A 66,281-nucleotide genomic window follows, 5' to 3' on the forward strand; every position below is an offset into this window, starting at 1 on the left:
AATGAAAAAAATAGTATAGGTTACAGAATGACATGTTTATGGATCCAATTTCAATTTCAAAAATGCGAAGTCTGTTAGGATTCATCTGTTGAATATACCCAAAGTGGTGAAGGATATCATATAGTCGGCCCCGTCTGACTTTACTACTTTCCTTACTGCTTTCAGTATAGGTCCCTGGTATGATTATAGTCTCCTTCTAGTGTCACTAAATTAACTTTTTATATTGTTAACATTTTCGCAACATTTTCAAGATTATTACGAATTTTGGTTTTTTAAGATTTCCCATAGTTACTTGATATCTTCCCAACAACGTCTCTGTCCGAAAAAAAAAATCCAACATTTTTGTTTATATCATTCTTGTTATTTGAAGAGCGTCCGTACCTCTTCAAAAAGCGAGAGAGATACTCATGCACAAATAATGATTTTGGTCTTATTTTTATGGAGCACATCAGACACGATGTGCACGATTTTACTGCATGTCCAAAAAATGTTTTTGAATTCCCTCTGAACAAAACAAAAAAACTGGAAAAAATAACCCCAAACTTAACAAAGGATATACATGTTTATGATTGCAACATACCAGACAACACAAATACATAAACTCACACATACACACACACACAAACACTGCAACCAAACAAACCAGTCTATAAAGTTTAAATTTATGGCAAATTTTCAACTAGTTTTAATTACTTTAATTAACAAAACAGAATTGGATTTTTTAGTATTTAAAAAAATACAATAAAAAAACATTTAAACAAAAAATGTACACCAAAAAAAAAAAAATCACACACTAGTGCATTTTATAATAAACTGTTAGAATAAATTTGTCAAAGTGTCAGTCATAATTTGTAAAAAAACTAATTTAAACAAGAGTTTATTTATTATAAAAAATATGAAAAACTGAACAAAACAACTGTATAAACAATTTAGCCGGAGTTTTATTGACAGATATACAGTTGGTTGGCTTTTTTTTGCCACCCCCTATGGCACTTGACAGGAAGACACTTTTATGACACTTTTGTCATAACAAATCATAAACTGTTTAACTAGTTTTTATGACATTAATTACGACGCTTTTTTACTATTGCTAGGTGCTTTGAGGCAAATTGCAAACACATACATATACACGTTTATAACTAATTTGGTTTTGACGTATGTCAACCAAATTTTTGGTTAAGTTGTCAACATTTACAGTTTTATATGTATAGTTGAGTGGTTAAAATTGTTTTATTTGCCATTTTGGGGACGGTTTATGGTTGTAATTGTTTTAGAATTTTGGGTTTAATAAAAAAAATACAATATAAGGGTAATTAATGGGGTGTAATGTTAATGAAAGGGGTTCTCATTGTTAATACCTGAAAGTGTAATATGTTGATTATATTAATTATATATAGTTATATTATTATATCGAACGGGTCAGACCATATGATACCCTACACCACTTTGATTATATACAAGAGATGGATTCTACAAAAAATTCATGATTTTTTTTTTAAATTTTTAACAAAAAATATTTAAATAACGATCCAAGAAAATGCGGAAAAAGGTGTATTTTACAAAAATATTCCTTATTTGATCTCAAGGTACACTGACTGTTACTTGACATGAAAATGTTTACCCACATGTCTAAAAACTCCTATGCAATAAAAACTGGATGGAATCTTTATATAGGGGATCTTTGCATAAGGGACTCATTACATTCCAGTAACTGTTGACTAGAAATACTAAATTGCAGAAATTTTTATGGTAAATTTCCTAAAGTTTACACTATATTAGGATTTGCTGACCCCACAAGGAACTATATTTGTCCATATTCCGAAAAAGGGACATATACAGACAATCATTCTCAATGAATCTTGTAAATCATTATGAACACAAAATATAAATTTCAGCAACTTTTAATATGGATTTTTCTGAAATCTCAAAACTCCAAAATGTGGACTGATGATATTTATAGGGCAAAGTAAAATGAGGCTAAAGCAAAATGACCTTTTAGTTTTGTTTCGTGATACCCTCCTAAGCTAATATGACCCCAACATATATAATACATGTATATACGAACAAGTGAAAACGTTTCTAAGATCGGCAGGGAAGCTACGATATATCTATACGATATATCTACGATATATCTATATCTGAACCGATATGAGATTAATTTATATTAATTTCAGTACGTTGTGCAAATCGGCCTAGCTGTGTATCTTTAGTGCACAATTTACTTAAAATCGGACAAAAATATATATAGGAGGTGAACACATCATTCTACACTTAATTCAATAAGCTATGCCAAAATTTTTTCAAATCGAATGATTTTCAGAGACTTTGGAGCACCATTTACTTAAAATCGGACGAAACTATATATGGGAGCTATATCTAACTCTGAACCGATTTTCACGAAACGTAGCACACATCATTATAGGCCATATTCATTACGCTGTGCAAAAATTCGTGAAATACAAAATATTTCAAGGGACTTTAGTGGACTATTTACCTTAAATCGAGCGAAACTATATATGGGAACTATATCTAAATCTGAACCGATTTTCACGAAAATTAGCACACGTCATTCTAGACTTAATTTAATATGCTATGCCGAAATTCGTGCAAATCAAATGATTTTCAGGGACTTTGGTGCACCGTTTACGTAAAATCGGGCGAAACTATATATGGGAGCTATATCTAAATCTGAACCGATTTTCACGAAACTTAGCACACATCATTGTAGACTTTATTCAGTACGTTATGCCAAATTTCGTGCAAATCGCAAGATATATAGGGACTTTGGTGCACCATTTATCTTAAATCGGGCGAAACTATGGGAAATATATCTAAATCTGAACCGATTTTCACGAAACTTAGCACATTTTATTCTATACTTAATTCAATACGTTGTGCCAAAATTCGTGCAAATCAAATGATTTTCAGGGACTTTGGTGCACCATTTACTTAAATCATTGTAGACTTTATTCAGTACGTTATGCCAAATTTCGTGCAAATCGAAAGATATATAGGGACTTTGGTGCACCATTTACCTAAAATCGGACGAAACTATATATGGGAGCTATATCTAAATCTGAACCGATTTTCACGAAACATAGCACACGTCATTCTAGACCTAATTCAGTAGGCTATACCAAATCTCGTGCAAATCGAAAGATGTATAGGGACTTTGGTACCCCATTTACCTTAAATCGGACGAAAATATATATGGGAGCTGTATCTAAATCTGAACCGATTTTTCCCAATTTCAATAGGGTTCGTCCTTGGGCCAAACAAATGAGTTCTGCCAAATTTCATCCAATTCGGATCATAAATGCAACCTGTACTTTGTTTACAATTTAACATGGACAGACGGACATGCATAAATCGACTCAGAAAGATATTCTATGCATATTCTCAAAAGGAATCATGGGTCTATCTCGATTATTTTTGCCTGTTACAAACATATGCACAAAGACAAGACCCTGTACCACAGTGTGGTGAAGGGTATAATTATAAATATAGGGCGATCTTTGGTTATTCAAATGGTTCTATGTATCTTCAAAGTGACTATATTTCAAATTTGCGAAGTGACTGTAATTTGGTATTCTGTAACATTGGTGGATAAATAAATTATTCACAGAACATATTTCTACATTAGTCCCATAAAATGTTCAAGCGTCATTTCGGGTCTAGTATAATTATTCAAGGCGAGTGTTTGTAATTTATTTTCCTCCTGATAGTAATTTGTCATGGCATATCCCACATATAAAAATCCCGATCGACTTTTTATGCCCATCTCATATTAGAATTTCCACTTTAAGTAATTACTTAGGTTTGCTCTATGTACCATTAAAGCAATCGAATACAAAATGTGACCTTTGAGCGGCTTAATATAACATCGAATGAAACAAAACGAAAGCTATATCAATATCTGAACCCGATTCCTCCCAAATTTTTGCAGTTCTGTTTTTATGCGCTCTATAAACATCCCAACGATCTATATACGTGATTTTTGTCTTCAAAAACCTGACATGGGGTGTTTCAATTTATTTTATAATTTATTAATTGACCTGTCTGAAAATTAGGAAATGAGAATATGGAATTTATTTATAAATTATATTAATTTTGATTCTTCAGCGTCGTGATATATACTTATTTATTATATAGTGACGTTATATTTTTAAAATTGTATTCATAGAAAAATGGCCAACTATTTTAACATTCCGACGCACATACGATAAACACATTATAAAGCCCAAAGATTTTAACCCCCAATAATTGACAATTTGGTATGGTTTCCTCTGAATTCTGTAAAAAAATTGCATTACTCGGAAAAAAGGACAACTTTTGAAAACAAAATTGGTCCACAGACAATTTGTCTTTTGGCTTTAAGCCCTAGAGGCTTTTAAGCTTTTAGAAATAAAACAAGAACAAATGCAAATGCAAGGAAAGTAAATAAATGTTATTTAAGATATTTATCATGAAAGACTCAGCCAGCCAGCACATGTTTTGATCTTTATTGAGGGGTTGATTTTTCCAATTGGGGATTTTCTAATTATGGACCGGACAAATAGCATTTGAAACAAACATAAGCGAAAAACAAAGCAACAAATAGAAGCTTTTCGGTGTTGTTATTATTGTTGTTGTTGTCTTATTATCATCATTCACTGCAAATTTTGTGGTTTTTCGTATGGTGGTTTAACGCCGTACAATTTTGTACAATATGTATGTCTTTTCATCTGTCTGCCTTATAGTGTTTTATAGTGCATTCGGCATTTTCATGCCCTTCATAATCAACGCAGCGCAACCACCCATCTAGCAACCACCCAAAACAAGGCAATCAAACTTTGTTTTGATCCCCCACTCTCATTCATAGCTTTACGGTAAGCTTCACTGACGAAGTAGTCCCCAAGGATATGTGAATGCGGTCTACCGCCAAATATACACACCGGTCAGACATACCCACATTTCTTTCGTATACCTTCAGTGGTGTCTGTGTTTATATTTTTCGAGTGTATTACCATTCTGTAATTATCCCTTCTTGACTTCCTTCTTCGGCGACATGGGATGGAGGCTGGAGTTTTACTGGTTATTGTGTGTGTGTGAATGAATAATGAGATGTAGCCACAGTGTTCGGAAGGACGGCAAAAAATAGTGAGAAGAATTAGAAATGGATTTCAAATTTCGGTTTTAGCAAGTTCTATGGCATTTTTATACCCCCAACCTAAGGCGTAGCTCACTCGAGGAGTAGATTTTTTAAAAACAAATATTTTTATACCCTTCACCACACTATGGTACAGGGTATTATGTCTTTGTGCATATGTTTGTAACTGGCAAAAATAATCAAGATAGACCCATGGTTCCTTTTGAGAATATGCATAGAATCACTTTCTGAGTCGATTTACTGTCCGTCAGTCCGTCTGCCCATGTTAAATTTTAAACAAAGTACAGGTCGTATTTATGATCCGAATTGGATGAAATTTGGTACAGGTCACTTAATTGGCCCAAGGACGAACCCTATTGAAATTGGAGAAAATCGGTCCACGTTTAGGCATATCTCCCATATAAGGGTACCCCCAAATTTTCCGTACTTTGAGGTTCTTGAGCGCGTTTTTTAACTGAATTCGCTGAAATTTTGTACTTTGACTTCTTATTGGGTAGCAAATCTCCCTACCAAAAATTATAAATAAAGGTACATTTTTTCGGATAGTCCCGATATAAGAGTACCCCCAATTTTATGTATTTTGAGGGTTTTGATCGCATTTTTCGACCGAATTCGCCGAAATTTGGTACGTTGAGTTCTTATTGAGTAGCAAATCTCCCTACCAAAAATTATAAATAAAGGTCAATTTCTTCCGAGAGCCCCCATATAAGGGTACCCTTAATTTTCGGTATTTTCGAGTTCTTGGGCTCGTTTTATAACTGAATTCTCTGAAATGTTGTACATTGGGTTCTTATTGGGTACCAAATTACTCCACTAAAAATTATAAATATAGGTCCAGTTTTTCTGGTACTCCCCATATAACGGTACCCCCAAATTTTTGGTATTTTGGGGGTTCTGATCGTATTTGTCGACCGAAATTTGGCACAGCGTAACAAATTAGGTCTAGAATGATGTGTGTTAAGTTTCCTGAAAATCGGTTCAGATTTATATATAGCTCCCATATATATTTTCGTCCGATTTAATGTAGATGGTGCACCAAAGTCCCTATATATCTTTCGATTTGCACGAAATTTGGCACAGCGTAATGAATTATCTCTAGAATGATGTGTGTTAAGTTTCCTGAAAATCGGCTCAGATTTAGATATAGATCTCATATATATTTTCGTCCGATTTAAGGTAAATTGTGCACAAAAGTCCCTATATATCTCTCGATTTGCACTAAATTTGGCTCAGCGTAATGAATTAGGTCTAGAATGATGTGTATTAAGTTTCCTGAAAATCGGTTCGGATTTAGATATAGGTCCCATTTATATTTTCGTCCGATTTAATGTTAATGGTGCACCAAAGTCCCATAATATCTTTCGGTTTGCACTAAATTTGGCACAGCGTAATGAATTAGGTCTAGATGTGTGTTAAGATTCCTGAAATCGGTTCAAATTTAGATAAAGCTTCTATATCTGACCAAATGAATAATTTAGTATCGGTTGCAGAATGACGTATTTATGGTTCCAATTTCATATTACTGGTCCTTAAAAAATGCGACGTCTGTTAGGATTCATCTGTTGAATATACTCAAAGTGGTGAAGGGTATCATAGAGTCGGCCCCGTCCGACTTTACTACTTTTCTTTCTGGTTTCAATCTAAGCAAGGCGTAGATTAAAAAAAATCAATTTAAGCAAAGAAAATATTTATAAAAAAAATTCTATCTAAGTAAGGCGTCGATTTTTTCGAAAATATTTTTTTTTTCAACCTAAGCATAGATTTGTTCAAAAATATTTTTTTCAAGTTAAGCAAGGCGAAGGCCTTAAAAAATACATTTTTTTCAACCTATGTAGTTTTGTTTTTCAGTTCTCCCCCAATCATCCCACGGTTTACACCCACTATTCCATGCATTCAAAACACTGTGCAGCAACACTGCATGTCTAAGTTCTCCCCCTTTATGGTGGACCATAATGAATAGCCAACGACTTGACTGAGTGACTGGCTGACTAGCCGAATGAATGAAGGCGAAAATGGAAAATCTCATTAATCTGAATTATTTAACATTAAATGGTTTTATTGTTGTTTACTGTTTGTTTTTCATTTTCATTTCTTCTTAAAGAACAAATTTCATTTGACTGTGGCATGAGATAGTGTCTTATAAAACTTAACCACAGGTTTTATTAAAAGCAAACAAGCCGAAGAGGGCAACAATATATAATCTAACAACAAAAAATTTTGTTTAACAACAAACATAAAACTTTTATTTTTTAAATTAGTTCCAAAACAAAGGAATTGAATTAAATTTCTTTTTATTATTTTTTATAATGAGACAAAAGAAAAAACACAAAATATAAATTTAAAAAAAAAATAAAAAAAAGTAATTCTTCCCGTACCGGGAATCGAACCCGGGCCTTCCGGGTGAGAGCCGGATATCCTAACCACTAGACAATACGGGATTGTTGTAAACTGTCGGCTCATTGTAACTTTTCTACCACATGTGTTGAGTTTCATTTCACATAGGTCTGTTATTAATGAACAAACTCACCACCATAATGTGTGTGTGTGTGGTTATTCGTTTTTTTTAATCGCTTGCTATTCTCTGTTGAATATTCTACAGACCGGTTTGTTTGTGGCAGCGCTAAAAATAGCAGCCCTCAATAGAAAGAACACAAGCCCATTGAATACAAATGCGGACAATGATTCTTCCACTCATGTTGCTTAAATACTGCGGTTTGTGTTCGTTTGTTTTTTGTTCGACAACGTAATTTGCGCTAGGGATTCCAATAATGGAAGTACATAAGAAAAATTGTAAAAAAATTAAAATCCAAATACAAATTTTGAAATTTGCACTCTTGCCAAAATATTCACCTTCAAAAGTTTTTTAACATTAGACATGAACATTTTAGCCACAAAAAATTCAAAATACCAAATTATATGTACATATGACAGATACCCAATGAGCCGATTCGCCTACTTCGGTCCAATGATCGGCACACATTCGTTCAATATTAAATATTATTTTTTTTAGTTGAGCATTAACCCTGCAACCACCCAATTTTTAATGACTTCTTCTAAAAAATGATTCTTGAATTAATAATTTCTTATACGTTTCTAACTTTTGACTATCTGTTTTCCTTAGCTGTCAAATTAGGGCTTATATTCAGCAAAGTACTAGTGGATAGTTTTATAATACTTTAAACACTTGGGTATACCTTAAATCGGGAGTTACGGTTATATTAGGGCTATATCATAACATGGACCCAGGGACCTCATTTTTCATACTACAGTATTTTTCGGTTAATTGACCCTACGGTTAATTGGTTTCCACGCTTAATTGAACCACATGATGGGTCAAAAATATTTAATTTCATAGTAAGCGGGTTCGGATAATTGGTTCCTCGGTTAATTGAACAAAAATTTGTGCAAATTTTGATGTGCAATTAACCGAAAAATACTGTATTAATTGTTTTGATATACATTGTATTTTAAACCAGTGAGCGGAACAGTATAGTTGGACGGGGCAAAATATATTTTACCTTACACAACTACCACGAGCCTTGGCAATATTTCGCGATATTTGCACCCTCTTGACCGATTACAGACTAACAGTCACGCCCAAAAGTTTTCGGTCCATTTTACCTCCAAAATATCATCCGATCATCCATAACCGGAACCTAAAGCAAAATTTCCAAGCCATCAGCGCAACATTTCCGCTCCCTAGTGTGGTAATTAATGGTAATACTAAACAACATCATATTAGGTAGACCACTGCAAACATGTACGTATAACTCCCACTTAAGTCCATTAGACCCTCTAAATATTGAGCGATCATTATCAAAATATTCATGCTTATTCTTTGGGCAGATGCCTTTCCTCGTGCAAAATCATGCATTCTGGTCATAATTGTAGCCATCTGAACGACCAGAAAAACAGACAAAATTCAAATATTTGGTCCATTTTATCCCATAAATTGTAACGCATCATTACAAAAAACAATAGGGATATTTTATGGGCAGAACCCGTCCTAAATACACAATTTCGTGACGATTGGTTCACAACTTTGACTGGCATTGGACGAACAGCCTACGCTAAGCGGTTCGACATACTCAATGTTTGGGGTAATAATTAATTATATGGGAGCTGTAAGAATACGTGAATCTAAGCCGACAATTTTTACAAGGATATTTTGTGACACTTTACATCAAAATTTTGTTGAAAAATATTGCTAATTGATAAACAAAAATACCACCAATCGGAAGGTACTGTAATATGGGGGCTATATCGAAACATGGACCCAGAGACTCCATCTTTCGCACCTGTAGTTGTTTTGATAAAAAATATGCGAGCCAAACTTTGAAACGATTTTATTACAGAAACCTGGAAATAAGGTTTAAGATGTTTTATTGGCGATACAATATAGTAAATACCCAAAATAAATACCCACAAATGGGCATTTACCCAATTTACCGGGTTTTTATCCACGGCCCATCTCAGATCAGGTTTATACAATATATTTATATGCAACATATTGGAAATTTATCTCAATTCGTTGTAGCAGATATATGGAAATTGCTTCAATTTTACGCAGCAATATTATTTAGTAATTTAAGAAATTAAAAAAAAACATTTTAAAAATAAAAAAAATTGTCGTTCTCCCCGACGGGGAATTGAACCCCGGTCTCCCGCGTGACAGGCGGGGATACTAACCACTATACTATCGAGGATTGATATTTGTTTGCTGTCAGAACACAAATACAAATTTGGACATTATCTGCAACACTAAAAAAATTCATATTGGAATGATCTGAATCGAACCAAAATGGACAGACAGAAAATATTTGTAGGAAAATATCATCCGCCTCCTACCCACTTGTATTGGCAAATATCAAATTTCAAGAATCTGGTTCTTGGATATTAAGAAACATTTGCAAAATTTGCAAAACTATTTCGATGTACTATGTAGGTCCTGTACAATTTCGTTGTTTTGAAGGTTTAATCTGCATTTTTCTCACCAAGTATGTATATATTATTTAACATTACGGGTTCATGTATTAGGTTGGGAAAAGAAATCCATTATTTTCTAAGACAGATGGCTGTACTGTTAGATTTCTCTTTAATTATCGATCAAAAAATTTTTCAGATTTATGCTCGTTGGAAGGCTGTACAGGGTGTTCAAAATGGAAGTGATGAACAAAGAGAAAATTCGGTACATTTTCGGGTTTTTCCATGCCAAAGGCGAACATGAAAGACAAGCGGCTAAAATTGTGAATGGTGTCTATGGTTCCTATACTCTAACAGCCAATTATGTGCAACATTGATTTCGTAGATTCCGTTCAGGAATTTTTGTGTTAAAGATGCACATCGCACAGGTAGGCCGGTCGTCGAAAATGTCGATAAAATCTGAGAAATTATCGAAAAATACCTTAAAAATGACAAGTCATGCCTATTTGGTCCAAATCGGACATTCCAAAGCATGTTAAATAAAGTCCTACAGTTCATATAAAAATAATGGATTTCTTTTTCCCTGACCTAATATATGGGAACTATATCTAAATCTGATCCGATTTCAATGAAAGTTTACACTTGCCATTCTAGATCCAATTCCGTACGCTATGAAAAACATTGCTTCAATCGAATATATATATAGTGGGAGTTTAGTGCACTATTTACATAAAATCGGAAATCTTTTTCCCTGACCTAATATACGAGAACTATATATAAATCTGAACCGCTTTTCACGAAACTTAGCTTTCATCATTATCGACTCAATTCAGTACGCTATGCCTAATTTCGTGTAAATCGAAAGGTATAGCGGGACTTTGGACAAAAATGTATATAAATCTAAACCGATTTTCACAAAAACTAACACAAATCACTCTAGACTCAACTCATTATGCTATGCCAAATTTCGTACAAATCGAAAGATATATAAGGGCTTTGGTGCACCATTTATATAAAACCGGACGAAAATATATGTATATGGGAGCTATATTTAAATCTGAACTTATTTTCACGAAACTTAGCACACATCATTCTCGGCTCAATTCAGTACGCTATGCCAAACTTCGTGCAAATCGAAAGGTATAGCAGGATTTTGGTGCACCATGTACAACAAAATAATACGAAAATATATATGGGAGCTATATCGAAATCTGAACCGGTTTTCCCGAAACTTACCACACATCGTTCTAGGCTTAATTCAGTACGCTATGCCAAATTTCGTGCAAATCGAAGGTTATATAAGGAGTTTGGTGCACAATTTACAAAACTTAACTGATTTTCACGAAACTTAGCTTTCATCATTCTCGACTCAATTCAGTAAGCTATGGCAACCTTCGTGCTAATCGAAAGATATATACACTATATATGCACTATTTACCTAAAATCGGACGAAAATATATATGGGAGCTATATCTAAATCTTAACCGATTTTCATGAAACTTACCACTCATCATCCTGGACTCAAAGAAGTACGCTACATTAATTTTCGTGCATATCGGAGGATATAGCCGGACTTTGACGCACCATTTATCTTAAATCGGAGGAAAATATATATGGGAGCTATATCTAAATCTGAACCGATATTCACGAAACTTAATACACATCATTCTGTACTTAATTTAGTGCGCTATACCAAATTTCGTGCAATTCGAAAGATCTATAGGGACCTCGGTGCTCATTTACATAAAATCGAACGTAAATATATATGGGAGCTATATCTAAATCTGAAACGATGTTCACCAATTTCAATAGGGGTTGTCCTTGGGCCAAATAACTAAGCTGCACCAAATTTCATCCAAATCAGATTATAAATGCGTACTTTGTTTACAATATAACATCAAAAGACAGACGGACATGCATACATCATCTCAGAAAGTGATTCTATGCATATTCTCGAAAGGAATTATGGGTCTATCTCGTTTCCTTTTGTATGTTACAAACATATATACAAATACATAATACCCTGTACTAGAGTGTGGTGAAGGGTATAAAAACATCTTCCAGGAAAAATGATCAATAGCGATCCCTGTGTTTGAATACCTCCACTTAATTTTCGGTACATTGACACTCTTAGCCTAGTTTACAACTTTAATGTCTGTAATATGGCACTTTTCTCAGAGCATATACAGAACATAATTAAAATAACATATTATACATATTCCAGTCGATGATATAAAACGTTCGACCCGTCCGAAGTTAACGACATTTTTACTTGTTATTTATTAGATTACTATTTGTGGATATCAATTAATATATTCGAATAACTCCCTCATTTATTGAATAATCACGAAGTTATGATAATAAGGATTTGCACACATATAACTAATATTCATTAGTCGGCTCATTAATACTATGTAAATCCTGCCGACCTCCATAAGATGTTTGTTTTCCATTGTCACAGCCACAAATTGGTCCCACGACAGGATATAAACAAAATTAATATGAAGAACTCTTTTCGAAAATTAGTGATACTTTTTTCGAACTTTAAAGCCACCAAATAAATGTTAGTAGGCTATAAAGTTATTAGTGTCATGTTTTGTGGTCGGATTGTGTTCGGAATTAAGACATGTTTTCTTCGTTTACAAGAAACAGAATAACATCAAACAAAACAACAAAAACACAATTCTTACTTTAATATGTCCTTTGGGTATATTTTGTGTTGGGGTTTTACGATTCGAAAACATTCATCCATTGCAGCTAAAAGAACACAAAACATACTTTAAATTTTGAAGGGTTTTTTCTGTTGTTGTTTGTTTTCTTTTTTTCTCGGAAAATGTGTTCCACTTTTTTTGTCTTAAAGGATATGGATTTTTGTTTTTGTATTTTCCTCAAATGAACAACTGGTGTTTTGTTGCTGTTCATAAAAATTACCTTAACTCCAAGTGAACTTCCACCGAGCCGCGTTCTGTCTACTTCTTGCTAAAATTTTCTCACTTCCAAAGATGAATGACGACGTTGGATGTCCTGGTTGCCAAATAAATGTTTGTTACATTCCTTTGTGTGTGTGAGTGTGTCTGCGAGTGTACGGGGGATTTTCAAGTGACATTCGCTGGAACATTACCGTTCGTCCCTTTGTTGTTGTTGTTTTTCTCCATTTGTTTTGAAGTTATATTGGATGACACCGTGTTATGGTTGTTATTCTCCCGTCGTTCGCTCGCTCGGTGGATTCTTTCAGACATTTTTCTTAATTTACTTTTCTTTTCTTAAGTTGTAAATTTATTTTTCATGTAAACGCAAATAAACATAAAATGGTGAATTATACACCGGATACAGGTCGTGTTTGGGGAATGCGAATGAAATTATTCCCAAATGACTGATGTCTCTGTTTGTCTTTTCGAGTTTGGTCGCTTGAATGCCTGCCTGCCTTCCTGACTGACTGCCTGTCTGCTGTCGTCGTCGTTAAAGTCACTTTTCGCTTTCAGTAGTTCGTCGGTTGGAGTGAAGTGCATTTCCAAATAGAATTTCTTGTGTTTATTTCGAAATGGAATTTGAATGTAAAACAAGAACAACAAAGTGTTTATTTTGTTTGCCGAAAATATTAGTTACCTTGGAAAATATTAGTTACCTTGGAATATCTTGTATATACAAATATAGACATACATAAGTATAAATATCTATTAAAGCTTTATGGCCTGTTAAGGTAACCATAAATATTTTTGGGGAGTTTGGGCGGAAGAATTAAAGATAGATTGAAGGGATGTTAGGAAAATGCATGAAAACACTACCCTTTGAAGTCAGTGTGAAAGACCGCTTTAATCAGTCCTACATTATATACTTCGACATACTTGTGGACATTGACCTCTTGCAAAGTGAGAGAAGAAGTGTGAAAGCATCTAAAAAATTGGGGCCGAACTTTTTTATAAACTGAACCTTTAAAATTATTTAACCAGTAAGGAAAGTAGTAAAGTCGGTCTGGGCCGACTATATGATACCTTTCACAACTTTCGGTATATTGTACATATGTACCCTTACAATTGCATGCCAATGTTCCCTCGCAGGAACATACTCATATATGGGAGCTATATCTAAATCTGAACCGATCTTAACACTCAACGTTCTAGACTTAATTCAGTGCGCTATGCAAAATTTCGTGCAAATCGAAAGTTATATAAGGACTTTGGTGCACCATTTATATAAAATCGGATGAAAAAATATATAAGAGCTATATCTAAAACTGAACCGATTTTCACGAAACTTAATACACATCACTCTAGACATAATTAAGTACGCTATGCCAAATTTCGTGCAAATCGAAGGATATATAAGGACTTTGGTGCACCATTTACATAAAATCGGACGAAAATATATATATGGGAGCTATATCTAAATCCAAACCGATTTTCAGGAAACTTAACATCGATTTTCTAGACCCTATTCATTACGCTGTGTCAAATTTACCTTAAATCGGACGAAAATATATATGGGAGCTAAATCTGAACCGATTTTTCCCAAATTCAATAGGGTTCGTCCTTGGGCCAAATAAGTGACCTGTGCCAAATTTCATCGAAATCGGATCATAAATGCGACCTGTACTTTGTTAACAAAAATACATGGACGGACGGACAGACGGACATGCATAAATCAACTCAAAAAGTGATTCTATGCATATTCTCAAAAGGAACCATGTGTCTATCTCGATTATTTTTGCCTGTTACAAACATATGCACAAAGACATAATACCCTGCACCACAGTGTGGTGAAGGGTATAAAAATGTCGGGACCTTTGCTTTTTGATCTTTTCCATAGCAAATTGTGAGCAGAATGTTGCTGATTTGGGAAACATTCCAAATTCCAGACATTTAGGTTGGAAATACAGAAAATAAGGCGGGAAATTTTTATATGGGGATATTTCAGATTATGAACCACTTCAGAAGGAAAATGCAGCGAATTTCTTATATAGTGGGGCTATGACAAAACATGGACATATTTAGATTATTTTAGGCATATGTGTATGTGAGCCTCCAACTCTTGCAATGTTACAGCCCTTTTGGTTGAAAAAAGTGGTATAAATCTTCAATATACTGAAAATGGGGCGAGATTCAAATTTTCAATATCGAACATCACCATAGCTCTATCTTGAAAATTTCGATCACTTACGTGAATGAAAACAAATTACTGGCAATAAGAATCCAAATTATCAACTACAGCCCTTTCTGTTGGAAATTTGGCATTTTTTCAGCGTTATATAGGGGCTAAATATAAAATTGGACCTATATTGACTATTTCTGGTAGGGACATTTTCGAATCAAGGAGATCCCAAAAAATTTCAATATACTCTCCACCACGTAGGATTCATTCAAAATTCCCTTAGTCAATCGGGACATTTATAGGGAAACTATGTTATTGTGTTATGTGCTAGCAGGTTGTTCATGCTCCGACAAAATAGTGTTTTATTAATATATTTTTTTATTCGCCAGGAATCCGATCTGTCAAATTATAGCCACTAACATGAGGAAATTCGGTTAAAATTTTATTAATACCGAAAAAGAAGTGGAGCTTTTATAAGTTTTTTTTTAACTTTTACCTTTATTTATATTCTAGGAAGATTTGTCATCCCACGAGGACCCTTAAAAATCAAATTAGAGCGAATTCGGTCAAAAACATTCCCAACCCCACAAAACACCGAATTATGGGTGTACCATTATATGGGGGCTACCCGGAAACTTGGGACAATATTGATCATTTTTGGTAGGGAGATTTTCTACTTAATGAGAATCCAAAGTATAAAATTACAGATAATTTGGTTCAAGCACGTGTTCCCAAAATACCGAACAATGGGGGTTACTATTATTCGTAGGTATATTTTATACTTAAGAATAGCTATGCTATCTTTTGATGAAAGGATGAGGGTATAAATATTTTAATTTCTGTTTAAAAACGTGCCCAAATTTCCCTGTCAGCTCGTCTATAAAGACTCCCATCAGCTCGTCTATAAAGATTCCATGCCAGCTCGGCTATAAAGTCTTCTTCAACTTGTCTAAAAAGACCTTTGTAGGCTCACCACTTAAAGCATTTCAAATAAATTTCAATTTAAAAACAAATTTTAATTGTGTTAGTTGAAAATTCGACAAAAAAAAAGAATCCATTTAAAAATCATTATCCGTAACATACTATTTATTTCTATGATCTCATCTCCCGCATTATTTTCCCATTGTTTCTGGACAAGCTTTAAAGTTCATTAATATCACATTCAACCTCATACACCGACACACATGCACACTATTTACCACTCATGTTTTCTGAAATGGGTTAAGTATGATGATGATTCTATTTTGTAACCTTAGGCGCCATTCTCAACACACACACAGAAAAGGACACTTGTGTCCCGTATGTTGGTATATATTTGTCCATTAGTCGGGAAACTGGACAAGTTGTCCTGTCATCTATGTAAAAATGAGAAAAACATGTCATCATCCTAAGCCATTTTTACAACAACAATGACAACATTGTCATTCATGATGCATTTACTGAGTATCACAGTTTGATGTTGTTGTTGTTCCTGCTAATGTTGCTCCATTTCAGGAAACAGGGATATGTAATGATTCGTGCAGTTTTTCCCTGCTTTGTTTTCTCTTTAGCTATTATTTATATGCTTTCGTGTTCCGTATAAGGATAAGAGTCCACAAACATAAAACAACAAGGATTTGTTTGCTTTCTAATGAAATTGGTACTCAACGCAGTTAACCATGTCCAATAACCAGAGGTTATAAAATTACATGCAAGTTGTGGAACACAAAATGGAGTAGGATGACATAGCCAGTGCAATTTAACAGGAATTTAATGTAATGAAATTTGAATTTTATGCATTCGTATGGGAAGAATCGAAAGACTCCGAAGCTGACAGGGAGTCTTTATAGACGAGCTGACAGGGAGTCTTTATAGACGTGCTGACAGGGAGTCTTTATAGACGTGCTGACAGGGAGTCTTTATAGACGAGCTGACAGGGAGTCTTTATAGACGAGCTGACAGGGAGTCTTTATAGACGAGCTGACAGGGAGTCTTTATAGATGAGCTGACAGGGAGTCTTTATAGATGAGCTGACAGGGAGTCTTTATAGACGAGCTGACAGGGAGTCTTTATAGACGAGCTGACAGGGAGTCTTTATAGACGAGCTGACAGGGAGTCTTTATAGACGAGCTGACAGGGAGTCTTTATAGACGAGCTGACAGGGAGTCTTTATAGACGAGCTGACAGGGAGTCTATATAGACGAGCTGACAGGGAGTCTTTATAGACGAGCTGACAGGGAGTCTTTATAGACGAGCTGACAGGGAGTCTTTATAGACGAGCTGACAGGGAGTCTTTATAGACGAGCTGACAGGGAGTCTTTATAGACGAGCTGACAGGGAGTCTTTATAGACGAGCTGACAGGGAGTCTTTATAGACGAGCTGACAGGGAGTCTTTATAGACGAGCTGACAGGGAGTCTTTGTAGACGAGCTGACAGGGAGTCTTTGTAGACGAGCTGACAGGGAGTCTTTATAGACGAGCTGACAGGGAGTCTTTATAGACGAGCGGACAGAGAGTCTTTATAGACGAGCGGACAGAGAGTCTTTATAGACGAGCTGACAGGGAGTCTTTATAGACGAGCGGACAGAGAGTCTTTATAGACGAGCTGACAGGGAGTCTTTATAGACGAGCTGACAGGGAGTCTTTATAGACGAGCTGACAGGGAGTCTTTATAGACGAGCTGACAGGGAGTCTTTATAGACGAGCTGACAGGGAGTCTTTATAGACGAGCTGACAGGGAGTCTTTATAGACGAGCTGACAGGGAGTCTTTATAGACGAGCTGACAGGGAGTCTTTATAGACGAGCTGACAGGGAGTCTTTATAGACGAGCTGACAGGGAGTCTTTATAGACGAGCTGACAGGGAGTCTTTATAGACGAGCTGACAGGGAGTCTTTATTGACGAGCTGACAGGGAGTCTTTATGGACGAGCTGACAGGGAGTCTTTATGGACGAGCTGACAGGGAGTCTTTATGGACGAGCTGACAGAGAGTCTTTATGGACGAGCTGACAGAGAGTCTTTATGGACGAGTTAAAATGAGTTTCTATAAATGATCTAAATGACTAAAGGCGAGCTTATGTTTATCTAGGCTGGCCGACCTTTTATGAAATGGGCAATTAAAAGCAAGTAAAAACATAAAATTTACTTGGGGAAATTCGACTAGGACCTGATTATGCCGAAAAAAGAATTGGGACCTTTATATGACTGTTGTGCTACCAAAGTATTTGATACTTTTTTCGGCCTTGTTACTCTTGTGCCACTTTTCTATTTTGATACCAAATGTGCCACTTTTTGAAATTTTGTGCAACTTCTTCCTATATTTTGCCAATTTGTTTTAAAATGCTCCTATACGAAGATATTTACAAAGGAAATATTTATGTGATCCGTTTTTCGATTGGTTTTATTGAAATTGTCTATTCGAATTGTTACATCCTGTGGTACAGGGAATTGTTATTGTGCATTTGATGACATACGGAAAGTATTTTTGTAACCCAACCTATCAAATTGTTGAAAATCGGTTAAGATATAGGTATAGCTCCCGTATACAAGATGGTGCGCCTAAGACCCGATTTTTTTTCTCAACTGAGTCGAAATTTTTCATTGGGTATAGAATCGAGTCTACAATGACTTTTCATGGGATACAGGCTTGGGATGAGAATAATGTGGATTTTGTTAAATCGTCTCAAATATTGAAATATTTGAATAAAAACCTTAGCTTTTGTCCGATTTTAAAATTTGTAAGTACCGTCCATATATAATTTCATCAGATTCCATATTAATATGTAGCAAAATAGTGTGCCACCTTTTTATTTGTGCCACTTTTTTTTCAAAAATGATATTTCCATGATACTTTTCGAAAAACGTCAGCGGTCACGCTGGCGAGTACAGTTAATCCCCGATGAACCTGACTGAATCGACATTCAACTTTTCTTTGAACAGGAAAATATATACCTTTTCTAATAACATTTTCTCACATATCAAAATACAATCAAGAAAGTTGGTGGGGAAGTCACCAATTCTTAATTAAGAGTTTTTCGAATGTATTAATTTGAAAGTGGTTTTGGTCATTTTGAGGCCGTCAGTCCAGCCACAAATCCCAGATAGGAGCAACCCCATCGGAACCGTGGGAAGATTCTAATCACAAAAGAATCATAATCCTGGATCATCACACGAACCTTATTAATAGGGTAGAACGTCAGTTCATACCTACTAATGACAATTTGACAACAGTAAAACCGAAATATATTAGGTACCGCGACTACTAAGTGAATGAGAAGTTTTTGTATAAAAAATAAAACGTATCATGAATACAAGACACTGGAATTCCAAAATAAGAACTGTTAGCGTAAACTATTTAACGCACAATCATATAAATACAAAATTACAACAACAACAAATTATGTTGTTGTTTCTATTTTCAACAGAGATTATTTTTTGGGTGCCTCGTCTAAACAAAATGTGTGTGTATGTATAATTATTGTTGGTTGTGTGTATATGTGTACGCACATTCCAAATATCGAAGAAATTCCGCTGCTTAAGAAAATTTACCTGATCGCATAGGGACAGACATCACCACCATAGATAATAGAAATATTAGGGAAGTATAATTTTTTTCAATAAGAAAACGGAAAAAAAACAAAACCAGGGACAGCTGTTATTCATTCCAACCGAACGTATTGTTACATCTTCTGTAAGTCTAAATAATAAGAGCATTGAACATTTATGGAAGGACAAACTCGGAAAATGATCTTCACCTAATAATATCGCACGTTGGATTTTATCAGTTTTTTATACCTTTCAATGTAGTTGGAATAGTGTCACAAAAGCCCTATGTCAACAAATGAAAGTTCTTGTTACCCATTTGTGGGTTTTAATTATTATATATGTTAAGAATGCCTTTGGAAAAATTTAAAAATATTTAATTTTAATAATTATTAATTGCCTAAAAGTGGGTCGGGTTTTTGTCAGCAGGTTAGCTACTAAATATTAGTCGTCCACCTTTTAATCCCCCACATAATGCTACACCCGTATTTTGGGAAACATGTTTTATATTTGAAATTATCATTGCGTTGAAAATGTCCCTACCAAAAACATTGGCCCATTTTTCTTTGTAGCCCCCATATTTTATCACGTTTTTTAACCGAATTGGCTTTAATTTGATTTTTTAGGTTCTTATGGTTCACTTTTTAGGGAATCCCCCATATAACTCTACATCACATACATCGTTATTTTGGGGAGCTTAGACACATGATTCCACCAAATTGGCTGTATTAAAATTTTTCTTCAAATTATTCTTATTGAGTAGAAAAATTATCCCGGATAGCCCCCATAGTACACCCATTATTCGGTATTTTGGACAGTTTGGGTAAGTTTATCAACCGAATTCGGTCTAATTTTATGATTCAGGTTCCCAGGGGGTTACATCGAGCTACCAAACATTATCAATGGAAGTTTACGCTTTGGTATAGCTCCCATAGAACTGTACCATCCCATTTTCGGTATTTTGAAGACTTTAGCCGCATTTTCAACCGATTGGACTGTACTGTAAAAATTTGGCTTGCATACAAATATGTGCGGTGTATATAGGTTTTTATATATAAGCCCATCTAATTTGAATCCGAATATTCTCATGATATATCGGATTTTTTGGGAAATAAATTTAAAAAACTCCCTTTACAATATTTACTAACATAATCTTATATAGTTATGTTAGTATTGTAAAGGTTCTCCCAAGGCTATTGTATAGGTCCTCTCTTAGTTGGTTTTGAAAAAAGATTTCAACCAAAATGGATGGTTAATGTAATAATGTATTATGATATTTTAATATTAGGAGTTTTTTAATATCTTGAGAACTATTCTGGAAATGCATATAATAATAAGGCACTCAAATGGGGTAACTACAACAATTTTTAGCTGCCTACATGGGGACTTTGTCCTAATATTTTCTAAGATTATTCCCAATATTTAAATATAGTATTTTTTTTTTGTTCCCGCTACTAACCTACATACTAGACGTGATGTCAATTTTGATTTTTTAATAAATTCTTTTTAATATTTGTAACTAATTTACTTATTTATTTTATACCAAATTCCAAGAATAGCAAACTATACATACAAACACTTGTATCTATGGCCATTGACGTTCCTACATATTTATATTTCTATCAGCCACACAAATTAACTTCTTAATGATACAAACAATCAAAATAGTTCTTCGATGATTCACTAATGTTCTTCTATTGCCACAAACGATCAATTCCATATCTCAAACTACTAAAGTACACAATTTACCTCCGTTATGCATATATCCCATATGGTCTAGTGGCTAGGATATCTGGCTTTCACCCAGAAGGCCCGGGTTCGATTCCCGGTATGGGAAATTGTTTTTTGTAAACAAAAAAAAAACTACTCAACAATGTGTTGTACGCTACCTAAATGATTTCTACTTAAGTAACGATAACCACAGCCCTTATGGTGAACTACACTGCTGTGTTTAGTTGTTTGGCCCGCAACAACAAAACAATGCTACACAGAACAACAAATAAACACAGCACAGCATAATTTGTGTGTGGTGTTGTTGGGTTCTGAAGATAACAATAAATTCCAGTTTGTGTGGAAATTGTTGTTGTGGATTTTATTTTCAACGAATGGGTTTTAATATTTTTTAACAAATGTGTTGAGTAGTGTGTTTTGAATGCTGTTAATTTTTTGTTGAATTTTTTTCTTCGTCGATAATTCTCATTCACTTTCGTAATGCGGGAACTAATAGATTTCACTTTTACTGTTGTCAAATTGTCATTAGTAGGTATGAACTGACGTTCTACCCTATTAATAAGGTTCGTGTGATGATCCAGGATTATGATTCTTTTGTGATTAGAATCTTCCCACGGTTCCGATGGGGTTGCTCCTATCTGGGATTTGTGGCTGGACTGACGGCCTCAAAATGACCAAAACCACTTTCAAATTAATAAATTTTAAAACTTAGAAAAGAAAGAAAGAATTATGTGGAACAAATAGTGCCCGGACATGATTGTTATATTTTATACAATAATATAATAACAATTTAGTTAATTTTTAAAACAATTTAAAAGTAATAAATTGTAGTTTTTTGAAGGGCCCATGTGTATTTAATGTCATGTGTAATTTATTTTTTAAAGTTTAATAACACTAATAATCGAAAAATACCTCAAACATTTCGATTAAAAACCTTAAGTATATTCCAGAAGAGATTTCCATCAGTCAATATTAACCTACAGCAACTCGATAATGAGTGGCCGAAACTGAATTATTCCAACATTATAAAGAGTTATTAACTTTCTTTTAATTCTTCTATTCTCAAATGCTTCTGCATAAAGTATATTTAGATCTTTAAAAATTTGCAAATCAGATTTAAGAAACAAAATGTCTTCAGAAACTGTTGCCGAAATTTTATTTACAAAATAAGGCATACGTAGGAATGGTGGCCCAAACTTTGAACCCACACAAGATATGTACAATAGAAATTCTTTTTTCTGAACTTGTATTTTTTGGAATTTTTTAGTTATGTATATATTATTATATACTTTTATTTATTTTATTTAAGTTTTTTATTTGTCCTATCTAGTATTTATTAACAATATAAAAAATGTTGATACATGTGTAATTTTTCCCCAAATGTGTAATTTTTGTATCCTTCAGGTGTAATTTGCTCCATTGGTGGCAACACTGCATTTAACGTAGATCGGTTCTTGTAGTGAGTGTTTTTCACAAACTGCTGAATTTTACTTAAAGATTGTGTCAAGTGTTTGTAAAAATGGCAAGAAAGCAAATAGAAACCATAAATAAACCATTTGCATAATCAGGGAAGCTTGAAAAGTTTACGATTGGGTATAGTGCTCGAGTTTCTAGACGAAAACCTAAAACCTGACAACGACCCAAAACACACGGCTCATAACGTAACTATGTGGATTGCGTACAACGTCGCGCATATCCTTCCACATCCTCTGTAGTCTCCAGACTCCAAACCGATTGAGTACTAATGGGAGGAACTCGACAGAGAGTAAAACCAGTAAGGAAAGTATTAAAGTCGAACGGGGCCGACTATATGATACCCTTCACCACTTTGTTTATATTCAACATATGAATCCTAACAGACGTCGCATTTTTAAAGGACCAGTAAAATGAAATCTAAATCTGAACCGATTTTCAGGAAACTTAACACACATCATTCTAGACCTAATTCATTACGCTGTGCCAAATTTCATGCAAATCGAAATATATGTAGGGACTTTGGTGCACCATTTACATTAAATTGGACGAAAATATATATGGGAGCTATATCTAAATCTGAACCGATTTTCAGGAAACTTAACACACATCATTCTAGACCTAATTCATTACTCTGTGCCAAATTTCGTGCAAATCGAAATATATGTAGGGACTTTGGTGCACCATTTACATTAAATCGGACGAAAATATATATGGGAGCTATATCTAAATCTGAACCTATTTTCAGAAAACTTAACACACATCATTCCAGACCTAATTCATTACGCTGTGCGAAATTTCGTGCAAATCGAAATATATGTAGGGACTTTGGTGCACCATTTACATTAAATTGGACGGAAATATATATGGGAGCTATATCTAAATCTGAACCGATTTTCAGGAAACTTAACACACATCATTCTAGACCTAATTCATTACTCTGTGCCAAATTTCGTGCAAATCGAAATATATGTAGGGACTTTGGTGCACCATTTACATTAAATCGGACGAAAATATATATGGGAGCTATATCTAAATCTGAACCGATTTTCAGAAAACTTAACACACATCATTCCAGACCTAATTCATTACGCTGTGCGAAATTTCGTGCAAATCGAAATATATGTAGGGACTTTGGTGCACCATTTACATTAAATCGGACGAAAATATATATGGGAGCTATATCTAAATCTGAACCGATTTTCAGAAAACTTAACAGACATCATTCCAGACCTAATTCATTACGCTGTGCGAAATTTCGTGCAAATCGAAATATATGTAGGGACTTTGGTGCACCATTTACATTAAATCGGACGAAAATATATATGGGAGCTATATCTAAATCTGAACCGATTTTCAGGAAACTTAACACACATCATTCTAGGCCTAATTCATTACACTGTGCCGAACTTCGTACAAATCGAAAGATGTATAGGGACTTTGGTGCACCATTTACATTAAATTGGACGTAAATATATATGGGAGCTATATCTAAATCTGAACCGATTTTCAGAAAACTTAACACACATCATTCCAGACCTAATTCATTACGTTGTGCGAAATTTCGTGCAAATCGAAATATATGTAGGGACTTTGGTGCACCATTTACATTAAATCGGACGAAAATATAAATGGGAGCTATATCTAAATCTGAACCGATTTTCAGGAAACTTAACACACATCATTCTAGGCCTAATTCATTACACTGTGCCAAACTTCGTACAAATCGAAAGATGTATAGGGACTTTGGTGCACCATTTACATTAAATCGGACGAAAATATATATGGGAGCTATATCGAAATCTGAACCAATTTTTTCCAATTAAAATAGGGTTCGTCCTTGGGCCAAAGAAGTGACCTATGTCAAATTTCATCAAAATCGAATCATAAATGCGACCTGTGCTGTACAAAAATAAATGGACGGACAGACGGACGGACATGCTTAAATCGACTCAGAAAGTGATTCTATGCATATTCAGCATAAATATTTTCAATATACTGAGCATATATATATATTAAGCTACTGCCAGTTCGATTGGAAACTTCATAAAAACCGAAAATAAAGATTTGCCTTTAAAAGGGAGCTATAAGCAAACCTGGACCAATATTGAGATACTCCAAAATCACGTGAAGACCTTATGGTTATATTTTTGTATTTACAAATTAAATTATCTGTGGATTTGAAACAATGGAACTTTAATAATTTAATCCTTTCCGGAAAACCGTTCTTAAATTCCTAAAAACATTTTCCATTAGTGACCAATATAAAAAGGATAATAACAACAACAAATAACGACATCACTCGTAATCACGTGAATCCTCGTGTATAGCTTTAACAATTCCCTTTCATATACAACAACATATAACAAAAGGATCACACGAAATGTTCAGTGCATGACATTTTTAGTGTTACGAGTAGAGAAACACAGGAGGGGTAAACAGAGTATGGAAAACCTGCAGCAAAAGCAATTGCATGCCTATTTGTTATTAATGGAAATAAAATACAAATCACAAAGAATTTTTATTAGAAAATGTTAGCCTTAACGGTCCCCGAAAAACACACAGGACGTATGCATGAACGTTCGCCGTGTCCCCCCATTGCCAACGGGATACAGAACGAAGGAAAAAAGGGTTTGTTTGCCTGAGGGCGCGGGGAGACAAAGGTGTGTTCTTTTTTCCAACTTCTCTACTTATTGTCCTTTGAGCGTGTATCGACTGCTACTGTTCGGCGAAATTGTTGAATGTTGCTGTTGTTGACTAAAGCGATAGAAAAAACAACAACAACTGAATAACATAGAACAACAAACAAAGGTAAACAAGTGGGAGGTCACATTAATTGAGATGAGAGGTGGAACTGTTGGGGTTATAACGAAATAAAAAAATAAAATTCAGGGAAAGGAAAATAGACCGAGGAAACAAAAAGGTTATGGGGGTGTTACTATAACCTGGCCCACTAATAATATTAGCAACGGCAACAAGCCAACAACAATTTGTGTGTGTTTATTTAAACAGCTGTTGTGTTATTAGACACGTTAAGTCGATATAGAATCATACATGTTAACCGGGATAGCATATGTTTGTCTGTGAATTGAATACTGCGGGAAAGTCGTATATGGATGCATAGAGTAAACGGAAAAAATATACCTAATTACAGCCAATTCGGTTAACAAACGTTTTCAAAATTATCGAAAATAGCGATAATTTTTAGTGCGGAGATGTGGTGATACCGCTACGAGAACCCAAAGTGCCAAAATGGAGCAAATTTGATCGAAGAACGTGTCAAAAATCCCTTTATTGGGAAAGGGTGGGGGATACCATATTGTGGGGGATACCATATTATGGGGGCTACCCTACCCTATACGTGGGTCAATAGTTAAAAAACAATTTAATACGGAAGTGTGCTATACAATGAGATCCCAAATTACAAAATTACAGCCAGTTCGGTTGGAAAACCTGCCCAAAATTCCCCAAATACCGATTATTGGCGGGTACCGTTATATGGGGGCTACCTTGAAACTAAGGTCAATATTAATAATTTTGGATACTGAGATGTGTATGATCTCTATCGCGATTTCAATAGATGGACAGACATACGGACATGGGTAAATCGAATTATATTCCGATCAATAATATATATATATATATATATATATATAACGTGAAGCTATTTCAATGAGACTTGTCAGAGATTAACTTATATAAACTACAGAAAATTGTACCAAATTGTGTGGCAATCAGACAAACTTTGGGTCTTTAGTGCACAATTTACATACACTCGGAAGAAAAAATATATAGGAGCTATATCAAAATCTGAACCGATTTTCACGACACCTAACACACATGATTCTAGATCTAATTCATTACGCTTTACCAAATTTCGTGCAAATCGAAAGATATATAGGGACTTTGGTACACAATTTACATGAAATCGGACGCAATTATATATGGGAGCTATATCTAAATCTGGACCTATTTTCAGGAAACTTAACACACATCATTCTAGACCCAATTCAGTACACTATACCAAATTTCGTACAAATCGAAAGATATATAGGGTATTTGGTGGACCATTTACATTAAATCGGACGAAGATGTATATGGAAGGTATATCTAAATCTGGACCGATTTTCAGGAAACTTAACACACATCATTCTTGACCTAATTCATTACGCTGTGCCAAATTTCGTGCAAATCGAAAGATATATGGGGACTTTGGTACACCATTTTCATTAAATCGGACGAAAATATATATGGGAGCTATATCTAAATCTGAGCCGATTTTCACAAAACTTGGCAGAGATCACTCTAGGCTCAATTCAGTACGTTATATCAAATTTCGTGCAAATCGAAGTATATATAGGGGCTTTGGTGCACCATTTACATGAAATCGGACGAAAATATATATGGGAGCTATATCTAAATCTGAACCGATTTTCCCAATTTCAATAGGGTTTGTTCTTGGGCCAAAAAATGAGCTGTGCCAAATTTCATCCAAATCGGATTATAAATGCGACCTGTACTTTGTTTACAATTTAACACCAACAGACGGACAGACGGACGGACATGCATAAATCGACTCAGAAAGTGATTCTATGCATATTCTCAAAAGGAACTATGGGTCTATCTCGTTTCCTTTTGCCTGTTACAAACATATACACAAAGACATACCACAGTGTGGTGAAGGGTATAAAAATCCTTGATTCGCATTTTATATTGTACTTATTTAAATTATCCACACTATTCCTATGTCTGTACTTCAAAATTCCACTTCATTCACTAGACCAAAGTCTCAAAAACGCGCCAGGTAATCTTCATTCACTTACTGAATAGTATATGATCTGGAACTTGGTCAAAAAGTTAACGACCATATTGCACGAATCCTTCTTCTTTATTTCATTATTGTTATTATTGGGCATCAAATTGATGCGGCGCGTCATTGTGCCACACAGAATGTCGTCGGGGCAGAAAATCGAAAAAAAGAGTTACACATTTTATTTCATTTGTTGGCAGTTTATTTTTTATGAACTTCAAAGTAATTGTCGATAGGTGCACCACCGGGCACACACCACATTCGACACAGTATTGTATGTATTTCGAACGTAATTTTCCACTTAAATAACAAAGTGAAAATTTGAAATACTATTTATAAATATTTTGTAAGCACGTGATAGTTGCTTATGGGCAAGCGAGGCCGTTGGTCTATCTTACCCCTGCTGCACCCCTTGACAACACTGCTTATGAATGAATTGTTTTGCCAGCAATGCCGAGAATGTCTAGCAGCAAAACAAACAAGCAAACATAAGAGTGAATAAAAGAAAACTTGTTTTATTTCGTGATGTTTGTTGTTGTTGTAGATTTATTTGTTTAAAGAAGCGTGTCTGTTCCGTTGGCGTTATTCATTCTTTTTGATTTAATTTTCGTATTGTCTAGTGGTTAGGATATCCGGCTCTCACCCGGAAGGCCCGGGTTCGATTCCCGGTACGGGAAATATGAATTTTTTAATTTTTTGTTTTATTTAATTACTTTGTTTATAATACCCGATTGCAGTTCGTCTTCGGACGGCTCACAAGAAAGACACATTTAAAGAGTTAATCACGCCTACGGGCTTAAAAAAGTACAAAATGGCGCTGTGTTAAGCTTTCGCTTAACTTGCCACGAACTTATCGAACTAACGGAAAAAAATATAAGAAAACCTCGTTTATTTCGCGCATATGGTTTATGGTCATATACCTTCTATTCAATTAGATACTCCACTTTCTATGAAGGAGGATATGCCTCCAGGTTTTAAAGAGATAACAAAATACCCGACTGGAGTCGTTAATTGGTACCGGTGAAACGCGGCACAAATCGAACCGACGCACAGTGGGTTAGAATACCCTGTTTCCTTGGATTAATTAAAAAATTAAATTTTAAGTATCGTTAAAATTTTTTGCACACGGTTAAAGTATATAAAATTCTACATCATTTGTCGTTGAAATTAATGTCAAAAGTGGACTGGTGTTTTTGTAGTGAAACTTCAAAGTCAAACTTCATACAAATTTTTGTGCCAAAAAAGGCTGAAAAAAGTGAAAACGTTCCCGTAGAAAATTTTATTTATTTTAAAAAGTATTGTAAAAGTTAAACATTTTTCAACGGAACCATGAAGTTTAGGTTATTTTGCAAATACTTCGTTAACATTTGAGTATGAAATTGTGTTTGGAAGTGATTAAGATTTAGTTATTTATATTGAAAATGCCAAAAAAATTAATATTTTTATATTTTAAATGGATAAATAGTTATTATTCGTCCACATTCGTGTCATAATTTTTGGTTTATATTAAAGAGGACATAAATCTGTGTTATATTGCAAAATTTTACGCTGCCCTTTTGTGCCTTTTAGAAGCTATGCGTTGTTTAATACAAGTGTTGTAGCAGTCAAATTAGCTAAAAGTCACATTGATCTCGTGGCTGGTGCTGTTGTTGAGTGTTGTGTTTTCTTGTTTTTCATGTTATTTTTTCTAATTATTTTATTGTTGTTATTTTTGTTTCTTTTAATGATATTCTTTGTTACAATAATATTTTGTTTTTGTTTATTTTAATAATATTCATTGTTTTAACAAATAGAAAAATCTGCCGAAATAACAAAAATATATGTTAATTTAATAAAAATGCACGTGTCGGTTATAGCTGTATCCAGTGGCCATGAGATTAATAATGAAAAATTTCAAATATATGCACACAATACAGGACGACTTTTTGTTGAAACGTATCCTTTGTATAATATGCCTACCACTTTGCACAAGTTTTTTATTCACGGACCCGAAATTGTGTCAAATGCCCTTTTACATATTGAGCAATTATCAGAAGTTGGTGATGCTGCGGACAGAGGTGGCCTGTGAGAAACAGTGACGTAAATGACATACACCCACTCAAAACCATTATGTTTTTTATAAAATGGCTATTAACATTTATCGAGTTGGAAATAACGTATGCTTTACTCAAATTCATATCGAATATCAAAATTTTTTTCTTAAAAAAAATTCGGAATTTTTTATCAGTTCTAGTAAAGAATAGCCAGATATACAGTAAAAATAATATATGTTCTTGAAAATGACTGTATATGGTGATAATATTGAAATAAATGACGTTTACTACATTTTATACACGTATGTGTCGTTTTCGACGTTTACACCTTTTTGACAGTCGAAAACCTGAAAATTCGTCATACGGACCATCCCCGGCTGCGGATGATGACGATGTGGATGATTAACTTTAAGATGTATAAAATTCAATGTTTATGTTATCATATTGTACTCCTTGCACTATATACCTACACTGATATTTGGCACTACTTACTAAAATTATACTCAAATATACTTAGAAAACATTTTTTTTAACTTATTTAAATGGTATTAACTGAAAAATAAAGAAAAAATATTCTAACATAGCTTCCCTGATTTGATCCAAGAAAACATGGTACTCTAACCCACTGTGCGACGGAAATTGGGATTCTAACATGCGAGACTTTTGTAAATTAATAATAAATATTAGGTTGGGGGAAAATAAATTCATTATTTTTATATTAACTATAGGACTTTATATAACATGCTTCAGAATGTCCGAATTGTGATTTGTTGCCATTTTAAAGGTAACTTTATAATGCGTATCTCATAGAAGTCCTGCAAAAAACTATAGAAGATGATAATCGCTTGATGCCAAGTCCGGACTGTATGGCAGATGCATTAAAACTTCCCAACCAAGCTCCCGAAGTTTCTTGCGAGTCACTGTAGATGTGTGTGGCCTAGGGTTATCATGGTGGAACCTGACACCTCTCCTGTTGGCCAATTCCGGATATTTCTGGTCAAATTCTATCTATGGAAGGAACTTAAAATTAATAAACCCAGTCCCACCAAATGCATAGGAGAACCTTCCTGGCTGTTAGTCTTGGTTTGGCCACCATTTGAGGAACTTCACCGCACTTTGACCACGATCGTTTGCGCATCTCCAGTCACCATCCGTTTAAGAAATTCGATCCATCCTATTTTTTCTGTTAATTGGTGTGGCACCCAAACATTGAGCTTCTTGTTTGATTCCAGCCTTGTGTAAATGGTTTAAAGCAGTTTTATGGTCGACTTCGATCATTTCTTCGATTTTATTGACATTTCTGCCGAAAAAATGGACTTCTTTTTCCCCAACCAAATATATGTAATTGTGGTACTAAATATAAGTAAAACTAAAGATCTGAAGAGATAACTTTTTATAATAATTTTATTAATTTTATTTTAATAGATGCCGTCTTTAGGAAAATATATAGAAAACGATTTAGTCGACATCAGAGTGATACAAAATCAATTTTTGGTGGAAATAGCTTAGATGATTTCCTAAGGATATTTAACGGGGACGAAACAAGATTTTGCATATATCCCAAAACAAGTAAAGTTTTGTCTACAAAAGGATACCACAATGTGTATTCCATAAATGAATGAAAAAGAAACTGTATCTGTTCTACTTGCTTTTTTTCGGCGAACGGCAAAACAGTACACCCAATGGTAGTATTCCCATACGTGCAGTCACCAAAGGACGTTATAAACAGTATCCCTGAAAAATGGTTCCTCGGTAAGTCAAAAATAGGATGGATGGTATCTGAAACATTTTTTGCATATGTAGTAAATGGAGTGAACAATTGACTTAATGAGAACAATGTGCAACGGCCGATTTTGCTTTTTATTCATTGTTATAAATCTCATATGACAATGGAGTTTAGTCAGTTTTGCGAAGCAAATTGAATTATATTGTATGCATTACCTCCGAATACACAGATAATGCAGAGCTGCTGTATGTCCATTTATGTCACTGCTGTATGTCCATTTATGCCAGGAATCCGATATGTCAAATTGTAGCCACTCCAAGAGAAAAATCTGTTAAACATTTATTAAAATCCAAAAAAGAAGCGGAACTTTTAGGTGGAGATATATATATATACACCGCATAGCCCCGACGGGCGAAAAATGCGGTTTAAGTCTTCGAAATACCAAAATGGGATGTTTCCGTTCTATGTGAGCTATACCAAAAAGTAAATTGACATTGATAATATTTGGTTGGACGGTTTCATGCCCCATAGGAATTTCGAAATTCCAATTAGAACGATTTTGGTGAAAAACATGTCCTAACACCCCAAAATATGGTGGCTGCCTGAAACTTCGGCCAATCTCGATAATGTGTTATGTGGGAGATTTCCTAAAAAGTGAACTAATATTGATCATTTTTGGTAGGAAGATTTGATACGCCATGATAATCTGAAATCAAATTAGAGCCAATCCGGTAAAAAACCATGGTCAAAACCCCCCAAAATGCCGAATAATGTGGGTTACCATTATAAAAGGACTACCCGGAAAAATAGGCCAATGTTGATCATTTTTGGTAGGGAGACTCAATGAGAATATAAAATAACAACTAATTTGGCTGAAGCAAGTGCCCAAGTACCACAAAATACCGAAATTTGGGATGTAGTGTTATATGGGGCATTCCCTAAAATGTGAACTAATATTGATCATTTTAGTTGGATGATATGACACCCTATGAGAACCTGAGAGAGAAATAAAATTAGTGTCAATTCGGTTAAAACAAAAATATGTCCAATACCCCCAAAATACCGACTAATGGGCCGGAAACATGGGCCAATGATGATAATTTTTGTTAGGGACATTTTCTACTCAACGAGAATCCAAAATATTGCATTGCTTCCAAATTGGTTGAAACACGTGCTCAAGCTCCCCAAAAATACCGGAATTTGGAATGTAGTGTATTATGGGTCGTCCTTAAAAGCTGGACCAATACTGATAATTTTTAGTAGGAACATGTGCCCAAAACCATCAAACTACCGAATATTAGGGGTTACCGTTATATGGGGGCTAGCCCGAAACAGGGCCAATATTGATCATTTTTCGTAGGCAGATTTGATAACCAAATTGAGTCAATCAATATCAAATTACAGCTGATTTAGTTGAAAAACGTGTCAAAAAATCCCAAAATACTGAACTCGGGAATGTTAGCAATAAAAACGGCAATAAGCGTAAATAAAATCAGAGATCTGCACTCAAAATATATATTTTTATTTAATAAGCTTTCTATATAGCGCTTAGAATGTTTATGGAAATTGTTTATGTATCAATTGTCCTATCTTTATACTTTTATGTCTTTGCCAAAAGTACATAATTACAGACCATTCTGTTGAAAAACATGTCAAAATGCCCATAACCTAATATTTGAGGGTAATGTTATATGGAGGCTATACAAAAGCTTGGACCGATATACCCCATTTGCATTACCAACCTTCCTAGGAGTAATAGAAATGCCAGTGCAAAATTTGAAGGCTCTCTCTCAAATATTGCCATCAGCATCGTGGTTCCCAACAGACAGACGGACACGAATAAATCGACATAGAAACCATCCTAGGAGTAATAGAAATGCCAGTGCAAAATTTGAAGGCTCTCTCTCAAATATTGCCATCAGCATCGTGGTTCCCAACAGACAGACGGACACGCATAAATCGACATAGAATTTTATTTTGATCAAGAATATATTACTTTATGGGGTTTCCGGGAAATATTTCGATACCTTGCAAAGGGAACGGCAAATAACCCTAAATACTAAATTAATTTTCTTTTTATTTCGCATAATAAATATATAAATGCATTCATTCATTTTGGTTAACCCCCATTATCTAGATCTTTTCACACAACGCCTAAAAGTATGCTCTAGTTTTTCTGTGGTTCATAAATTCATAATAATTATTCACTTAAAATGTTATCATTTTACTGCACCATATTTCGTTTTTTTTTTCATGAAAACCACACAATCTCCATTTCAATTATTATTGTTATTGTTGGTATGGCATAACAAGGTGTTCATGTAGAAAATAAAATCTGCAACAGACGGCGTTCCCTCCCCAAAAAACCCGGTTAGAAACGCATGGTTATGTCTGCACGCAAGTTATCGCCCAACCAACAAACAAGCTGGGAATGCAAACCAGGGAAAATGCAAGAAATATCGTCACGTCACCTTTTTATATGACGGACATAAGTATAAATTTTCATTTTTTTACAAACAAATGGCACGGAAAACTATGTCAAAATGTTGGTAATCTATTGTCGTGGACGAATGTATTTCAATTTACTTACTACATACATATGTATGTGCATACGTATTGGATTACTATGTCGCCGGCTGTTGGTCATTTTTTTCTCACTTCGAATAGAAAATTATTTCAAAATGAAAGTAAAAATTATCACAATGCCATAATGAAATGATTGAATGAAATGAAAAATAAATAGTGAGTTTGAAGTTACACACATATACATATTAACTAGAGGGGAAGTAATCCCAATATATTTACTTAGTTTTTTAGAAAAAAAAAGATGGTACTTCCCGTACCGGGAATCGAACCCGGGCCTTCCGGGTGAGAGCCGGATATCCTAACCACTAGACAATACGGGATTTTGTTTGTTTGGTGGGGGACAAGATTATTGAATATGATCATGTGGAAATTTATTTTTAGCATGATGCACACATTCTTGGATGTTTGAGTGGTTCTGATGTTGTAGGAATTCTGAAGATGTGGCATCATTTTTATACCATACATTATGAGGTGAAGTGTGTACTAAATTTGAGATTCCAGCTGCAAAACATCGAAATATTCATCGGAGACTCCTTAAAGAATATAAATTCTTCATCATATTAAATTGGACATGCCCGTATGCCTGAGCACAGCATGACTTAACAAAATTAATTGGAACCAGTAAGGAAAGCAGTAAAGTCGGACTGGGCCGACTATATGATACCCTTCACCACTTTGGTTACATATGTATTTTAAAATTGCATGCCAATCGAAGGAAAATACTCATGTTTTTAGGTTGCAACCTGTGATAAATTTAATTTTATTCGGGCAGATTTAGAAAAGTCTGCGTACCATGGGACAAATTTATGGAAAACGATTTAAAGCAAATCTGATGCACGCTTTTCGCTACGCAGCACTGTTAAAAATGTAATTTCAATCAGACACCCGTTCGAAATACATATGGAAGCTATGGCTGCATCTGCACTAATTTCAACAAAACTCAATAACGTCATTCAAGTCTCAATTTTATACGTTGTTTAAAATTTCGTGTTAATCGGACAAACATTAGGAATTTGGTGCACCATTAAGGTAAAATCGGACGAATATATATGTATATGTGGGAGCTATATCGAAGTCTGAACCGATTTTTTCGAAACTTACTAGACTAGACTCAATTCAGTACACTATGCCAAATTTCGTGCAAGTCGATGGACTTTGGACTTTACATAAAATCGGACGAAAATATATATGGGAGCTATATCTGAATCTGAAACGATTTTCACGAAACTTAACAAACATCATTCTAGACTTAATTCAGTACGTTGTGCCAAATTTTGTGCAAATCGAAGTATATATAGGAACTTCCGTGCACCATTCACATAAAATCGGACGAAAATATATATGGAAGATATATCAAAATCTGAACTGATTTTCACGAAATTTAACACACATTATTCTGGACCTTATTCAGTACGCTATGCCAAATTTCATGCAAATTGAAGGATATATAGAGACTTTGGTGCACTATTTACCGTAAATCGGACGAAAATATGTATGGGAGCTAAATCTGAATCTGAAACGATTTTCGCGAAACTTATCGAACAGCATTCTATACTCAAAACAGTACGCTGTGCCAAATTTCGTGCAAATCCAAGGATATATAGGGACTTCCGTGCACTATTCACATAAAATCGGACGAAAATATATATGGAAGCTATATCTAAATCTGAACCGATTTTCACGATATTGAACAACATCGTTCTAGACCTTATTCAGTACGCTATGCCAAATTTCGTGCAAATCGAAGGATATATAAGGACTTTGGTGCACTATTTACCGTAAATCGGACGAAAATATATATGGGAGCTATATCTAAATCTGGATCGATTTTCAGGAAACTTAACACACATCATTCTAGACCTAATTCAGTACGCTGTGCCAAATTTCGTCAAAATCGAAAGTTATATAGGCACTTTAGTACACCATTTACATAAAATCGGACGAAAATACCGATTTTTCCCAATTTCAATAGGGTTCGTCCTTGGGCCAAATAAGTGACCTATGTCAAATTTCATTCAATTCCGATCATAAATGCGACCTGTACTTTGTTTACAATTTAACATGGGCAGACAGATGGACGGACAGACGGACATGCATAAATCGACTTAAAAAGTGATTCTATGCATATTCTCAAAAGGAACCATGTGTCTATCTCGTTTCCTTTTGCCTGTTACAAACATATGCACAAAGACATAATACCCTGTACCACAGTGTGGTGAAGGGTATAAAAAAGAAAATCCTGCAATTGTTAATATAGGGAATTTGAACGTCAGAATTATGGAGTTTAGCAAACAATCAAACCAATAACAGGAGAATACGATTGGACAAATCGGAAAAGAAAGTAAAAAATCTGCTGTATTTTTATGAAGGAGCTCTGGGCGTACGTATGAAGGAGCGTATCTCTTTAAAGCACTTTTTTAATTGAGAAAATGTAATAGAAGCCGATATTTTGGCATATCAAAGATCCATTGAACATGAAATTGCGGACTTGATGACCAAACCGTTACCAAAAGTTCGATTACATTACTTCTTTAATATTCCCAAACAATTAATATTTGTAGTTATATAAATAACCCAAAAATATAAATATTGACCGAACTCCATATACTGGTACCCTATATTATTCGGGAGTTTTGGCACGTATTGCCCATAATTTTTCTCATTTGGCGTTAAATATCAATATCGACAACCCCAATTTTCGGTATATTGAGGGTTTTGCACACGTTTCTCAACACAAGTGGCTGCAATCTTTCTTACTAAAAATTACCGATATTGGTCCATGATCACTAATTTGGGTCTAACTTGATTTTATGTAATTTGAATTCTCATTGGATGGAAAATTATAAATACCGGTTGTGCTTTGGCCATATTCAGCATCTAAAGATCCAGTCTATTTATAAGGATTTTAGTGGTGTCGGGCTCATTTTCCAACCGTAAAGACTATATTAGTTTGGGGAGGAAAAACTCCATTATTTTTATATGAACTATAGGACTTTATTTAACATATTTCGAAATGTCCGATTTGGGCCAAATATGCACCGACTTCGATCATTTCTCCGATTTTATCGACATTTTCGGCGACCGGCCTACCTGTGCGAGGTGCATCTTTAACATCAAAAATTCTAAACCATAACCGATTTCAACAAAACTTAACACACGCCATTCTTTCCCCAATTGCATTCCCTCTGCAAAATTTCGTCTCAATCGGGCATGCATTGGGGGTTTGGTGCATAATTTTCATCGAATTGGACGAAAATATATATAGGAGCTATATCTAAATCTGAACCGATTTAAAGAAAAATTCAAAGACATCAAACTGGACTTAATACAGTACGCTGTGCAACTTTGTATCTCAATCCGACATATCTTGGGAGTTTGGTGTACCATTTACCAAAAATCGGGCGAAACTATATATGGGAGCTATATCTAAATCTGAATCGATTTTCACGAAACTCTGCACTCATCATTCCAGCATCAATTCAGTACGTTATCCCAAATTTCGTGCAAATGGAAAGATATATAGGGACTTTGGTGCACAATTTACATGAAATCGGACGAAACTATATATGGGAGCTATATCTAAATCTGGACAGATTTTCTCGAAACTAGGTACACATCACTCTAGGCTTAATTCAGTACGTTATGCCAAATTTCTTGCAAATCGAAAGATATATAGGGACTTTGGTGCACCATTTACATGAAATCGGACGAAAGTACATATGGGAGTTATATCTAATTCTGGATCGATTTTCACGAAACTTGGCAGACATCATTCTAGGCTCAATCAAACGAAACTCTATCTAAATCTGATTCGATTTTCACGAAACTTAGCACATGTCATTTTAGACTTAATTCAGTACGCTATGTCGAAATGCGTGCAAATCGAATGATTTTCAAGGACTTTGGTGCTCCATTTATCTAAAATCGGCCGAAACTATATATGGGAGCTATATTTAAATCTGAACCGATTTTCATGTAACTTAGCACACATCATTCTAGACTTAATTCAGTAGGCTATACCAAATTTCGTGAACATCGGAAGATATACAGGGACTTTGTTGCACCATTTACATTAAATCGAACGGAAATATATATGGGAGCTATATCTAAATCTGAACGAATTTTTTCCTATTTCTATAGGGTTCGTCCTTGGGCCAAATGAATGAGCTGTGCCAAATTTCATCCAATTCGAATCAAAAATGCGACCTGTACCTTGTGTACAATTTAACACCAACAGACGAACATGCGTAAATTGACTCAGAAAGTGAATCTATGCATATTCTCAAAAGGACTGGTTTTAAACAGTTTTATGGTCGATGTTACGACTGCTAACATGTTGGTCAACTTCGACGATTTCTCCGATTTTATCGACATTTTCGACAACATCAAACATTCCTACCTGTGCGAGGTGCATCTTTAACATCAAAAATTCTAAACCTTAACCGATTTCAATAAAACTTAACACACACCATTCCTTCCTCAATTACATTCCTTGTGCAAAATTTCGTCTCAATCCGACAAACCTTGGGAGTTTGGTGTATCATTTGCCTGAAATCGGACGAAACTATATATGGGAGATATATCTAAATCTCGATCGAATTAAAAAAAAACTTCGCATACATCAAACTGAACCTTACTCAGTACGTTGTGCAAAATGTTGTCTCAATCTGGGAAACCTATGGAGTTTGGTGCACCATTTACTTAAATCGGACGAAAAAATTTTGTCTGAATCGGACAAATATTGGCTTCAATGAAACTTTACACACTCTATCCTAGTTTCAATCCCATACATTGTGCCAAATTTCGTCTGACTAAAATTAGGAGTTTAGTGTAGCATTTACCTAAAATCGGACGAAACTATATATGGAAGCTTTATCTATATCTGATCCGATTTCAATGAAACTTTACACACTCTATCCTAGTCTCAATTCCAAACGTTGTGTCAAATTTGGACACAAGTTGAGAGTTTGGTGTACCAGTTACCTAAAATCGGATGAAACTATATATGGGAGATATAGCTCCCGATTCAATAAAACATAACATACATCAAACTGGACCTAATTAAGTACGCTGTGCAAAATTTTGTGTTAATCAGACAAATATTGGGAGTTTAGTGCACCATTTAGATAAAATCGGACGAAGATATATATATGGCAGCTATATCTAAATCGGTACCGATTTTTCCCAATTTCAATAGGGTTCCTCCTTGGGCAAAACAAATGAGCTGTACCAAATTCCATCCAAATCGGATCATAAATGGGACCTGTACTTTGTTTACAATTTAACATGATTAGACGGACCGACGCACGGAAGGCCATGCATAAATCGACCCAGAAAGTGATTCTATGCATATTTTCAAATTGAACCATGGTCTATCTCGTTCCCTTTTGTCTGTTACAAACATATGCACGAAGACATAATACCCTGTGCCACAGTGTGGTGAATTAATCCCCATTTCCAAACAAAAATCCACAAATTGGGGATAAAACACTCTAAACTTGAACACTGTATAGGATGGTGCTTACATCGATGTGCAAATTGAGTCAATAAAGCTACACAACACATGGTGGTACGTCCCTACCCTTCTAAAATTTTACAAACTTGCCAGTAGTAAAGATTGTCATATCTATACAGGGTGAGATAGAAAAACTACATCATACTTCAGAGTGATGTCATTTCTAAGCCACTCGTCAGAAAGCTGTTAAAATTTGTCCAGTGACAGCTTATTATATTGTTTACAAGCGTACAAAAGCATTTTGGTAAGAATTTTCCAGAAAGCTGTTAAAATTTGTCCAGTGACAGCTTATTATATTGTTTACAAGCGTACAAAAGCATTTTGGTAAGAATTTTCCAGAAAAAAGTTATTCGTGATGGAAGAGAAAGAAAATAGGCTGAAAAGAGCTAAGGAGCATGGATGAAAGTGGTAAACTGCCGAATTTGGTTTTGTTCGATGAAAAAACATTCGTTGTCCACCAGTTTGTAAACAAACAAAATGATCGTGTTTACTTGCCAAAGAGGTCAGCTGAAAATGTGAACCTTCGATTGCCACCAAAACTCAAGCGCCGGCCATGGTGATGGTGTGGGCCGCCATAACAGCCGATGGTAGCTCTTCGCTCGTATTAATCGAATATCATCAGAATAAATGCTGACTATTATCGCGAAAATATTCTTGAGGATGTATTAAAGCCTTGGGCACGCAAACAGTTTGGCCGCAGATCTTGGACATTCCAACAGGACCATCCTGAGTGCGATGGTGGACGCGCCACCCAAGAATGGTTACAAAATGAGGTTCCTCGCTTCATTTCCAGCGCACAATGGCAAGGTTGGCATTAAAAAAATACCAAAGTGTCGATCACCTCAAGCAAGCGCTTCGCCGGGAATGGCCCAAAATACCGTAGAGCAACAATCGGGCAGCGTGTGATGGTTTCATTGGCCGTTTGAAGGCCATAATTCGCGCCAAAGGTGACCAATTCGAACAAATCTAAGCTTATTCTAAAATTTGACGCTATTTCCGACATTTTTGCTTTCATTCAATAAAATTGTAAAAATTATGGGGCTTGACTTTGTTGCAGTTTTTTTATCTCACCCTGTATATGTTTCTGATGAGAGCATTACATACTCACTTAAATAAATCAGTTTTAATTTCCCTTATTTACATACATATTAAAATCGTTCTCTAAATATACTACAGTCGAACTGGCATAAGTCGAATTTTCTTTAGGTCGGAGCACATGCACTAAAGAGGTAAATTGTAATTAATTCCATAACCTTAACGCGATAAAAGTTCGACTGTATATGCATCGAAGCTGTCCTACTTACATCACCAATTAAAATGCCTTAAAATGCCCACAATTAAATTTATAAATTCTTCCCTTCTTTCTCAATGCAACCAAAAAATCCCGGGCCATTTGTCGGATTTTTGTTATTATTTTTTTATCATGGGCATAAAAAAACAGCAAACTCAATCCAATTATCTTTACGATGTGGTGTTCTTCCTTGCTTATTTTCGGTGGATATGAAAAATGTTATGACTTCAATTTACAAACAAACCTGCGATTGAGGAGGAAAAAAAAACGAAAAAAAATTGAAACTGTTACCAATTCACAAAACTGCAAAAATATATCGTTCGCATTTAAACACGCAAGTTGGACGGACGTTTGGCGTCGTATCGGTTTTTTTGTTGACGCTGTCGCTGTCCACATTTTTACATGAGAGTGGATTTCCTCCTAAGTAATCATACATATGTAACCAGGCGTATATGGTTACATGTGTGAGTGTGTGTGCCATACACACATGTATTGGCGCACTTGGACTTGTTAAAGTGGATAACGATACCGAAATCCCTAAAGAACACTCGTTGCGGGGCTTTTTTGTTTTTTTTGCTGTTGTCGCTGTATTACTATCGGCAACAACAACAAGAACGACAACAACATCAATACTCCTCTCTATTCAGGTTCGTTGTGCATTCACGAATGCATATCACAAATGTTGTCGTTGTTGTTGTTGCATTTTCTGGTTTTATACGGATTTGGTTTTGAATACGCCTGCTAGCAGTTAGCCACCCGGGCGGCGTAGATTTTTTTGCTGAGTTCTTCTTCTGCATCTTCTGTTTGCTGTTATTAGTGGGCCATTGTGCCAACTTCCTAACGCTTATCGCCATATAACATGGCCAATGAAGGCGTCATTGGCAGCGGCAGCAGCAACAGAACCGTTCGTGTAGTTCGTGGTAAATGCGAAAGTGGTTTTTCAACGATTTTTCACATGCAAACAAACCGATATAGTGCATGTATGTTGATTTTATAAAAAAAAACTTTCCGTTTTATAGGTTTTTTTTCGTCCAAGTCCCGGAAAGTGCTTTCTCATGTTTGTTTTTATAAAGTTTACACATGATTTTCTGAGATTGGCTGTGTACAGTGGATTGGGGATCGCAATATTTAAGATACAACTTTGAACATACAGTCGAAATCGCTTGCAACGACGGTCAAAGGATAGGTGAAATTGGTTAAGCGTTATAAAAAATGGCAGAACTTCTCTCGGGACTTTTGGGTACAGTCGGTTTAACCGATATTTCGTTATAAACGTTGTCGTTTTAAACGATTTACGTGACTAATACTCATATTGACATTGCAAATGGGATATATCGGTCCACATTTTTTGCATATAGCCCATCTTCGGCATTTCTTAAGATGTTAGCGGAATTTTCGCCACAGACGTGGCTGTAAATTTGTATACAGGGTTTTTGTAGGTTGCCATACACCTATCCCAAAAATATTCAATACTAGCATATACCCGCTACTTCGTGAGCGAATGTGGGATGTATTTAAAACCCTATATCGACCAGTATTAAAATTTTAGAACCATTTAGTACGTATGTTTTCAAATCTACCTCTATATCTCAACCCTACACACCCATTCGGACCGCAACAGAAATCTACCTCTATACTAAATTTGGTGTAATAGTTTACCATTTGTATTCTTGTAATACTTATTTTGAAAAAAAATCGATATGGCTTCACCCAAATCCAAATTGAGTATCAGTTAGTGCTCATTAATATAAATTTCCATAACTACCTACTTTAACAATCATAAGTACGAATTTCCAACACTTCCCAATTACTCCAATCTTAATTCCAAATTTCAGGATTCTATCGGTTCACCTAAATCCAATTTGTATCACATTTAGTACCACTTAGAACACATAAGTAAAATTTTCCATTACTACCTACATCATGCAATCCAATTGAAATCATGAATTAGATAAAATCTTAATTACAATCCAAATAGTATCAAATTTAGTACACAGTAGTACGAATTTCCAAAACTTCCTACTTAACCCAAAACTACACTCCCACAGTGATCATAAATCCAAGTTTCAGGATTCCAACTCTATTGGTTCACCCACAATTCAAATTGTACTAAATTTAATACACAGTAGTACCAATTTCCAAAACTTCCTACATTCCCTAATTCTACACCTCCAGGGTGATCCTAAATCAAAATTTCAGGATTCCAACTCTATCGGTTCACCAACAATTCAAATTGTACCAAATTTAGTACACAGTAGTACCAATTTCCAAAACATCCTACATACTCCAATCCTACACCTCCACAGTGATCCTGAATCAAAATTTCAGGATTCAAACTTTATCGCTTCATCCACAATTTAAATTGTACCGTATATGGTACACTTAGTACAAATTTCTAAAACTTCCTACATACCCCAACCCTACACCCCCACAGTGATCCTGACTCCAAATTTCATGATTCTAGCTCTATTGGTTCACCTAAAAATCAAATTGTACCAAATTTAGTACCATTTAGTACCATTTAGTACCCATAAGTATTATTTTCTTAAACTGAATCCTGACCCTAATCCTACATCCCTATAATGATCCTAACTCCAAACTTCATTGTTCCAGCTCTACCGGTTCACCCAAATCCAAATTGTACCAATTATAGTACGATTTAGAACTTATTGTACACATAAGTAAAGGTTTCCAAAACTACGTACATATCCCAATCCCAACTAGGTACATACGGTAATGTTAATTTCAATTTTCAGGATTCCAGCTCGATTTGTACCTCCAAATCAAATTTGTACCAAATATAGTACTTTTTGTACACATGAGTACACGCTTTCCAAACTCTCCTCATATCAACCGTACTTCTCAACATTAATTTACATTCCAAATTTCAAGTTTTTAGCTCACTCCATTCACATGTTTCGAAATTGTACCAAATTTAGTACATTTTCGTACTTTTCGGATAGTTATAGTTCGAATTTCCAAAAACCCTTTATTACATCTATCCTACATTCAATCAACGACCACCAACATAAATTTCAGAGTTCTAGCTCCACTGGTTCGCCAAATACAAATGGTATCACATTTAGTACTTTTCGTACCGTTTTTCCAAAAACCCATTGGTCCCATTTGGACCAAGAGTGACCCTCACCCAAAATTTCAAGATTCTAGCTTCAGCCGTTTCGTCTGGGCGTTGATGATTCGTTAAATCAGTCAGTCAATCACTTTAATCTTTTATTAGTATAGAAGTAGCTGTAATTTGGTGACAAATATTTTTGCAGAGAAATTTCGATTTCAGTTCATGACATAGCCCTCATATAAAGATCGTGCCTTATTTTTTGGTAGTTTTTACTTTTTAACCGAATTTTCCTACCGATGTGGCTGGAATTTGGCATCCTGTATTTCTTATCAATAGAAAACCTTTTCGGAAAATTTGTTCAATATACGCCCACGCCATTTTCATACAAAATCATATAAAGGATCAACTTAATTTTTGGTTCCTAGTTCATTATCTAACCTGACTAGAGTTGGGCAATCTAGTTCACGAAACGGATCTATCTTTCTCGTGAGGAACTACTTACTTAGCTTGTATGTTCCATAAGCCGAGCTTGATAAAGAATTCCAGGCGCGTCGGTTTTGTAAGCAGCTCTTCCAATTTTTAAACGTTGTCTTCCACTTGATCACCGTCGACGCATATCGCCAATATATCTTTCGGAGAATTTTTGTGCAAGTACCCATGTTTCAGATCCATACACCAGCACGGGTAGTATCCGAGTTATATAAACTCATTCACTACCACGAAGCTGTAGTTTTCAAGTTCCACAGTTGCTTCGAGCCTACTGGACGTCTTGCGCGTTGATACCATCAGCTTGGTCTTCTCGTTATTTACTGCCAGTCTCCTTCTCAATTCATTCAAAGGTGTTACCGCTCGCAGTGTTTGGCCCATTATGTCGATGTCGTCGACGAAGGCAAGTAACATATGCTGTTTGGTGTACAGTAATGCTGGGCAAACATGGGAACTGGTGCCCTATGTTTACATGTATCAATAAGCTCGTTCTCTGCGTTCTCTTTTTATAAGATATTTCATATGGCGGTTTCTCCTTTACTCTCCTCTTTTTGTACATCTCTAGTGTACAGGGTGCCATTTCTGTTCACTTTTGCCTCTCGTATGACCATTTCCAGCAGGATGTTAAAAAGGTCATACGACAAACTGTCACCTTGTCTGAATCCTCGTTCGGTATTAAAGGGCTCCGAGAGGTCCTTTTCGACTTTAACTGCTGACATTGTGTCACTCAAAGTTATCCTGCATACCCGTATTAATTTTGCAGGAATGCCAAACGCACGGATAGGGCTGTCGAATGCGGCTTTATAGTCGACGAATAGGTGGTATGTGTCGATGTGTTTTTCGTGGGTCATTTTCAGGATTTGGCGCAGAGTGAAAATCTGGTCAATGGTGGATTTGCCAGGTCTGAAACCGCATTAGTATGGTCCAATATGGTCAGTCGTTCACACAGTACGCTGGATAGCACTTTATATGCGATGAGAAGGAGACTTATTCCTCTATAGTTGGCACATATCGTCTTGTCTCCTTTTTTGTGCACGGGGCACAGGATGCTGAGGTTCCAATCATTGGGCATGCATTCCTCTAGCCAAATTGTACTAATCAGCTGGTGCATGCTCCTTACCAGCATCTGACCACCAGTCTTGAATAGCTCGGCTTGTAACCCATCGGCACCTGCTGCTTTATTATTCTTCAGCCGATTGATTGGTATTCTGACTTCATCTTGACTAGGTGGTATACACTCTATACCGTCATATATCCACCAGGTTTCCTTCTTCATCTCTACAGGAGGATGTGCCAGCACCAAAGCCTTCGGTTTGTTGTTTTACTTGTTTGTAAAATTTCCAGACTTCATTCTGACTCCTGTACATCTCGTTTTGCTCACGCTCACGCTTTTCTTGTTCTTTCTTCTTTTTTCTGAAAATATGTTTCTACTCTCTCCTTTTCTTCCGATAATTCTCCATCGCATTACGTGTTTCTACTGTCTGCAGTGTTGCCCTATACCCTGCGTTTTTCACATCGGTAGCATTACGACACTCCTGATCATGCCATGGGTTTCTTGATGGTGGTTTTCGGAACCCAAGTGTTGCTTTTGCTGCAGTTCTTAGGGAGTGGGCAATTCTCTGCCATTGTGCTTCTATATTATTATAGGGACAAGGAGTGTTTTCGTCAAGCAAGTTGAGCGGAGTAGGCTTCTGCTATCTGTTGTGTTTGCAACTTTCGACGTCGAGTTTCCGTCTTACATTAGATCGCATCTTTGCTACTACATTAAGACGAGTGCGAACCTTGGCTGCCACAAGGTAATGGTCCGAATCTATATTCGCTCCTCGTATCGATCAAACTTCTAAAACATTGGACGAATGCCTTCGGTCTATCACAACATGATCGATTTGATTTCTCATTGTTCGATCGGGAGAAATCCAAGTGGCCTTGTGTATATCGAGATGCTTGTAACTGGTGCTGCTAACTACCATGTTTCTTATGGCCGCGAATTTTATCAATCTCATGCCGTTGTCTGATGTTTGTTCGTGGAGGCTGAATTTTCCGACGGTGGGGCCAAAATATTTTCCCTTCCGATTTTTGCATTAAAATCTCCTAGCAGAACTTTAATGTCATGGCCAGGACAGCGGTCATATGCTGTTTCTAGGGGCTCGTAAAATATGTCTTTGGTCTGTTCATCTTTATCTTCGGTCGGAGCATGGGCGCAAATGAGACTGTTATAGAAGAACATCGCTTTTATACGGATTATAGAAATTCGCTCATCTACTGGAGTGAATCTGGAGATGAGGTCTTTTATTCTCCTGTTAACCATAAATCCGCAGCCAAATTCATGTCTCGTTTCATGACAGCTATAATACAGGGCGTAATCATCTGATTTACTTACGACCTTTCCATCGCATTACCTGTAAGGCAATAACATCGGCGTTGTACTTCTTAAGTACATCCGCCAAGGCGAAAACTGCGCCTGTTTTGTACAACGTGCGACATTCCAAGTGCAGATTCGTAGTTCGTGGTCCTTTATATGTTTGCGGTGGTCGTCAACATTGCGGGGTTTTGGTTTTCTTTTTCGTTGCTTTTTCATAGTAGGAGGGGGTTTTCCGAGTGTGGGCAACTATCCCGACACCTCAACCCATTATTTATAGTTCTTATGGGTGAACTCGCGGCACATATCTGCTTATATTTACTACTGACTTCGAAACTACTGTGTTTTTCAACTTGTAATACAAAACCAAAATGCCGTGCCATAGTTCGAGTTTGATACTTGTTGTTGTTGCTGTCGATTTTTTTCTCCACTTGTTCATTTTTATATCCATTTACGTGAAACTGTAATGGGTTAACCGCAGATTTTTTGCTCTCCAATATGAATTGATGTTGTAAATCCGTAAGCATGATTGTTATGATTTTGAGTTTTGGACAAGCTTAAGTTATTTGTAACCTAGCAAAATCAGGGCTCAAAAGATTTTGTTGTCGATGATGATGTTGATGATGGGTGGTTATTGAACATTGATTAGAAAATCGCCATTACCAACAGAAGTAGTATTACCATTGCCATCCTCATCATCATCATTATCGATAACATGAACAACTCATTTGATATTTAGGTGGAATACTTCAATCACTCATTTGCAGGTTATCCTAGAAATACAATATCATTACGAAGGAACACACACACATATGTATCCTTGCATGAGCACACACACACTCACTCACTTATCATATTTGACCACTCATCCTATCCTATCATCGTGTTTGGTAATTATTGTGATTTGTATGTCATTTATCCTGATATCCTCGAGTTATATGTAGATACATATGTATCTGTTATGTGGAAATGTGTGTGACTGTATGTGTGTGTGCATAAATTCACACAAAATATGAATTACTTGATTTTGATGATTTGTTAGCCGAGTAGTGGTGTACGCTTAGGTGTCTATGTATTTATATATAAACGCGAATTTCTACACATTTATACTCATACACACATATATGTGTATATGTAGCCAGCCACATGAAAATCCAATTTTCCAGTGATTGATCATACATGTCCACATATCAAGTTCGTGGTTTTGCATCTGTTTTAAGTTTTGTGCAAATAATAATAACAATAATCATCATCATAATTGCATTGGTTATGGAATTTTACCCATCACACCACAAGGCTGGCATCAGGGATGGAAAATTCAGTACAATAGTACTTTTTTCAGTACCTTTTTACCCAAAAAAGTACCGTAGTACCCCCGTGACCATTTCAGTACCATTCCATTCCTTCATTAAACCATGATATATATATTTTGGATTAGAATTATGTTATGGATTTGACCGACAAAAGTATGCAGATAAAAATATTGATGTGATTGCAATATTTCTCTTGAAAAAATGAACAGGTTTACGACTGATCTGTTATGATTAAAATGACAAACATTAAAGTAAGTTAATGAGTTCCAATTTTTTTTTTAAATGGATATGTTTGTCAGATACTCAATTTGACATACTCTGTGCTATCTCTTGAGGTAGGCAAATTGATGACATTCCTAGTCGTCGTGATTACTTCAATAATTTCAAGAGCACTTTGGAACTTAAATTCATGTTAGTTTGGGGTATATTGGTTTCGAGAAAGAGGTAGTGAAATAAAAATTAGTCAATGGCATACATATTCAAATGCAATCGAACGAAGCAAGAATTCTCATATTATTACCATCAAAAAGATACACTAAGTGATATCTTGAAAATCGATCTGAATAATTTTTTTTGTATTTACTTGAAAAAGTACTCTTTTATTAAAAAAGTACTCTTTTGGTACCTTTTCACATTTTTAATTTTCTATCCCTGGCTGGCATACACCAATACACACACACTCATATATGTACCCTAACACACATTGTCTATGATTTTCATTGGGGCTTGCCATCAGACGTGTATACAATTTTAGGGGTTTCCATGGAAACAGCATCAATGCACAATGCTGGGAAATTTTAAATATATTTGAATTAGATTTCATGAAAATGATTTTCAAAAAATATTTTAAGTATAGAAAATTATGTGGATTTTTTAATTTGTTTTTAAAGTATCAAACAAAAAAATAGATTTTTAGAAATAATTATTTTTTAGAGGAAAAACCAATAAGAAAAGTAGTGAAGTCGGAAAATGCCAACTATATGATGCCCTTCACCACTTATGGTATATTCTACATATGTATCCTAACAATTTCATGTCAATGTTCCCTCGAAGGAACACAAACATGCCACTCTGCAACCTATGCTAAATTTAATTTCATTCAGGCAGAGTTATAGTCCTTTGCGTACAATGGGTCAAATTTATGGAAATAGCAACCGCGATACACGCTATTCCGTATGCTGCACTATTAAAAATTTAATCTTAATCAGACACGCGTTCGAAATATATATATGGAAGCTTTAACGGCATTCCAGTCTCAAATTGATACGTTGTGCAAAATTTCGTGTCAATCGGACAAACATCATTGGTTTAGTGCACTATTGACATAAAATCAGATGAAAATATATATGTAAGAGCTATATCTAAATCGGAACCACTTTTCACGAAAATTAGCACACAATATTCTAGGCTCAATTAAGTATGTTGTGCCAAATTTCATGGAAATAGAAGGATATATAGGGACTTATGTGCACAATTTACAACAAATCGGACGAAAATATATATGGGAGCTATATATAAATCTTAACCGATTTTCACGAAACTTGAAAAACATTTTTCTAGACTTAATTCAATACGCTATGCAGAATTTCGAGCAAATCGAAAGATACATAGGGACTTCGGTGCACCATTTACATTAAATCGGATCTATATCTAAATCTGATCCAATTATCACGAAACATAACACACGTCAGTCACGAGTCAATTCAGTACACTGTGCAAAATTTCGTTCAAATCGAAAGTTATATAGGGACTTTGGTACACCATTTTCATTAACTTGGACGAAATTATATATGGGAGCTATATCTAAATCTAAACCAATTTTCACGAAACTTAACACACGTCAGTAAAGACTCAATTCAGTACACTATGCAAAATTTCGAGCAAATCGAAAGATACATAGGGACTTTGGTACACCATTTACATTAAATCGGACGAAAATATATATGGGAGCTATATCTAAATCTGAACCGATTTTTACGAAACTAGGCACACATCATGCCCCATTTACCATAAATGGGACAAAAATATATATGGGAGCTATATCTTAAACTGACACGATTTTTTCCAAACTTGACACACATCATTCAAGACTCAATTCAGTACACAATGTTAGATTTTGAGCAAATCGAAAGGAAAATAGGAGATTTGCTGCACCATTTACATAAAATCGGACAAAACTATATATGGGAGCTATATCATTATCTGGACCGATTTTAACGAAACGTTGCACACATAATTCTCGAATTAATTCAGTACCCTATGCCAAATTTCGTGCAAATCGAAAAATATATAGGGTGAAAATATATATTGGAGCTATATCTAAATCTGAACCGATTTTCTCAAAACTTGACACACATCATTCTAGACTCAAGTCAGTGCACTATGCTAAATTTCGTTCAAATCGAAAGATTTCCAGGAACTTTTATGCACCATTTACATAAAACTGGACAAAGCTATATATGGGAGCTATATCTAAATCTGAACCGATTTGCACGAAACTTAACACACATCATTCTGTGTGTTATAGGGACTTTAGTGCCACTTTTATCTTAAATCGGACGCAACTATATATCTAAATCTGAACTGATTTTCTTCAATTTCAATAGGGTTCGTTGTTGGGCCAAATAAGTGACTTGTGTTTGACCTGTATTTTGTTTACAATTTAACATCTACAGACGGACAGACGGACGCACATGCATAAATCGACTCAGAAAGTGATTCTATGCATATTTTCAAAAGGAACCATGTGTCTATCTCGTTTCCTTTTGCCTGTTACAAACATATGCACAAAGTCATAATACCCTGTACCACAGTGTGGTGAAGGGTATAAATAGGCTTGGATGTAAAAAATATTTTTTTTCAAAGTAATAACAGGCGTGGATTTTAAAAAAATATTAGGTTGGGAAAAATAAATTATTTTTGTATGAACTATAGGACTTTATTTAACATCCTTCGGATTGTTCGATTTGGACCAAATGTGCATCGTTTTGTTGTATAATTTGTTGCCATTATATAGGTAACTTCATAATGCCCCTCTCATAGAAGTCCTGCCTTCTATTTGCAAAAAACTCTAGTAGTCGATTTTCACAATCCTCCCGAGATACCAATTTGTTATCATCAAAGAAATATTGCAATGCAAGAAAAATATGATAATCGCTTGGTGCCAAGTCCGGGCTGTATAGCTGATGCATTTAAACTTTATAACGAGTGGTTTTAACTAAGGCTGAAGTAAGCTCAGTCGTTGCCAGGGTCAACCTAAGGACCCAAAAACTTTAGGGAACCCCCCCCCCCCCCATTCTCGATTTTATTTTTTCAAGATTTTAAATGGGCTGGTAAATCAATACCAATGCTTGTTAAGGTTTGTAAATTTGCACATATATATTTTAAGATTCAAAATAGAAGAAAAATAATTTACAACAAAATGTTGTAATTGTTTTGTTGTTGTTTTTGTAATTAAAGAGAAGTCCTTATTTTTGATGGCGGGCATGATAACTCTTCACTGGAACATCGGATCCAACGGTGTTAGAAAGAGTACATGTCTGGCTCTCGTATGAACTAGGATTACTGACTTCGCTCTATAATTAACAAAATGGCGGACCTTTGAAATAACATTTTTCGAAAATCGCCGACTTTTTGACAAAAAACCATGTTACAAAATAAGGAAGATATTCACCGATTGGCTTTATCCTAGTTCATACGATAGCTATACACTCACAGAGAAACGTGTAAAAATTTGGAAATGATTGGGTTATTAGTTTATCAGTTATCGTGCCCGCCATTCGCTAAAGAGAAAAACGCGTTTAAAGTTTGAGAAGCCCTTTAGCCGTCATTTGATGCTGACACAATAAATCGGCTATATCTTTAAGAGTTCTTGAGATTTTCACATGAAATTTTTTTCTGGTGTTTACAATATGAATAATAGTTTGGATGTGAGATAAGCTTTTATGTGGGAATCTTCTAATCGGTAATGGTAGCTGGGTATGGAGGTCGGACCGTTAATAGCCGGCTAGTTACAGTCGGATTAAAGATATTCGGCTAGCCGATGTCGCCTCGTTGAAGATCGGCTGGCTACAGTCGGCTCGAAGATACTCGGCTAGTTGATGTCGGCTGACTACAGTCGGCTCGGGTTTGTCAGGGTTCGGTTAGTGGTTATTAGTGTGGAGCTAATTATGAGCGAGAAGCTGGCTAAGAGCGAGGAGCTGGCAAAGAGTGGGGAGCTGGCTATGAACGAGGGCGAACCATTGTTAACATTCACCAGTATACGAGACTGTGGACAAGCCACACATCTTCGTTAACGCCCGAGGTCGACCACTTCGGCATGGAAAAGTGGAACATATATCCGTATGGTACTATGAAGTGAATGACAATTATTGTGTACTTCAAGAAAATTGTCTGTTGATTATTGCACTGAAGTTGAAGAATGATACCGGTAATGATACCGGCTTAGGTTTAAAGTGAGACGTTATTCAGTACTAAATATTGAGGTGGGTTGACATTAACTTGGGTAGTGTATAATGTATGAAACGGTCACGTTACAACTTCCCAACCAAGCTCCCGAAGTTTCTCGCGAGTCCTGGTGGAATACGACACCACTGGCTGTCCTTTTGGCCAATTCTGGTTAATTGAAAATGGTTTAAAACAGTTTCATGGTCGATTTTTAGCTCTTGGGCAATGTTACGACTGTGTTTGCAACTTCAGTCATTTCTTTTCCCAACCTAATATGTTAAAATCTCACAAGCATCTCTTGTAGGCTTTCCTTACCGGTTTCCCATTTAAAATTAAATTCATTATAGCAACCTCTATTTAAATGCCCAAACATATATCGTTCGTTTAGCATTTTATCATAATAATAATAATTTTGTGGACTTATTGGTGTGGGTGTGTGTGGGGGTGTTGTTGTACAGCAGTGCATATCCTTGCCATTAATTTTTCTGATGAGTGTGTGATGGCTTCACACTGGCAGTTCCGTAGTAGTAAACAAATATTGAGTAATTATTGTTCAAAATGTGAAAAATCAACAAAAGTTTCAGTTGTATTGATTTTAGATTTTCATTTCGTATATCAATAGCACACTGAATGTTTTAGAGTTTGCATTTAGATGGTTATCTGGTATTGAATCGATAGCTGTACATGGGTTGGGATAGAGAAAATTAAAGTAATTTTTAATGGAAATGGAAACTACAGAGTATAAATCTACATAAATTTATACAGTCTGTTGCAATAAGAATATTAAAATATATTGAGGGGTCCAAATGTGCAGTTTGAAGGTATATATAGTCCGTATTTGTTCATTCACATGAAATGTTAATTAAACCAGTAAGGGAAGTAGTAAAGTCGGACTGAGTCGACTATATGATACCCTTCACCACTTTGGGTATATTCAACATATGTATCCTTAAAGACGTCGATGTTTCGAAGGAAAATTGACATGAAATTCAACGAACTTAAATATGTCTGAACCGACTAACATCAATCCCTACACATGTCATTCTGCAACATATGCTAAATTTTGTAAACCGATTTAAAGCAAACTTGACACACGCTATTCGGTATGCTGCACTGTTTATAGTTTAATCTCAATCAGACACTCATTGATAATTTGGTGTACAATTAACATGAATAAGTCGAAATTATATATGGAAGCTATGCTATATCGATATCTGAACCCATTTCAAGGAAACTTATTAGAAAATAATTTATATTAACTTCAGTACGTTGTGTCAATCGGCTTAGCTATGGATCTTTAGTGCACCATTTACCTCAAATGGGAGCTATATCTAAATCTGAACCGATTTTCGCAAAACTTAGCGCACGTATTTCTAGAATCGAAACTATATATGGGAGCTATATCTAAATTTGAACCTTAGCACACGTCTTTCTAGACTTAATTCAGTACGCTATGCCAAAATTCGTGCAAATCGAAAGATTTTCTGGGACTTTGGTGCACCATTTACATAAAATCGGGCGAAAATATATATGGGAGCTATATCTGAATATGAACCGATTTTCAAACAATTTGGCACACGTCTTTCTAGACTCATGTCAGTACGTTATGCCAAAATTCGTGCAAATCGAAAAATTTTGAGGGACTTTGGTTCTCTATTTGCCAAAATTCGGGCGAAACTATATATGGGAGCTATATCTATATCTCAACCGATTTTCACGAAACTTAGCACTTCTAGACTTAGTCATTCTAGACTTAATTCCGTACGCTATGCTAAAATTCGTGCAAATTGAGAGATTTTGAGGGACTTTGATGCACCATTTACTAAAAATCGGGCGAAACTATATAAGGGAGCTATATCTAAATCTGAACTGATTTTCACGAAACTTAGCACACATCATTCTGGACCTACTTCAGTACCCTATGCCAAATGTCGTCCAAATCGAAAGATATATGGCGACTTTCGTGTCCCATTTACCTTAATCGGACGAGAATATATATGTGAGCTATATCTAAATCTGACCCGATTTTCTCGAAAGTTAACACACATAATACTAGGCTTAATTCAGTACTCTATGCCAAATTTCGTGCAAATCGAGAGATATATAGTGTCTTTGGTGCACCATTTACCTAAAATCGGACAAAACTATATATGGGAGCTATATCTAAATCTGAACCGATTTTCACAAAACTTGGCACACATCATTCTGGACCTAATTCAGTACTCTGTGCCAAATTTCGTCCAAATCGAAAGATATATAGGTACTTTGGTGCCTACAACGGACAAAAATATATATGGGGGCTATATCTAAATCTGAACCGATTTTGCCCAATTTCAATAGGGTTCGTCCTTGGGCCAAATACGTGACTTGTGCCAAATTGCATTCAAATCGGATCATAAATGCGACCTGTACTTTGTTTACAATTTAACATCTACAGACGGACGGACGGACATGCATAAATCGACTCAGAAAGTGATTCTATGCAAATTCTCAAAAGGAACCATGTGTGTATCTCGATTCCTTTTGCCTGTTACAAACATATGCATAAAGACATAATACCCTATACCACAGTGTGGTGAAGGGTATAATAAATTGATGGTAGACATATTTATATTTTTTTTTTTGGGTTAGGTTAGGATATATATTGTATATATAGTCCGTATTTGTCCACATTTTTTCCTATATGGCTAACAACACTTGTTAATGATTTTTCGATATCCAATTGTGTGTAAAGTTTCAATTAATTGTAATAGACATAGAGTTTTTATTTAAACCCAAATATGATATTCTCATACCCCCACCAAAAAAATAATACTACAACAACCATTCAAGGGCAGCTGCTCGAATAGACAACATAACAATTTTATTCCTTTTTGTCAGCCACACATCTCGCAATCAAAAAAAAAAAAAAAAAAAAAACAACAAGGAATCTAACCAAAATGAAAATCAAAAGTGAAAATGAATTTTTAATCGTTTCACAACAACCCAAACAAGGGACAAGGCTAACAACAACAACAGCAACAAAAACTCCCGAACATGAAATGAAAATCAAATATTCCCCAACATAATCGAATTAATTTGGATATTGACATTCGAATTGGGAGTGGAGACAAAATAAATATTTATTTTGATTTTAAAAAGGCGAAGGCAAATAAGGTTGGCAATGGAGTCCTTGCTGTCATTATTTTTATTTTGGGAAAGTGGATGTCTGTGTATTCGTTTGTGTTGTGATGGATGCTGAGGTTTATAACGGATATATGCTGTTTTAATAGCATATATCCGGCGAGGAAAAAAATTAACGCACATCACACAATTTTACGACAGGTGTGAAAATAAATTAAAAATTGGAAATTGCAATTGGTCGTAGAACAACAAAAACAAAATAATAATGTGATTTTGTTTGTTTATTAAACATGTCCTGGCGAATTTGAAGAGATATATTTGATTTTCATTTATGTATATATATTCCATTGGGTAAATTTGATTTTTGTTTTATTTTAGAAATTATATACAGTGCGCTATTCAAAGGCCGTTGCCAAAAAATGAAAACAAAGAAATTACAGGTTATTATTAACAAATTTAAACCTGTAAGGTATGTACCACATTCGGACGGACCCGACTGAATCATTGACATGAAATTGGACAAAATTGCTTATGTAACACATAAATGAATCGATTTCAACCGATCCATACAAATGATTTTCGGTAATCTAGGCAAAAATTTTATTTACATGAAATCAGAATAAGTATATATGACCGATTTGAAGCAAATGTGCTCTTTCGAAAAATCTACCCCCATCAATTTACAATTGATATTTGAAACTTTGTTACACTGGGAGATTTTTTCGAAGTTACTATGTTTTAACATTTAGCACGTTAGTCCTCATACTTACTTAGCTGGCTTGTGACAGAATTTTCTTTCCATAAGCCTTAGAAAAGATTTCCAGGTGCGTCGGCCTTTTGCGCAGTTTTTCCAATTTGAAAGACCATGTTCGACAATGTTGTCTTCCACTTAATCTTTCTATCTAATTCGTGACCTTTCCCTTCTGCATAAACCATCAACTGGTTCGATTTTATATGCCTTTTGAGCTTCGGCATCTTCATCCATTCTCATAATATGGCCTAGCCAACGTAGTTACTGCAGCTCGATATGTCTAACAATGCTGATGTCCGAGAATAGCTGGGACGATTCATGGTTCATTCGACGGCGATATTTACCGTCAACGCAGATCGACCCATAGATCTTTCGGAGAATTTTTCTCCCAAACACTCCAAGAGCTGCCTCATCCATATAACAGCACGGGTATTATCAGCGTCTTGTAAAGTGTGAGTTTGGTCTGGCGGTCTTGTTTCTAAATTGCTTACTTAGACCATAGTAGCATCTGTTAGCCATTACAATCCTTCTCCGAATTTCAAAATTGATAACATTCGTTTTATTTATGGCGGTACCAAGGTAAATAAAATCTTTAACTACCTCGAAGCTGTAGTTATTAAGTTCCACAGTTGGTTCGAGTCTACTGGACGTCTTGCGCGTTGGTGCCATCAGCTTGGTCTTCTCGCCGTTCACTGCCAGACCTACTTTGGTAGAGTCTTTTCAATTTGTTCAAAGGTGACTGTTATTGCACTCAATGTTCGACCCATTATATCGAATCCTCGTTCGGTATTAAAGGGCTCCGAGAGGGTTTTTCAGATTTTATCTGCTGATATTGTGTCAGTTAATCTGCATATTATTTTTGCAGGAATGCCAAACACAGACTTGGCTTTACACGCCTCTGAACGGATAGGGCTGTCGAATACGGCCTTATAGTCGACGATGTGTGTCGATGTGGTTTTCGTGGGTCTTTTCCAGGATCTGGCGCAGAGTGAAAATCTGGTCAATGGTGGATTTGCCAGGTCTGAACCCGAAGTAATGACTAATGCATTGTAGCATTACGGCACTCCTGATCGTACCACGGGTTTCTTGGTGGTGGTTTTTGGTACCCAAGTGTTGCTTTTGCTACAGTTTGTATGGAGTGGGCAATTCTTTGCAATTGTGCTTCTATGTTATTATCGGGACAAGGAGTGCTTTCGTCAAGCACGCGGGTAAGTTGAGCGTTGTAGGCTTCTACTATCTGTTGTGTTCGCAACATTTCGAAGTCGAGTTTCAGTGTTGTGTTAGATCGCACCTTTGCTGCAACATTAAGATTAAGACTGCGAACCTTGGCTGCTATAAGGTAGTGGTCCCAATCGATATTCGATCTTCGGATCGATCGAACGTCTAAAACACTGGATGAATGCCTTCTGTCTATCACAACAAGATCGATTTGATATCTCGTAGTTCGATCGGGAGAAATCCAGGTATATCGAGATGCTTGAATCTGGAGCTGCTAATTACTATGTTATTTGCTGCCGCAACGTCAATCAACCTAATGTCGTTGTCTGATGTTTCTTCATGAAGGCAGAGTTTTCCGACAGTGGGGACAAACATATTTTCCCTTCCGATTTTTGCATTAAAATATCCTAGCAGAATTTTAATGTCGTGACCAGGGCAGCGGTCATATGCAGTTTCTAGGCGCTCGTAAAAAATGTCTTTGGTCTGTTCATCTTTGTCTTCCGTCGGAGCATGGGCGCAAATAAGAGTGATGTAGAAGAACTTTATAAGGATTATAGCAATTCTGGACTGAATCTGGAGACGTAGTCTTTTATTCTCCTATTAACCATAAATCCGCAGCCAAATTCACGTCTCGTTTCATGGCAGCTACAATACAGGGCGTAATCATCTGATTTACTTACGCCAGTCTCTTTCCATCGCATTTCCTGTTAGGCAATAATATCGGCTTTGTACTTCTTGAGTTCAGCCGCCAAAGCGAAAACTACGCCTGTTCTGTACAACGTGCTCACATTCCAAGTGCAGATTCGCAGATCGTGGGGCGGTCGTCAACATTGCGGGGTTTGGTATTCCTTTTTGTTGCTTTTTCATAGAATTGGGTTTTTCCGAGTGTGGGCAACTAACCCGACGCTTCAACCCATTTTTTATAGATCTTATGGCACATATCATGGCAAGATCGTTTAAAAATTTTACCCAGAATAATAGTATACTTTATAAGGTCGGAAATGAAAAATTCAATAAGTTACAAAAGGATGGACAAAATTAATATACCCTCCATACTATAGTGGATCGTAGATCTTACGCCATTGATATAGAAATGTCCCAAGACAGTTAGTAAATCGAACACTCGATGAAAAAAATCGTCTCCAGATTGCCTAAAGTATGCTCTATATATACAAAATGACAAATCCAAAATACCCCAACTCAGGCGGGTTCTGAAGAAGCCAATTGGTCGAACCCCGATTGGTCGATTGGGTTTTTAAATACCCAACGCAAAACTCGGATATGCTGATAGAAAGCTGAAAATTTGCAACGCAACTTCTACGACCTGATATATGATTTTACCGACGGCAGATGCGGAAGCATAGGTTCATGCATGAGCAGGTCAAAAGTCAAATATGTCCTTGGCGTATGTGTGGATTTCAAAAGGCAATTGAATCCTTTTAAGGTATTCACAAGTTTGTCAGAGTTTCGGTACATATCATATATGGAGGCTGTGCAATTTATGGTTCGGCTGTTTAGAACTTGAAGCTTCTTTAGTGTCGGCGGGCCGTGTCGTCCACACAGGCATTGCAAGTTGCTGTTGTAATCGTGCCGCTACATCTTGTACAAAGCATAAGCGGGGATTGCATTTTAATAAACACTCGAGCCTTTTAACCTGGAGGGCAGTGATAATAAGGCGTACAATACAATCCTTCAGGGTAGAGGACTGACGTAACGATCGCACTGAACCAACCAGGCTTTGGCTTTAGCTTAAGTACTTGATTTCTACTGACGGTTATCGTTCTCTCAAAGCATTTTTACATAGAAATGGTCCGTCCTAAATGGTTTTATATGGGTGTGGGATGACCGAAGACTAGAATCATATATTGACGAAATGCTGTTTCTACAATGTCAAATAAAAAGTTCAGACTTCTACATTTAATACCTTTTTATTATTTTGTTTTATTAATTCTAAAAAATAATAGAAAAACTAATAGAAACATGTCAATAAAAAATGTAGTTTTATTAGCTAATCAATTTTTATGATTGCAATATCAACAACAAATATAAAATTCATTCAATCAATTAAGTAATATTCCATATTCGCGTATCAATTTGACCAACAATGTTGTCGTTCGTTGATGGTCCGTTATGAACCCCCATATATTTTGTTTTTGACCGCAAAAACCAAAGAACAAATATTGCTTTTATACCACTTGCATAAATTAAAATTTACTTTTTCATATATGCACATATTTTAACAGTGAAGGGCTACTCTGCACACCACCCACCCCTCTCCTTTCCTACGATTGGTGTCTGCCGAAAAAAATGTTTGTCATTTATTGATTGAAAATCAAACAAAAACATCAGCAGAAAAAATCCCAACTTTGCACACAGTCAATCTTCAACTCCATGTGATGCTGCTGCTGCTGTCGATGATGTTGGTGATGATGATACCCGGCCCAGGGACCAATCTATCCGAACATAACGTAAATGAAATGTGAACGTACAAGATTGTGTACTCAATTAACAGAAAACTAAATATTTACTTATAAATTTTCACTTAACTGGACTTTAGTGCTCTCGCCAGTGATAGAGAGAGAGCGAGAGAGTGAGTGAGTGGTAGTACGACTCCATAACGTTGTTGTATGAATGACAATTCATATCAGGGATGGAAAATGAAAAATGTGAAAAGGTACCAAAAGAGTACTTTTTTAATAAAATAGTACCTTTTTCAAGAAAATACAAAAAAACATTTTAATCAGTTTCATAAAGATCGATTTTCATGATATCACTTAGTGTATCTTTCTGATGGTAATAATATGAGAATTATTGCTTCTTTCGATTGTATTTGAATATGTATGCTATAGACTAATTTTAGCTGCACTACCTATTTCTCGAAAGCTAATATACCCCAAACTATCATGAATTTCAGTTCCAAACTGCTCTTGAAATTATTGAAGTAATCACGACTACTAGGAATGTTATCAATTTGCCTACCTCAGGACATAGAATAGAGTATGCCAAATTGAGTATGTTTGTAAGATACCATTTAAAACCAGTGAGCGGAGCAGTATAGTCGGACGGGGCCGACCATACGAAACCCTACACAACTACCACGAACTCTAACATTCAGAGGATATTTATTCCGAGTCTGAGTAATATTTCCTGATATTTGCCCCCTCTTGCCCGATTAGAGGCCAACAACACCTCTTCCTTACTTTTTCGAATATTCAGTACAGTCCTTCTAATTACTTGTCCAGATTAGCTTCACGGTGGGTTGTGTTGCGATTTTCGGATTATACTCGACTCGAAAACACACAAAAAATTAAGTTTTCGGCCCATTTCATCCCAATATTATTATCTGATCATCACCGAAAATTATAGACGTTATCCTTGACCACACCTGGACCCACGTGGAAAATTTCAAAGCGTTCCGCGCTATATTTCCGCCTCTAGTGTGGTAATGGGTTACAAAATAGTATCTGAATACGTAAGCACCTGTAAATATTTGACTGTAACTCCCACATCTGAGTAGATACATCACTATATTTGGTATCAAGTTAAAGGCCAACCATTCCCCTTGGATATGCTATCAACTCCTCGGGTCTACATCCTCCAGGAGTAAATATATATGCCATAGAATACAAATTTTGTCATTTTTCACACAAAAGTCAGGGTCCATTTGACCCGCTAAATATTGACCGATCTTTATCAAAACATGCATGCTTATTCTCTGGCCCGAGCCCCTTCTCCATGCAAAAACTCGCGGTGTTTGGGCCATAATTGCGGCCTCTGGAGCGACCAGAAAAACCGACAAAAATAATGTTTTTGGTCCATTTCATCCCCTAAATATTAACCGATCTTTCCCAAAAACAATAGGGGTCTTCATTGGCCAGAACCCATCCTACATGCAAAATTTCGTGAAGATTGGTCCATAACTGTGGCCTGTATCGTGTTTACAAATTATAATGGACAGACGGACGGACGGACACACATGTCTAGATCGACTCAGCTAGTCGAGATATGGCGATCGGTATACTTAAAGGTCTAGGACCAATATTTCGCGGCGTTACAAACATTTGGGGCTGCACAAAGCTATAATACCCTGACAACATAGTTGTGTAGGGTATAAAAATTGGAACTCATAATTAATGTTTGTAATTTTAATCATAACTGAATAGTTATCATCCGTAAACCTGTTCATTTTTTCAAGAGAAATATTGCAATCAGATCAATATCTTTATATGCATACTTTTGTCGGTCATATCCATAACAAATTCTAATCCAAAACATATATATATATATATATATATATCATGGTTTAATGAAGGATTGGAATGGTACTGAAATGGTCACGGGGGTACTACGGTACTTTTTTGGGTAAAAAGGTACTGAAAAAAGTACTATTGTACTGAATTTTCCATCCCTGATTCATATACATTTGACCATGGATCCATTTTTGCTTGTATTTGTATTATTGCGACAAATGACAAATGTGTGGGTGTGGGTGTGTGTTTGTGAGGAGATATGTGGAGGTATTTTAATATTTACTGACCAGTTGCCATACAATGGAGATGCAGGGAGAGAGGGTGAATTTGGCCAAGTAATCAATTCGAATTTTTATTACAAATGATGAGGATGACGACGACAACGATGACACTGATGTTCATGATAATGTTCATGATATTGCATTACGACGAATTTGATGTTCGATGGTTCGGCTCTCCATAACAATCACAGTGTGGTAGCGATGATTTTTGAATCCGTATGCCAATGGGAGCTAAAATTGCAAATATAAGCAAACTTACAATCATACAAATATACCGAGACACATAAATGTAATTTGAAATATACTCGAACTAAAACAAATAATATATTCCACAAATAAACACACACAGAGAAAGACATATGCAACCATAAAATTGTTATATGTAGTTGTGTAGTTTTAAATGGGAAAAGCGAGGGTCTAGTGGAATCCGGAATTCCACTGAAGTGACATTTGATAGTGAGTATTTGTCCGAAAATTATTTTCTACGGTCTATCCTTAGGCGTGGATTTTTTAAACATTATTTTCTATGGTCTATCCTTGGGCGTGGATTTTTTAAACATTATTTTCTAGGGTCTATCCTTAGGCGTGGATTTTTTAAACATTATTTTCTATGGTCTATCCTTAGGCGTGGATTTTTTAAACATTATTTTCTATGGTCTCTCCTTAGGCGTGGATTTTTTAAACATTTTTTGCTATGGTCTATCCTTAGGCGTGGATTTTTTAAACATTATTTTCTATGGTCTATCCTTAGGCGTGGATTTTTTAAACATTATTTTCTATGGTCTATCCTTAGGCGTGGATTTTTTAAACATTATTTTCTATGGTCTATCCTTAGGCGTGGATTTTTTAAACATTATTTGCTATGGTCTATCCTTAGGCGTGGATTTTTTAAACATTATTTTTGAGGCATATACCAAGGCGTGGATTTTTTAAACATTATTTTCTATGGTCTATCCTTAGGCGTGGATTTTTTAAACATAATTTTCTATGGTCTATCCTTAGGCGTGGATTTTTTAAACATAATTTTCTATGGTCTATCCTTAGGCGTGGATTTTTTAAACATTATTTTCTATGGTCTATCCTTAGGCGTGGATTTTTTAAACATTATTTTCTATGGTCTATCCTTAGGCGTGGATTTTTTAAACATTATTTGCTATGGTCTATCCTTAGGCGTGGATTTTTTAAACATTATTTGCTATGGTCTATCCTTAGGCGTGGATTTTTTAAACATTATTTTCTATGGTCTATCCTTAGGCGTGGATTTTTTAAACATTATTTTTCATGGCCTATCCAAAGGCGTGGATTTTTTAAACATTATTTTCTATGGTCTATCCTTAGGCGTGGATTTTTTAAATATTATTTTCTATTGTCTATCCTTAGGCGTGGATTTTTTAAACATTATTTTCTATGGTCTATCCTTAGGCGTGGATTTTTTAAACATTATTTTCTATGGTCTATCCTTAGGCGTGGATTTTTTAAACATTATTTTCTATGGTCTATCCTTAGGCGTGGATTTTTTAAACATTATTTTCTATGGTCTATCCTTAGGCGTGGATTTTTTAAACATTATTTTCTATGGTCTATCCTTAGGCGTGGATTTTTTAAACATTATTTTCTATGGTCTATCCTTAGGCGTGGATTTTTTAAACATTATTTTCTATGGTCTATCCTTAGGCGTGGATTTTTTAAACATTATTTTCTATGGTCTATCCTTAGGCGTGGATTTTTTAAAAATATATTTTCTATAGTCTATCCTTAGGCGTGGATTTTTTAAACATTATTTTCTATGGTCTATCCTTAGGCGTGGATTTTTTAAACATTATTTTCTATGGTCTATCCTTAGGCGTGGATTTTTTAAACATTATTTTCTATGGTCTATCCTTAGGCGTGGATTTTTTAAACATTATTTTCTATGGTCTATCCTTAGGCGTGGATTTTTTAAACATTATTTTCTATGGTCTATCCTTAGGCGTGGATTTTTTAAACATTATTTTCTATGGTCTATCCTTAGGCGTGGATTTTTTAAACATTATTTTCTATGGTCTATCCTTAGGCGTGGATTTTTTAAACATTATTTTCTATGGTCTATCCTTAGGCGTGGATTTTTAAAAATTAAAAAAAAATGAAATTAGGCATAGAAGTCGAAGTCTTTCTTCAAGTCAACCCAATGCATCGGACCCATGGCGTATACATGGTGACAGCACTTATACGCCCCCATGCCTTATATAAAGAAATTCAGTTTTTTAAAAACTTCTCCCTATACCGACGTACCTTTAAAGTGGCCACAGTAAATTTTTGTTTGTCTATTTTCAATTGTAAGTGAACCCTTTCACAAAAAGAGTAAACATGGAAACAACTCCACACCATCGCACACACACATACACACAAATTTCTATTCCAGTTGGAGATCCATGAGAGTATGGTATTTCAAACCTCTGTCTGTCATATTGACAGCCCGCATTAAGTGTATGGCAAATGGTAACCCGAAAAACAAAACACAGACACAAATATAAATAGTCCGAGTAATAAACAAACTGGACACAAATATATGTGTACGTATGTGGACATAGTCAGCAGGAACGTATTTGTGGTAGCAGGATACGTAACAGCAAACCAGCATATGACCAATGACAACAACAACAGCAATCAAACGTTGTCAGATGATGCAGTAAATATAAACTGTGTGAAAGGTTATATTCATGGCAATAATGTATTAGGGTGGAGTGGAGGGTTGTTGATTTGATTGTTGGACGGTTGGTAATATAAATAGAGTTAGGGTTACAAGAGATCCAATATTGAAGGTTGCAGCCGATTTTCAAACAGATTTTACTGTAATTTGGCTACCAGGTTCTTGGAGGGTGAATAAAATTTTGCAAAAAAATCCATATAGGTCCAGGTTTATATTCAAGTCCTGCCATATGAAGGTCCAGTCCCATTTAGGTATTTTGGTAAATACTGTAGACACCAAAAAAAATTCGAAATAGGTCCACGTTTTGACATAGACAAATATGAAGGTCCTGTTCCATTTTAGGTATTTTAAGAATCCTCTGCGAATTTTCCAACCTAAGTGGCTGTAATTTAGCATTCAGTCAGTATCGTTCCCGACAAGATTAACTTATTATGATGGCCCATGCCACATTTTGTAATCCAAGTGGCTATAATGTGGCATTTTAGATTCTCCATTCTTAAAGGGCCTCTTCGCCAAAAATGTTCAGTATAGATCCATATTTTGTCATAGCCCCATATACATTTCCCAGCCCATTTCAGTTATTTTGATGATCCTAACAACATCAGCACATCGGAAGGTTAGTCGATATTCGACATATCCGACATCTTTATTGTCCGAGTGTTGTTAATCCCGTTTTTATTTATATCATTTTCGTTTATTTTTCTTCTGTTTATAATCGTCGACTTTCTACATAAGAGTAAAAATGTCCAAAATCCCCGACTTCACTTTGCAGATTTTGAAGTTATTTTTGTTTTCTTGTTGTTTTTGTCTGAACCTGATGGTGTTCCAGTCAATGTTTTGGCTTATTTTTCTTGTTTATTGTCTGCAGTTAGTTGGCCAGCCAAATATCTAAACGTCAGATAACTAAACGCAACTACATTCGAGATAGGAATATACATATGTGTATACAATCACCCATTCTTAAATATATATTTCCATACACCATCCATTGCAGTAAAAACAAATACTAAAACCCACAGACACACACACGCACACATTTCTAAATAAACGGATATACTATGGCCACATGTCTATTTCCGGTTGAGTGCCATGAAATAAAGTGAAATTCAGTTAAAAATCATCGCGTACAAATGATAGAGGTGTATATGTCTAAACATATACACACAAACAAACATTGCTGTAAATATATATATATTAGGTGTTTTATAGGGGTTAAAGCGTATGAGCAATTTTGGAAAAACTAATCTAAATATTGGACTAGGCGACAATGAAAGTTTAATACCAGTATATTGTATGTGTACCACTTTAGTTATATGAGGGACATTTGTTCAGGCAACATTGAGAAGTGGACAACCACGGTATACACTTTTGTCAGTCCAGGTCCAATTTGTGGTTTGAAATCTATTCTGAGAAAACAGAATATGTTTTGGTATATGTATAGGT

At 35.5% G+C, this 66,281-nt stretch overlaps 5 non-coding genes across 5 annotated transcripts; 2 read left to right on the forward strand and 3 right to left on the reverse strand.

The window, feature by feature from the left end:
* Window positions 1-7,515: 7,515 nt before the first annotated feature.
* Trnae-cuc (transfer RNA glutamic acid (anticodon CUC)) lies at window positions 7,516-7,587 on the reverse strand. Its single transcript has one exon. It is a non-coding gene; the product is annotated as a tRNA-Glu (tRNA).
* Window positions 7,588-9,783: 2,196 nt separating this feature from the next.
* On the reverse strand, window positions 9,784-9,855 carry Trnad-guc (transfer RNA aspartic acid (anticodon GUC)). The gene has a single exon. It is a non-coding gene; the product is annotated as a tRNA-Asp (tRNA).
* Window positions 9,856-21,446: 11,591 nt separating this feature from the next.
* Trnae-uuc (transfer RNA glutamic acid (anticodon UUC)) lies at window positions 21,447-21,518 on the forward strand. The gene has a single exon. It is a non-coding gene; the product is annotated as a tRNA-Glu (tRNA).
* A 6,782-nt stretch (window positions 21,519-28,300) lies between these two features.
* On the forward strand, window positions 28,301-28,372 carry Trnae-cuc (transfer RNA glutamic acid (anticodon CUC)). The gene has a single exon. It is a non-coding gene; the product is annotated as a tRNA-Glu (tRNA).
* Window positions 28,373-34,288: 5,916 nt separating this feature from the next.
* Trnae-cuc (transfer RNA glutamic acid (anticodon CUC)) lies at window positions 34,289-34,360 on the reverse strand. Its single transcript has one exon. It is a non-coding gene; the product is annotated as a tRNA-Glu (tRNA).
* Between the last annotated feature and the right edge of the window lie 31,921 nt (window positions 34,361-66,281).

Source organism: Musca vetustissima, unplaced genomic scaffold (genome assembly GCF_032173495.1).
Source record: "Musca vetustissima isolate MV318-11 ecotype Yass unplaced genomic scaffold, APGP_CSIRO_Mvet_v1 utg39406, whole genome shotgun sequence".
Classification (NCBI taxonomy): Eukaryota; Metazoa; Arthropoda; class Insecta; order Diptera; family Muscidae; genus Musca; species Musca vetustissima.